At 42.4% G+C, this 60,948-nt stretch overlaps 1 protein-coding gene and 1 long non-coding RNA gene across 3 annotated transcripts; one reads left to right on the top strand and one right to left on the bottom strand.

Moving 5' to 3' along the window:
• Window positions 1–7,713: 7,713 nt before the first annotated feature.
• Window positions 7,714–52,176, top strand: LOC112233491 (endoglin). Of its 2 annotated transcripts, none has more exons than XM_024401164.2 (14): window positions 7,714–7,861; window positions 9,114–9,349; window positions 29,440–29,588; window positions 38,553–38,672; window positions 43,564–43,735; window positions 43,867–44,053; window positions 44,182–44,287; window positions 44,518–44,719; window positions 45,129–45,277; window positions 45,726–45,956; window positions 48,011–48,077; window positions 51,159–51,266; window positions 51,414–51,461; window positions 51,763–52,176. In XM_024401164.2, the coding sequence occupies exons 2-14, from the start codon at window positions 9,286–9,288 to the stop codon at window positions 51,885–51,887; spliced, it is 1,728 nt and encodes a 575-aa protein (XP_024256932.1). In that variant the 5' UTR covers window positions 7,714–7,861; window positions 9,114–9,285; the 3' UTR covers window positions 51,888–52,176. The 2 variants fall into 2 exon arrangements, with proteins under 2 accessions (XP_024256932.1, XP_024256931.1); XM_024401163.2 differs by having other exon boundaries at window positions 29,416–29,588.
• Window positions 9,981–16,568, bottom strand: LOC112231014. The gene is made up of 3 exons (XR_002950403.2): window positions 16,309–16,568; window positions 15,859–15,932; window positions 9,981–11,170 (listed from the first exon to the last, which is right to left on the bottom strand). It is a non-coding gene; the product is annotated as an uncharacterized LOC112231014 (long non-coding RNA).
• Window positions 52,177–60,948: the final 8,772 nt, after the last annotated feature.

Genomic DNA, 60,948 nt, shown 5'->3' with positions numbered 1-60,948 from the left:
GCAAGTGTCCATGATTGAGTCTTGAATGAAGAGATGAACATAAAACTGTCTAGTTTGAGTGGTTTTTGCAGCTCATTCCAGTACTTGTACTGCAGTGGAGGCTTCGAGGGGAGGACGGATCATAATAATGGCTGGAACAGAGTGAATGGAATTGCATCAAACACATGAAAAACACCTATTCCAGCCATTACCGCAAACGCATCCTCCCCAATTAAGGTGCCACCAACCTCCTGTGCTGTACTGTCCAATTCTTATGTTTTCATTTAAAATATCCTAAATTCATTTCAATGTTGCATGCATCACTTTTACAAACACGTTCATCTGCATGCAGGCCAACAGTAGACAAAGTAATAAAAATTTGTAATCCTATTCAATCAAATCAAATTTTATTTGTCACATACACATGGTTAGCAGATGTTAATGCGAGTGTAGCGAAATGCTTGTGCTTCTACTTCCGACCGTGCAGTAATATCTAACAAGTAATCTGACAATTTCACAACTACCTTATACACACAAGTGTAAAGGAATGAATAAGAATATGTGAATAAAAATATATGGATGAGCGATGGCCGAACGGCATAGGCAAGATGCAGTAGATGGTACAGAGTACAGTATATACATATGAGATGAGTAATGTAGGGTATGTAAACATTATATAAAGTGGCATTGTTAAAAGTGGCTAGTGATACATTTATTTAATCAAATTTATAATTATTAAAGTGGCTAGAGATTTGAGTCAGTATGTTGGCAGCAGCCACTCAATGTTAGTGATGGCTATTTAACAGTTTGATGGCCTTGAGATAGAAGCTGTTTTTCAGTCTCTCGGTCCCAGCTTTGATGCACCTGTACTGACCCGCCTTCTGGATGATAGCGGGGTGAACAGGCAGTGGCTCGGGTGGTTGTTGTCCTTGATGATCTTCTTGTCCTTGCTGTGACATCAGGTGGTGTAGGTGTCCTGGAGAGCAGGTAGTTTGCCCCCGGTGATGCATTGTGCACACCTTACTACTATTATTTCTTCAGCCTCCTGAGGTTGAAGAGGCTTAATGACGAGTTTGGAAGGTACCATGGTATTAAATGCTGAGTTGTAGTTGATGAACAGCATTCTTACATGGGTATTCCTCTTTTTATTTTATTTTTATTTCACCTTTATTTAACCAGGTAGGCTAGTTGAGAACAAGTTCTCATTTACAACTGCGACCTGGCCAAGATAAAGCATAGCAGTGTGAGCAGACAACACAGAGTTACACATGGAATAAACAAATTAACAAGTCAATAACACAGAAGAAAACAAAGGGGGAGTCTATATACAATGTACAATGTGTGCAAAAGGCATGAGGAGGTAGACGAATAGTTACAATTTTGCAGATTAACACTGGAGTGATATATGATCAGATGGTCATGTACAGGTAGAGATATTGGTGTGCAAAAGAGCAGAAAAGTAAATAAATAAAAACAGTATGGGGATGAGGTAGGTGAAAATGGGTGGGCTATTTACAAATAGACTATGTACAGCTGCAGCGATCGGTTAGCTGCTCAGATAGCTGATGTTTGAAGTTGGTGAGGGAGATAAAAGTCTCCAACTTCAGCGATTTTTGCAATTCGTTCCAGTCACAGGCAGCAGAGTACTGGAACGAAAGGCGGCCAAATGAGGTGTTGGCTTTAGGGATGATCAGTGAGATACACCTGCTGGAGCGCGTGCTACGGATGGGTGTTGCCATCGTGACCAGTGAACTGAGATAAGGCGGAGCTTTACCTAGCATGGACTTGTAGATGACCTGGAGCCAGTGGGTCTGGCGACGAATATGTAGCGAGGGCCAGCTGACTAGAGCATAGAAGTCGCAGTGGTGGGTGGTATAAGGTGCTTTAGTGACAAAACGGATGGCACTGTGATATACTGCATCCAGTTTGCTGAGTAGAGTGTTGGAAGCCATTTTGTAGATGACATCGCCAAAGTCGAGGATTGGTAGGATAGTCAGTTTTACTAGGGTAAGCTTGGCGGCGTGAGTGAAGGAGGCTTTGTTGCGGAATAGAAAGCCGACTCTTGATTTGATTTTGGATTGGAGGTGTTTGATATGAGTCTGGAAGGAGAGTTTGCAGTCTAGCCAGACACCTAGGTACTTATAGATGTCCACATATTCAAGGTCGGAACCATCCAGGGTGGTGATGCTAGTCGGGCATGCGGGTGCAGGCAGCGATCGGTTGAAAAGCATGCATTTGGTTTTACTAGCGTTTAAGAGGAGTTGGAGGCCACGGAAGGAGTGTTGTATGGCATTGAAGCTTGTTTGGAGGTTAGATAGCACAGTGTCCAATGACGGGCCGAAAGTATATAGAATGGTGTCGTCTGCGTAGAGGTGGATCAGGGAATCGCCCGCAGCAAGAGCAACATCATTGATATACACAGAGAAAAGAGTCGGCCCGAGAATTGAACCCTGTGGCACCCCCATAGAGACTGCCAGAGGACCGGACAGCATGCCCGCCGATTTGACACACTGAACTCTGTCTGCAAAGTAATTGGTGAACCAGGCAAGGCAGTCATCCGAAAAACCGAGGCTACTGAGTCTGCCGATGAGAATATTGTGATTGACAGAGTCGAAAGCCTTGGCAAGGTCGATGAAGACGGCTGCACAGTACTGTCTTTTATCGATGGCGGTTATGATATCGTTTAGTACCTTGAGTGTGGCTGAGGTGCACCCGTGACCGGCTCGGAAGCCAGATTGCACAGCGGAGAAGGTACGGTGGGATTCGAGATGGTCAGTGACCTGTTTGTTGACTTGGCTTTCGAAGACCTTAGATAGGCAGGGCAGGATGGATATAGGTCTGTAACAGTTTGGGTCCAGGGTGTCTCCCCTTTGAAGAGGGGGATGACTGCGGCAGCTTTCAATCCTTGGGGATCTCAGACGATATGAAAGAGAGGTTGAACAGGCTGGTAATAGGGGTTGCGACAATGGTGGCGGATAGTTTCAGAAATAGGGGTCCAGATTGTCAAGCCCAGCTGATTTGTACGGGTCCAGGTTTTGCAGCTCTTTCAGAACATCTGCTATCTGGATTTGGGTAAAGGAGAACTTGGAGAGGCTTGGGCGAGGAGCTGCCGGGGGAGGAGCTGTTGGCCGAGGTTGGAGTAGCCAGGCAGAAGGCATGGCCAGCCGTTGAGAAATGCTTATTGAAGTTTTCGATAATCATGGATTTATCGGTGGTGACCGTGTTACCTAGCCTCAGTGCAGTGGGCAGCTGGGAGGAGGTGCTCTTGTTCTCCATGGACTTTACAGTGTCCCAGAACTTTTTGGAGTTGGAGCTACAGGATGCAAACTTCTGCCTGAAGAAGCTGGCCTTAGCTTTCCTGACTGACTGCGTGTATTGGTTCCGGACTTCCCTGAACAGTTGCATATCCCGGGGACTATTCGATGCTATTGCAGTCCGCCACAGGATGTTTTTGTGCTGGTCGAGGGCAGTCAGGTCTGGGGTGAACCACGGACTGTATCTGTTCTTAGTTCTGCATTTTTTTGAACGGAGCATGCTTATCTAAAATGGTGAGGAAGTTACTTTTAAAGAATGACCAGGCATCCTCAACTGACGGGATGAGGTCGATGTCCTCTTGTCCAGATAGGTTAGGGCAGTGTGCAGTGTGATTGTGATTGCGTTGTCTGTGGACCTATTGGGGTGGTAAGCAAATTGGAGTGGGTCTAGGGTGTCAGGTAGGGCGGAGGTGATATGGTCCTTGACTAGTCTCTCAAAGCACTCCACAATGACGGAAGTGAGTGCTACGGGGCGATAGTCATTTAGCTCAGCTACCTTAGCTTTCTTGGGAACAGGAACAATGGTGGCCCTCTTGAAGCATGTGGGAACAGCAGACTGGGATAAGGGTTGATTGAATATGTCCGTAAACACACCAGCCAGCTGGTCTGGGCATGCTCTGAGGACGCGGCTAGGGATGCCATCTGGGCCGGCAGCCCTGCAAGGGTTAACAAGTTTAAATGTTTTACTCACGTTGGCTGCAGTGAAGGAGAGCCCGCAGGTTTTGGTAGCAGGCCGTGTCGGTGGCACTGTATTGTCCTCAAAGCGAGCAAAGAAGTTAAGTTTGTCTGGGAGCAAGACATCATTGTTCGAGATTGATTGAATATAGACCCTGCCACATACCTCTGGTGTCTGAGTCATTGAATTGCAACTCTACATTGTCTCTATACGGACGCTTAGCTTGTTTGATTGCCTTGCGGAGGGAATAGCTACACTGTTTGTATTCGGTCATGTTTCCGGTCGCCTTGCCCTGATTAAAAGCAGTGGTTCACGCTTTCAGTTTTGGCGAATGCTGCCATCAATCCACGCTTTCTGTTTTGGGAAGGTTTTAATAGTCGCTGTGGGTACATCACAGATGCATTTGCTAATAAACTCACTCACCGAATCAGCGTATTCATCAATGTTATTGTCCGACGCTAAGCGGAACATATCCCAGTCCACGTGCTCGAAGCAATCTTTTGATGGTGGAATCCGATTGGTCGGACCAGCGTTGAACAGACCTGAGCACGGGTGTTTCCCCCAGTCCCTCCAAAAGTAGGGCTTTGTATGCGTCGCAGAAGTTAGAGTATCAATGGTCAGCCCGGGTCACGCATTCGATATGCTGATAAAATTTAGGGAGCCTTGTTTTCAGATTAGCCTTGTTAAAATCCCCCAGCTACAATAAAAAGCCTCAGGATATGTGGTTTCCAGTTTACAGAGAGTCCAATGAAGTTCTTTCAGGGCCGTCGATGTGTCTGCTTGGGGGTGATGATAATCGAAGAGAATTCTCTTGGTAGATAATGCGGTCGGCATTTGATTGTAAGGAATTGTAGGTCAGGTGAACAACAGGACTTGAGTTCCTGTATGTTGGTATGATCATGCCACGTCTCATAAGGCATACTTATTCTTACCAGAGAGATGTTTGTTTCTGTCGGCGCAATGTGTGAAGAAACCAGGTGGCTGTACCGACTCTGATAACGTATCCCGAGTGAGCCATGTTTTCGTGAAACAAAGAACGTTACAATCTCTGATATCTCTCTGGAAGGCAACCCTTGCTTGGATTTCGTCTACCTAGTTGTCAAGAGACTGGACATTGGCGAGTAGTATACTCGGGAGCGGTGGGAGATGTGCCCCTCTACGGAGCCTGACCAGAAGACCGCTCTGTCTGCCCCTTCTGCGACGCCGTTGTTTTGGGTCGCAGGCTGGGATCCGATCCATTGTCCTGGGTGGTGGACCAAACAGAGGAAAGTTGTATTCCTGGTCGTAATGTTGGTAAGTTGACGTTGCTCTTACATCCAATTGTTCCTCCCGGCTGTGTGTAATAAAACAATGTAAAAAAAAAATACTGCATAGTTTCCTAGGAATGCGAAGCGAGGCGGCCATCTCTGTCGACGCCGGAAGTCTTTGCAACAACAATATCAAAATGTCTGCTCTTACTCCATACATGGCACAGACTTGTAAACATTGTTTTCATCAAGTCATTACCAGACCACTTCATAACTATAAATGTTCAATGCCCAAACACATGACAGTGATAGTCTTGTATTTCAGATATGTTTTTAATAAAGATCCTGTCATGAAGGCTGCAGCTATTGTTGCAGTAGGAAATAATGAATGTGATTTAATTCAGCTTTTAATTATTTCATCACATTCCCAGTGGGTCAGAAATTTGCATACACTCAGTTAGTATTCGGTAGCATTGCCTTTAAATTGTTAACTTGGGTCAAACATTTTGGGTAGCCTTCCACAAGCTTCCCACAATAGGTTGGGCGAATTTTGGCCCATTCCTCTTGACAGAGCTGGTGTAACTGAGTCAGGCTTGTAGACCTCTTTGCTCGCACAAGCTTTTTCAGCTTTTTCAGTCCACAAATGTTCTGTAGGATTGAGGTTAGAGCTTTGTGATGGCCACTACAATACCTTAACTTTGTTTTCCTTAAGCCATTTTGCAACAACTTTGGAAGTATGCTTGGGGTCATTGTCCATTTGCAAGACCCATTTGTGACCAAGCTTTAACTTCCGGACTGATGTTTTGAGATGTTACTTCAATATATCCACCTAATTTTTGTTCCTCATGATGCCATCTATTTTGTGAAGTGCACCAGTCCCTCCTGCAGCAATGCACCCCCACAACATGCCACCACAGTGCTTCATGGTTGGGATGGTTTTCTTCGGCTTGCAAGCATGCCCCTTTTTCCTACAAACATAATGATGGTCATATTGGCCAAACAGTTCAATATTTATTTCATCAGACCAGAGGACATTTCTCCAAAAAGTATGATCGTTGTGCCCATGGACAGTTGCAAACCGTAGTCTGGCTTTTTCATGGCAGTTTTGGACCAGTGGCTTCTTCCTTGCTGAGCGGCCTTTCAGGTTATGTCGATATAGGACTCGTTTTACTGTAGATATAGATACTTTTGTACCTGCTTCCTCCAGCATCTTCAAAAGGTCCTTTGCTGTTGTTCTGGCATTGATTTGCACTTTTCGCACCAAAGCACGTTCATCTCTAGGAGAAAGAACACGTCTCTTTCCTGAGTGGTATGCCGGCTGCGTGGTCCCATGGTGTTTATGCTTGCGTACAATTGTATGTACAAATGAACGTGGTACCTTCAGGCATTTGGAAATTGCTCCCAAGGATGAACCAGACCTGTGGAGGTCTACAATTATTTTTCTGAGGTCTTGGCTGATTTCTTTTGATTTTCCCATGATGTCAAGCAAAGGGGCATTGAGTTTGAAGGTAGGCCTTGAAATACCTCCACAGGTACACCTCCAATTGACTCATATGATGTCAATTAGCCTATCAGAAGCCATGACATAATTTTCTGGAATTTTCCAAGCTGTTTAAAAGGCACAGTCAACTTAGTGTATGTAAACTTCTGACCCACTGGAATTGTGATACAGTGAATTATAAGTGAAATAATCAGTCTGTAAACAATTGTTGGAAAAATGACTTGTATCATGCATAAAGAAGATGTACTAACCGACTTGCCAAAACTATAGTTTGTTAACAAGACATTTTAATGACTTCCGTCACAAATATACAACTGACTGGATAACTTATTAATTAGCCTATCAAATAAGACATTTGACAAGAGGACAATTGTTGGAAATCATCATCACATCATACCATTCTATATTAGTAATATGTTTATACATAATTGGTAATGTTCATTCTGAAATTACATCCCTGGTTACATGATGTCAATTTGTTCTCATAAACTAAACAGTCTCGAGGATGAGAAAGTACAGTCACAAGTCACAACTCCCATAGAGCGACAAAAGATGATTGTAGCAATATTGGCCTCAAGAGGGCGGTGTGGTCCCCAGTTGTTTTTGACAATAATATGTTATACTGAGGTGAGATTCTTCCAAAACCTAGGGATCATCATCATCATCATCCCATCTGAGATTATAAGGACACAACCCCTTTACTCTTGATGATACGTAACAGTTTGGGTTATTACAATGTTATTGTAATGTTACATGTTATTACAATGTAATAAACCATGTTGAATGGGTTATGGAAAGACCAAATTTATGCTTCTGTGATTTATACTTTCTTTTCTTTCATTAGGCTGCTACCGGTCGACCAGATGTCATTGTTGTCGATTCACCTGTGATGCAAAATCTCAAAGAAATCCCTAATTCCTCTCACAATATTCTGTGCTGACAAGCAGTGTGGGTATTGACGTCAGTCACCGGCATTGGCACCAGCGCGCGAAACTCTGGTTTTTGGGAGTGGTTCGAAAGTCAATCTGCGCTTCCCCGCCCGCCCAGCTACACTAGAAAGTTTATGAGCGTTTACACGACTGACTGCTCTCTTTGCATTCGTGGATTATACCCGCAATTTAAAAGGGACAATCTCCATTGATATGTGAGTTTCTTTTAATCAATGCTTTGCTGACAGCTTTAGCTGTTGTCCCTGATACAATGTATTCCCTTGATGTGTTGTTTATTTGAAGCCAATGATAGGTGACAATTAGGTAAAATACCTTGTTAACGTGAATTATAACGTTGTGAACTGTGTATTGTCAGATAAACGTCTAGCCTATAGCCGTATAATCGTACATTTCTGAAAACCAGAACTATGATTTTCACTTATTCATCCTATTTATTTCAGCCAAATAAAAACATTAATGGGTTTGCTTTTGTTTCACTTTAATAGCCTGTCTTCCGTTTACCTGAAATATTCAACTACTTTCTAGTGACCATTTTCTATAGTTAAATCGTTTTTAGGCATTTGACTCAATAATTCGTGTTTGTCTGGTTAAGGAAGTAGCCAAAGTTACTTTTGTTTTGCTTTGGTTGCATAAACAGTTTATATAGTCTTTTCCCCTCGCTCTATATGAATCATATAACAAGAGCAGTCTCCCCCGCTTATCAGATCTCCCTATTGTAACATTATTTAAAGAAAGCGACGCCATACTGTTTCCTGGCAGACTGGGCCAGCAGTTACTGACCACTGGATAACCCTAGAGCTCTGGGCCCCATGGTAATATTCTAGGCTATCCAAGGACAGACAATCTCATTGGAAGTATACATGTAATACGTTTGTAGCCTATCATTAGTAGCACATGCAGAAGTTGATGGCAATATCACGTGTCTAGTTTGAACTAATTATCAATTTTTTAAAATCTGAATTTGGTATGTTAGCAACAGTTATAATCAGGCACCGTACTAGAAATGGGTGGTAGTTCATCACTAACATGGATGTTAATCAGTGTACTTCATCTGATCCTGGACGTTTAGGAAGAGGCCCTTTGGAGAGAACATTTTATCCAATAATAATCTCAGATACCACTATTCCAGATAAAAGACAGAAAAAAAGAAAGTGATGCAGTTTATAATCTTGGCAACACCATCTCACAATTTAATTTTCAACAGGAAAGGTTCCTTGAGGGGATTTGTTAAACTTGCCAGCATTGAGTGTAGAGGATGAGTATTACATTGATTAATATGCATTGACATTATATTCATTCTACTCTGATGTAGTTATATAAATGTGCAGCATCAGTAATATCAGAGGTATACACGATTCCTTATTGATTGGATATTTTCATTATTCATCTATGACTTTGCTTGGCAGTTGGCAATCTCCTACTGACGCCCCACCTCTTTTCTCCTAGCTGACCTTTAACCCATCAAGGCTGGATTTGTGTGCTCACCCCTCTGGAGCGGAACCACTGCCACCACAGTCACTGCCGTGCTGCCATTGGACGAGGACGCTGCTCTCGCTGCCCGAGCACCTAGACACCGGCAAGTTCTTCATTGAGGCTCCCACAGATATCTGACTTAGAGATGGACAGCAGCAACATGTCACTTTTACCTCTGCTTCTACTCTGCCTTGCCATCGCCACTTCAGGTAAGACCAACGGTTGGTTGAACCTCCAACTTCCATCTCTTCTTAATGGTTGTGTAAGTGAAGAGCTGTTTGGTTGGCGGCTAGTGTGCTAGACTCGACTTGGAGACTGGTGCTGAATTGAAGCCTAGAGGGTCTTTCCTTCTGTGTAAGCAAAGTTCAAAAACCTGCATTAACCTTGATTTGAACTGTCATGATTTACTTATTCTAACCTCATCTCTTTTTAAAAAAACCAACCAGGGCTTTCTTTTCACAGCTGTTTTCAGTGGTTTTCTCAGGATTACCAGTTGATTGGATGAGTCTGTATATAGAGGTGTAACGTGTATAGTGACTGACAATATTTCCTAAAGACTACTTTCATTAAAACTCGTAAAGTATAAGGATTAAATGTGAAATGTGTGCATCAGTTTATTATTGTGCTGGGAATACGCTATAGGTTGCCTAGATTTGTCTTGGTTTGCGTGTATATTTGATATATTTGTCAAGTAAGTTTTTGGGGCATATGATTAAAAAAATAGGTATGTTAAATAGAGCTCGCCAGCTTGTAGTCCTAAAAAATGAAAATGAATCCTCAGGTTTTTTCAGCCATTCCTAAAAATCAATGTGGAATGAATGGGGTTTTAGGATAAACTCAGAAAATAAGGTTTGAGGTTAACACAGGCTTAGATCATAAACTTTTGTAATATCAGTCAGTTAACATGACCTTTATGAATTATGAAGCATTTATCCCCTTTATGTGCTTATTTTGATTACATAAATGTTTCAAATTCACAAGAAGTGACATTAGCTGATGGAGATGTCATAGAACAAAACTAATAAGATCTCCTAAGCCTGTGTTTACCACAGGTCTTATTTTCCTCTTTTATCCCAAAACCCTACAAAACCCCACATTAATTTTCCCATAGGCTTTGGCCAACAAGCAATGGTGGTACCCTCCATTAGTTCCTACAAAAAGGTACCATTACAATTGCTCTCTGTGGTTGCAGTGGTTAGTTGGCAGTTAGCTTGAGTATTATGTAGGAAATGGAAGAGGATCTGCAGTGTTCAGTTATGCTCTGGCCACTAACATGTGTCAATCTTTGGAGTGATACTTATTTCAGATAGTTATGTCAGACAGAGCAGGTGTAGTTCATGCTATTCCAGTGGAGCCTCATGTTTATGCACTGATATATGCACATTTGATGTATTTGGCTCTAGCAGACAAAGGAATGCAGTCCAAAACAGTTTGTATTATTTTTTAAATATGATTTCTTATTGGTTGTACCATTGTGGAGAAGGAACCTGCAAGTGCATTTTGTTGGACGGTATATACCATGTGTATACTGTACATACGGCTAATACAACTTGAAACTGCAACATAACCGAGAAATGCCAAGACATTTATTGGAATATTCTGTGAGACTTCCAAATAGGAATACTATAGCAACGTTTCTGAACACAGCATTTTTTACACCCATCACTAGTGAGTGGCTGAGGTTGTGGCTGTAACTGTGACTGTCTGTCGACAGTGTAGCCCTCTGTAGTAGATTCTAGTTGGGAATCTGTCGACTGCTTTGGTCTCACTGGATTAAATCTCTGTTGCCCCTTTTGGGGGCCTCCGTTTGGGCTCCAGACAGTAGTTGGACTCCAGACTTCTGTTCTGTAGTTCCATGGGGGCCATCAGCTGTACAGTCACTCTCTGGGGGTGTCCCTACAGGAGGCTAGGTTGACTGTAGGCCCCATTGGCTCCCCACTGCAGTTAGTTCCCCGTGGGAGCCTGACGTGATGGTTGTCAACTCTTGGCCTCCCGCTGCACTTCCTCCCAGCCGGGTCCTTCTCCACAGACTGAAGGAAAAGTACAAAAGTGATTAGGCAGCTGCCATAGAGGGAGGGGAGCCTGAAGGAGAGCTTGGGGGAAGCTGACAGACTAGGGGGAGGGAGATGGAGGGAAGAAAGTTAAGGAGAGTAGCAGAACAGCAGGCAGGGAAGCCACTAGGACCACATCCTGAGGAAGCTATGCTGGAGGCTGGGAGGGTGTTGAGGGGTGGAGATGGTGGTGGTGGTTAGGGGTGGATTATGTAACTATCCAACAACACATCAGTGACACAGTGGGTTGATCGGGAAAGGGGTGCAGAGAGAGAGAAAGGGATGAAAGGAGAGAGACAAATACAAAGAGAGAGAGGAGGGTGAAGTGAGGGATGAGGCAGAGAGATTGAGAGACAGATGATGCTAAGGAGAGGTAGAACAGAAAGAGGGGGAGGGACTAAAGAGAGAGATTGTGTGTGAGAGAGAAATACACTATGGCAAGATGCAGAGAGAGATGAAAGAGAAGGAGAGAGGGATAAAAAGAGGTGACAGACAGCTCCTTAGTAGGGCCTTGCAGAGGGGAAAAAAAAAAAACCTGCTGCCTCTGTTAAAAATGGCGTTGAGAGTCTAAATAGCCCACTTCCCCACACTGCAGCCAGACTGGGTTCCAGGACCAGGGAGACATAGTGACGCGACTACTTGTCGCTGCTGCAGACCGATTTCTATCTCACTGTTGCAATCAACAATTCATTTCTGACTGCCTCTTTTTCTCTCTTTGACTAGCAGTGCTGAGCAGGAGTAGCTACCCAGTGGGCACACGCTGGTTGAATAAACATTGTTTCCACGTCATTTCAATGAAATTACTTTGAACCAATGTGGAATAGACGTTGAATTGATGTCTGTGCCCAGTGGGTAAGCTACAGTATGTTGTTCACCTCTCTCTCTATTTGTCTGTTGTACCTAAAAGGGAGAGCAAGCGCTTGATTGAGTTACAATAATGTTTGCTGCCAGATAACTTTTCCTGTTTGTGTATAGATTATGAATGATGTGTGATGGTTCACTTTATCTCTGGAGTAAAACAGGGCAGCAGCAGTGTTATGTAAAACATTTAGAGAGCCAAATTATTTTTTTTCCAGCTTGTGAGTTATGTTTTTCTTGAAGTTGGTTGTTAACAAGGCACCCCTCATGCGGTAAGGCATATATCAAAGCACTGCAAAACACATCCAGCTCACTCTATTTAGGCTATGGATCACCTAATGTTGATAGGCACACTTTCATCTCAGAAACCATTTATTTTAAGACTTTCCATATCTAGGAAAAACATTGAGAGTAACATACCCAATCGTTTCTCATCTGCAAGGAGATGCTTGAGCCTCAGTAATTATTCTATTACTTGGCTGTGAGGCAAAGAGAGAGAGAGAGCACTAGTTCCGTTGAGCTCTTAACAAGTACACACATCATTATTTACATGGACTACTTTAGTTTTTAACAAAAGATGACCATGTTAAATGAAAACACAGTCATGGATATTTAAGTGTCCACTCGTTTCAGCCAACGTTTCTGGCCAGGCCCTGGACCTTGTCTGCCTGTCTTTCTCATGGTGGTGCACTATCCCTGGGGATTGGTAAGGCCCAGGTTGGGTTGGTCGGCTGGCAGTGGCGTGCGACCTGAATGGCTCATTAGTACATGGCGCTGAGATAAAACTCCTCATCAGAATGGCGACCGCTATGTGCCCATGCCAGCGGCGGCCGTCTGCACACTGTGGACAGATAAGGCATGGCGTTGTGTAGCTATTATCTCTGGCCAGTCTGCCCATACTCAGCCAAGGGTCTGCCCATACTCAGCCAAGGGTCTGCCCATACTCAGCCAAGGGTCTGCCCAATCAGAAGAAGTCTTGAAAGGGGATTTGTACCTGTCCCTTTAAAAATGATTTTTGGGGTTATCTTCCCCAAATCCCAGAGAGAGTAGTACTTGGGTTGGCTGTTTGGTACCTATTCTTTATTTCCCACTATGCAAATTCATAAACTATTTAGTATGCTATGTTGATGTGCTGCTTTCTTCAGGCAGAACAGAGATAGTTGTCAGCTAAGGTTCTAAAGGACAGGAAATTATTATTTAACAGTTGATGCTTTGAAGCAATGACGGATGTCATGGGCTTTAGTTGAAGCTTGTTGCGATATGTCTCACAAATCTTTAAAAACGTGATTGAATGGTGTTCAGAATTGAAACAACGAAGGGTAGCTACAGTCACTTGTTATTTGACCCTAATGGTAGAGCTATGCAAGCCTGGGTGTATAAAGTTGAGCCTTCGTGTTGATTCAGGTGTCATGCTGCTTTCTCTGGATTCATGTCGTGAAGCGCTCAAAATTCTCTTTGATTTATGACAAACTTGGTGTGTGTGTGTGTGTGCACGCATGAGTGTGCTCCTTTGTGTGTTGGCGTGTTTATGTAGGGGCCACATTGAGGGTTATAGAGAGTCCCTCTGAATATGATGGAAGGCTTTTGATATAATCTTTTCCCATTATTAATACATTGAAAAGTAGAAAGTGTGATCAAGGGATAGGCTTTAATTAAAGGCCCTGTAGTGCAGATGTTTGTCATATGACTCCAGCAAATCCCAAAGCCATGCTCAGGCGTTTTAACAGTCTGTACTTATCTTCCTGAGGGAATATAATCAAGCTTGTTGACAGCTTTCCACTCTCACACTATTTCATTACTCTTAGAGGAAGAAAAATCAAACTTGGCACTGCAAAGCAGCACAATCTTTCTGTCTTTGCTCCAGACTCTACCTAACTCCACTTCTTCAACTTCTCAAACGTGTCGAAAAGTAGCAGAACCTTCATAGCTATGCCATCGATGATGCGACGATCCCAAAGTGGGCTCGTTAATATTTTCTGGGAAATCAGTGGAGAAAAACGGGGTAATGTCTGTTGGTTCTATGAGCAACATATGCTGTGCAAAGCGACATCAATCTTGAATGATTGGAAGCACCCAGTGTGCAATGCGTCTCTGCCGCTTCCATCTGCTCGGTGGAACGGAGTTAGCACAGCGACCGCTAAATTAGTCTTTCCCTCCAAAAGCCACGTTTGCTAATTAATGCCTGGAAGATGAATAGACTCTCACTATAGAGCAAATTCACAATGTCTCGCCGTTTAGTGATAAATTAATTTGTTCACACTGCGACCAACCTGAAGACTGAGAGCTAAATAGAGTGTTTATGGAACACCTTGTCAATTTGAAGGAAGAGGCAACCAAAGCAACGAAACATTGCACACGCTTATGCTGCCTGGAATATGACAGATATATGTTTCTGTATGTGTGTGTCTGTGAGAGAGCGAGAGAGTGATATAGAGAGAGCCTGTAGTGTATCAATGGGGAACGGCAATGTATTTAACATTCGTCATATCTAAAGTTCCTAGCATCACCATTCTAGGAAAGAACTGCTAGTATAGTGAATGACAAGAGCACACTAAGTTTTTCAACATCAAAGCATCAGATTGCCTTAGGAACAGCAACAGACAGACAAACCATAAAGATTAATTGAGAGACAGCGCTCAAGCGTCTAAGAAATACATGAGTATGTGTGTGTGTGGGTGAGCCATAGGCCCTCCATGGATTTGTTGTACTACTTCTGACTTGAGGAGATATCTGACAAGAGGTGTAAACAGAGCCAATTATATATGAAGACATGCTGTCTACAGACCAGCTTTCACATACTCAATGCCAGTGGTGTAAAAATACATGAAAGTACTACTTAAGTATTTTGGGGGGTATCTGTACTTTAATTAACTATTTATATTTTTTCACAACTTTTACTTCACTACATTCCTAAAGAAAATGATGTACTTTCTACTCCGTACATTTTCCCTGACACCCAAAAGTACTCGTTACATTTTGAATGCTTAGCAGGAAAATGGTCTAATTCACACACTTATCAAGAAAACATTCCTGGTCATCCCTACTGCCTTTGATCTGGCGGACTCACTAAACACAAGCTTCGTTTGTAAATTATGTCTGAGTGTTGGAGTGTGCCCCTGACTATACGTAAATTTAAAAAATAAGAAAATGGTGCTGTCTGGTTTGCTTAATATAAGGAATTTGAATTGATTTACACTTTTACTTTTGATACATGAGTATATTTTAGGAATTACATTTACTTTTGAATCTTAAGTACATTTAAAACCAAATACTTTTCGAATTTTACTCAAGTAGGACTTTACTGGGTGACTTTCACTTTCATGTGAGACATTTTCTATTAAGCCATCTTTACTTTTACTCAAGTATGACAAATCATGTTCTTTTTCTACCACAGCTCAATTCCATTAACACACCTAAATAACCACACATACACACACACACACACACACACACACGCACACACACGCACACACACACACACACACACACACACACACACACACACACACACACACACACACACACACACACGCACACACACACACACACGCACACACACACACACACACACACACACGCGCACACACACACACACACACACACACACCAGGGCTGTCCCCGAGGTTGGTCGACCAAAAGTCTGCTGTTCTTTCAACCCAATTGACTGGTTGAAATTTTACCATTTTACCAGCTTTTCTGATGCTTTAAGAACACTGTTTGATGAAATAAGACACAAATGACTCGAGAGAGCCAGAGATCCAGAGAGCCAGAAAAAAATGTAAATAAAAAATATATTTAAAAAAACTTACCTGACCATCCTCCTCCTGCTCTTATTGGCTTTCACAGATTCTGGCTTTACTCTGCTGAAGTTGCCGGTCATAGGCTACATGAGGAATCGGAAACCTTTTTCATGTGGAATGCCAGTTTATCTTATCATTTCTACCGATATGCGTGCCAGTTATGGTTTTCATGTGTAAATTTTCATGGAACAGTTTCATTTAATTTATAATAAGGACTTCATATCTCAAAATCATTGTCATGTGGTTAATCCTAATTATATCCAAATCTAAAGGAAAATTATACAAACCTAAAAGATAGTTGGCAATACAAGTTATGTAAAAACCGCCTATAAAGCCAACAAATGAAAACATTGCAGCCTGCAGATAGAAAATATCCTGATAAAAATAAATATCCTATTAATCAAATTGGCTACACATGGCCTGTCTGCAGCGAACTTGAAACATTGTATCAACTATTACCTTGAGTCAGCCTTGAAGCTCCCTCTAGCAAACTTGCAACATTGTTAAAAATATTCTGGGCCCTCAGAGTTTCCGGTGCCAGTGAGCTTGGGACAGACACAGCTGTAGGCTATTTGCACGTGATAAAAACTAATCAGGTAGGCCTATTTCATGACGCTTCCACTGGATCGGAGCATAACATTCTCCCTTTCACGCTGAGTGGTCAAACGGGAGAGAGCTGGAAAGATTTTTCAAATACATTGAGGAACTATTTGTGGTGCGTTAAGTCAATCAGAAATACTATCAGATTCCCAAATGGGCACATTTATATTCCTACATTTGCACGCAGGCCAGTTAGCCAACAGGCCTACTTCTATCCGTAATCAGGTGCGCGTCCTTTGACAATTGACAAAACCCGTAAATGGAATAAAATAAACCAAAACTCACAAGTGTAACATAGGTTGTGCGCTCTGCAAACAACGTGTCCACTCCGACAGTGAGAATGACAAAAGACTGGAATAATAATATATTGAATGCATTAACAGAAATGACCGTAACCAAACAAAGATTGTATATTCGAAATGATAGGAATTAATGGTAACTGTACTACTGGTGATATATGGGAATCAGGAATAGATAGACACTAACAATCAAACGCAAACAATGAATGTGCACAAATTGGAGAGAGAGCGCGCATTCTGGAGAGATACATGCATTGTGAATTTAGCCACACTTCTTGGACTGTGCCATCCCCGCGGCCTCCTCCGTGCATTAGTCTCAGCCTCCGAAATGGATTAGTTCACATTAGTTCACAAGACATGTGTTTCGTCTGCCATAAAAAAAATCATGAATAAATAATAAAAAATATATACAAGTGCCTTCGGAAAGTATTCAGACCCCTTGACTTTTTCCACATTTTATTACGTTGCAGCCTTATTCTAAAATTTATTAAATAGTCCCCCCCTCCCACCATCAAGCTGCATACAATACCCAATAATGACAAAGCAAAAACTGTTTTTTAGAAAAGTAAGCAAATTTATTCAAAATAAAAAACAGAAATATCACTTTTACATAAGTATTCAGACCCTTTTTTTGAAGCGCCTTTGGCAACTATGACAGCCTTGAATCTTTTTGGGTATCACGCTACAATCTTGGCACACCTGTATTTGGGGAGTTTCTCCCATTCTTCTTTGCAGATCCTCTCAAGCTCTGTCCTCTTGGATGGGGAGGTAAATGTAAATTATATTTTCTTTTTTTTTGGCATTAATTTAATCCATTTGAGAATAAGGCGGTAACGTAACAAAATGTGGGAAAAAATCAAGGGGTCTGAATACTTTCCCGAATGCAGTATATATACTGTATATACAAAAGTATGTGGACATGCCTTCAAATAACTGGATTCAGCTATTTCAGCCACACCTGTTGCTGACAGGTGTATAAAATCGAGCACACATCCATGCAATCTCCATAGACAGACAGCAGTAGAATGGCCTTACTGAAGACCTCAGTGACTTTCAACGAGATACCGTCATAGGATGCCACCTTTCCAACAAGTCAGTTTGTCAAATTTCTGTTGGAGCTGCCCTGGTCAACTGTAAATGCTGTTACTGTGAAGTGGAAACACCCAGAAGCAACAACGGCTCAGTCGCGAAGTGGTAGGCCACACAAACTCACAGAACGGGACCGCTGAGCGCGTAAAAATGTCTGTCCTCGGTTGTAACACTCACTACAAAGTTCTCCAGTTCTCTGCTGCCTGTGACTGGAACGAATTGCAAAAATCGTTGAAGTTGGAGACTTTTATCTCCCTTACCAACTTTAAACATCTGCTATCTGAGCAGCTAACCGATCTCTGCAGCTGTACATAGTCTATCGGTAAATAGCCCACCCAATTTACCTACCTCATCCCCATACTGTTTTTATTTATTTACTTTTCTGCTCTTTTGCACACCAGTATCTCTACCTGCACATGACCATCTGATCATTTATCACTCCAGTGTTAATCTGCTAAATTGTAATTATTCGCCTACCTCCTCATGCCTTTTGCACACAATATATATATATATATACTCTTATTTCTTTTTTACTTTTTTTCTACTGTGTTATTGACTTGTTTATTGTTTACTCCATGTGTAACTCTGTGTTGTTGTCTGTTCACACTGCTATGCTTTATCTTGGCCAGGTCGCAGTTGTAAATGAGAACTTGTTCTCAACTAGCCTACCTGGTTAAATAAAGGTGAAATAAACTAAAAATAAATAAAATTTAAAAAAAAGTTCCAAACTGCCTCTGGAAGCAACGTCAGCACAATAACTGTTTGTTGGGAGTTTCATGAAATGGGTTTCCATGGCCGAGCAGCCGCACACAAGCCTTAGATCACCATGTGCAATGCCAAGCATCGGCTTGAGTGGTGTAAAGCTTGCCGCCATTGGACTCTGGAGCAGTGAAAATGCTTTCTTGGGCGTGATGAATCACGGTACACCATTTGGTGGATGCCAGGAGAATGCTACCTGCACGAATTCATATTGCCAACTGTAAAGTTTGGTGGAGGAGGAATGGTTCTGTCTGGGGCTGTTTTTCATGGTTCGGGCTAGACTCCTTAGTTCCAGTGAAGGGAAATCTTAACGCTACAGCATACAATGAAATTCTAGATGATTCTGTGTTTCCAACTTTGTGGCTAAAATTTTGGGAAGGCCCTTTCCTGTTTCAGCATGACAATGCCCCCTTGCACAAAGCGAGGTCCATACAGAAATGGATTGTTGAGATCAGTGTGGAAGAACTTGAGTGGCCTGCACAGAGCCCTGACATCAACTCCATCGAACACCTTTGGAATGAATTGGAACACTGACTGCGAGCCAGGCCTAATCGCCCAACATCAGTGCGCAACCTCACTAATGCTCGTGGCTGAATGTGAGCAAGTCCCCGCAGCAATGTTCCAATATCTAGTGGAAAGCCTTCCCAGAATAGTGGAGGCTGTTATAGCAGCAAAGGGGGGGGGGACTACTCCATATGAATAACCATGATTTTGGAACGAGATGTTTGACGAGCTGGTGTCAAAATACCTTGGCTATGTAGTATATACAGTGCCTTGCGAAAGTATTCGGCCCCCTTGAACTTTGCGACTTTTTGCCACATTTCAGGCTTCAAACGTAAAGATATACAACTGTATTTTTTTGTAAAGAATCAACAACAAGTGGGACACAATCATGAAGTGGAACGACATTTATTGGATATTTCAAACTTTTTTAACAAATCAAAAACTGAAAAATTGGGTGTGCAAAATTCTTCAGCCCCTTTACTTTCAGTGCAGCAAACTCTCTCCAGAAGTTCAGTGAGGATCTCTGAATGATCCAATGTTGACCTAAATGACTAATGATGATAAATACAATCCACCTGTGTGTAATCAAGTCTCCGTATAAATGCACCTGCACTGTGATAGTCTCAGAGGTCCGTTAAAAGCGCAGAGAGCATCATGAAGAACAAGGAACACACCAGGCAGGTCCGAGATACTGTTGTGAAGAAGTTTAAAGCCGGATTTGGATACAAAAAGATTTCCCAAGCTTTAAACATCCCAAGGAGCACTGTGCAAGCGATAATATTGAAATGGAAGGAGTATCAGACCACTGCAAATCTACCAAGACCTGGCCGTCCCTCTAAACTTTCAGCTCATACAAGGAGAAGACTGATCAGAGATGCAGCCAAGAGGCCCATGATCACTCTGGATGAACTGCAGAGATGTACAGCTGAGGTGGGAGACTCTGTCCATAGGACAACAATCAGTCGTATATTGCACAAATCTGGCCTTTATGGAAGAGTGGCAAGAAGAAAGCCATTTCTTAAAGATATCCATAAAAAGTGTTGTTTAAAGTTTGCCACAAGCCACCTGGGAGACACACCAAACATGTGGAAGAAGGTGCTCTGGTCAGATGAAACCAAAATTTAACTTTTTGGCAACAATGCAAAACGTTATGTTTGGCGTAAAAGCAACACAGCGCATCACCCTGAACACACCATCCCCACTGTCAAACATGGTGGTGTCAGCATCATGGTTTGGGCCTGCTTTTCTTCAGCAGGGACAGGGAAGATGGTTAAAATTGATGGGAATATGGATGGAGCCAAATACAGGACCATTCTGGAAGAAAACCTGATGGAGTCTGCAAAAGACCTGAGACTGGGACAGAGATTTGTCTTCCAACAAGACAATGATCCAAAACATAAAGCAAAATCTACAATGGAATGGTTCAAAAATAAACATATCCAGGTGTTAGAATGGCCAAGTCAAAGTCCAGACCTGAATCCAATCGAGAATCTGTGGAAAGAACTGAAAACTGCTGTTCACAAATGCTCTCCATCCAACCTCACTGAGCTCGAGCTGTTTTGCAAGGAGGAATGGGAAAAATGTTCAGTCTCTCGATGTGCAAAACTGATAGAGACATACCCCAAGCGACTTACAGCTGTAATCGCAGCAAAAGGTGGCGCTACAAAGTATTAACTTAAGGGGGCTGAATAATTTTGCACACCCATTTTTTCAGTTTTTGATTTGTTAAAAAAGTTTGAAATATCCAATAAATGTCGTTCCACTTCATGATTGTGTCCCACTTGTTGTTGATTCTTCACAAAAAAATACAGTTTTATATCTTTATGTTTGAAGCCTGAAATGTGGCAAAAGGTCGCAAAGTTCAAGGGGGCCGAATACTTTCGCAAGGCACTGTATACAGTATTTTTATTTGGTACTGCTCGACAACTCCTGACATTTAATCCTAGTAAAAATTCCCTGACTTAGGTCAGTTAGGATCACCACATTATTTTAAGAATCGGAAATGTCAAAATAATATTAGAGAGAATTATTTCTTTCAACTTTTATTTCTTTCATCACGTTCCCAGTGGGTCAGACGTTTACACACACTAACTTAGTATTTGGTAGCATTGCCTTTAAATTGGGTCAAAAGTTTTGGGTAGCCTTCCACAAGCTTCCCACAATAAGTTGGGTGAATTTTGGCCCATTCCTCCTGACAGAGCTGGTGTAACTGAGTCAGGTTTGTAGGCCTGCTTGCTCGCACACACCTTTTCAGTTCTGCCCACACATTTTCTATAGGATTGAGGTCAGGGCTTTGTGATGGCCACTCCAATACCTTGACTTTGTTGTCCTTAAGCCATTTTGCCACAACTTTGGAAGTATGCTTGGGGTCATTGTCCATTTGGAAGACCCATTTGCGACCAAGATTTAACTTCCTGACTGATGACTTGAGATGTTGCTTCAATACATCCACAGAATTTTCCGTTCTCATGATGCCATCTATTTTGTGAAGTGCACCAGTCCCTCCTGCAGCAAAGCAACCCCACAACATGATGCTGCAACCCCCGTGCTTCACAGTTGGGATGGTGTTCTTCGGCTTGCAAGCCTCCCCCTTTTTCCTCCAAACATAACAATGGTCATTATGGCCAAACAGTTATGTATTTGTTTCATCAGACCAGAGGACATCTCCAAAAAGTACGATCTTTGTCCCCATGTGCAGTTGCAAACCGTAGTCAGGTTTTTTCATGGCGGTTTTGGAGCAGTGGCTTCTTCGTTGCTGAGCGGCTTTTCAGGTTATGTCGATATAGGACTCGTTTTACTGTGGATATAGACACTTTTGTACCGGTTTCCTCCAGCATCTTCACAAGGTCCTTTGCTGTTGTTCTGGGATTAATTTGCACTTTTCGCACCAAAATACGTTCATCTCTAGGAGACAGAAAGCGTCTCCTTCCTGAGCTGTATGACGGCTGCGTGGCCCCATGTTGTTTATACTTGAGCACTATTGTTTGTACAGATGAACGTGGTACCTTCAGGTGTTTGGAAATTGCTCCCAAGGATGAACCAGACTTGTGGAGGTCTACAAAAGGTCTTGGCTGATTTCTTTTGATTTTCCCATGATATCAAGCAAAGAGGCCCTGAGTTTGAAGGTAGGCCTTGAAATTCATCCACAGGTACACCTCCAATTGACTCAAATTGTGTCAATTAGCCTAACAGAAGCTTCTAAAGCCATGACACAATTTTCTGGCTGTTTAAACTTAGTGTATGTAAACTTCTAACCCACTGGAATTGTGATACAGTGAATTATAAGTGAAATAATGTGATGTCTGTAAACAATTGTTGGAAAAATGACTTGTGTCAGGCACAAAGTAGATGTCTTAACCGACTTGCCAAAACTATAGTTTGTTAACAAGACATTTGTGTAGTTGTTGAAAAACTAGTTTTAATGACTCCATCCTAAGTGTATGTAAACTTCTGACTTCAACTGTACACAACCTCCCACCACTACCACATACACAACCTTCCCCCACTACCACATACACAACCCCCCCCCACTACTAAATCAAATCAAATCAAATGTATTTATATAGCCCTTCTTACATCAGCTGATATCTCAAAGTGCTGTACAGAAACCCAGCCTAAAACCCCAAACAGCAAGCAATGCAGGTGTAGAAGCACACAACGCCCCCCTACGACCATATACACAACCTCCCCCCACTACCACATACACAACCTCCCCCCACACACATTAGTAATAAAAGTGATAGTGATAATTAGGGACTTTTTTTGTAGACTGTGGGGATTTTGTTGGCGTGGGGAGAGAGGAGGAGAGAGGTGAGACACAGTGTTGTGCAGTGTAGGGGTGAGAGGCCAGGGGACACTGCGGGCCCCTGCAGAACGCTGATAAGAGCTTGTTTACCTTCCTGTGGATGGTCAAGCCTCAGTCTGCGGCCGCGGAAACACCAGGACAATAGGTGTGTGGAGCTGGAAAGGCTGGGGCAGGCCAGACCCCCCGTGTGCTCCGACCACCCCCTACCTCTCCCCTTCACCATCATGGCTCCTCCGACCCGGGACGCAAACAGTTTACTCTGCCTCAGTGAGACAGTTGCCCCAGACACTGCTCTGTGTTTGCCAGGGTTTACCCTAGATTTACAGATAAGGTGAGGTTTAGATGTGATGCAGACACCATTTTTGGAACCAGTTGAAATACATTTTATACAGAACAATTGATTCATGCCAGGGCAATACATTATTTTGTCGTTTTTAACATATATTATGGCATGTAATATGCTTTAGTTGATTGGTAACTTATCATCATGGTACTTTTGATGCAGTAATATACAGCAATTAGTTCATTGGAGAGCCAAGCCACTCATCTTGATGACAGCTCCAGAACTTTGTGCATAAGGATGTAAGTGGGGAAAAAAGTTACCCACGGACCACATTTCTTTTGGAATATTGAACTGTTGACAAAAGAGATTAGGGAATTGCTTCCAAAGATGTGGTAAATATTGAGCCTAGATAAAATGGAAGAAAAAGTGTTTCCTCCTAATTATGTTTTTGGCAGGAAAGGGGTTGTAGTGAGAGTAGTAAAGGACTACTGCTAGACTAAAATAGAAACAGTTGTCATCAATGTGGAAGATTTCTTGTTAGGGTCCTGTTGTAGGAGACGGACTTTTGGCAGACTACTGTATTCATGAATTGCAATCAAATAAAAGAACTCTGTTGATTCCCCAAATCAAATTCTCATGTCTAAATTAAAAAGTGAATAACCTATGTCAAATAAAGGTGAATGTAGGATAGTACAAGTCCAAACGGCTTCATCTGCATTTCCTGTCCCTCTCTGTCAAAGTGAATAGTGGTTTGATCTTTTGACTCTGCGAGGAGACTCAATAAAGGAAGTCAGTGTTTCCAGGATGTGGCTTGTTGCAGGCAGGGTCACAATGCCTCTCTTGAATATATAACCTTTAATGTCAGAGTTGTGTGGGTTTTATTTCCAGCCAAGGTCCTCTTTCTGCTGAGTCGGGAGATCCACCCTACAGAATACTGACGATGAACCTTTCACCCCCCAAACAAGAACTGGTAGTCCGATCCAAGTCAGATGAGGCTGATGATGAAGTCATGCGTTTAGTATTTCTGCTTTCTGGCAGTTTTTTCTAGGAAGGAGCCGTGCTGGCTTTTTCTGCTACAGGATGTTTTTGTTCTTAATACACCTACAGTATGTATGCCTTGAAGAGTTGCACATTTTTTTTACAGGATTGCCAATAAAAAAATTTTTTTTTTTGCTGTTTAGTTGTTAACTACGTCAGTGACATCTGTAGATATTAAACATTTATCACAATGTTAGGTATAAACGTTAATATTAAACAAACTATTTCTGTCCCAAAAAATAAACAGTGGTCTACAGTCCTAAGGAGACATACACTCACAGCCACAGATGGTAGACTTGGAATGTACCAAGTTGAGTCAGAGGGATAACTTTGTGTACTTTACAGCATTGAGAAATCTCCCCCTCCTAACTCGAGCTCCCGCACCACCCACCGTAGTCCGCTCCTGCATCAGACAGGAGACACATGCCTGAATGAGCATTTTCTTTGGCCCAACATCAGGTTTGGGAGTTGACCAGAACAATGAGACAAGAAGGGACAGTCCAGAGATAGACACAGACAGGAAAATAAAGTACAAGGGAGGAGGAGAGGTATGAATGGCAGATTCAGCAACATGGCCAGACACGTTTCAAGCCAAGGACTTCCATACTCAGATAAACACTGTGATACAACACTGTGAAGCATGAGGCTCATCATCATTTCCTATACATCCTCTATCATCTAGAATCATTATGATGGATTCCTTCAAAATCCCCCTGACTCCCCCTCACATCTATATGGGAATCACCACCATCGTGGAAAAGAAAATTGGAGGCGCTGCTGATAAAAATAGATAAAGACAGAGGAGGAATGGAACGGCGCTTCTCTATAGCTCATTTAACAGCAAACCGCTTAATGAGGCAGTTGGCATTTCCGGGTCAGGCAGAGGGGTCAGTGTGACTATGGTTTATATCCTTAGTGATCGGTAAATAGGATTAGGGGAGTATCGGTGTGTGCGTCTCTGTGTGTGTGTGTCTGTGTGTGTGCTTTGCAGACACCAGGGGGTGATTTACGCAAAGTAGTCTGCCCCTGCCGACGCAGTCACAGGCTGTTGACTCTGTCACAGTGGAATGAGACGGTGCTTCTTTATGGGAGGTAATCTGTCTGTTGAGTGGACATTAAAGCACAGGGGCAGAATAACAGGAAGCCGGTACTTGACCAGAGCAGAAGAAGAGGGATGATGAGAAAATACAGGGAGGATCTCTCACTGCACAGTGGGGAAAGAAATAAAGAGTTAATTAACGAAAAGATGAGAGGCTTGAAAGAAAGAGCTGTTTGTGTGGTGGGCATTGGCTTGACTTTACTCATACCCCTTCTCTCTCTCCCTTCCCTCCCTCCATCCCTTCCCCTCGTGGTGACGACAATGTCCTCTGCCAGGGCTCTCTGTCATCATCAGGCCAGCCGTCTAAACAGGGCATTTCCTGTTGCCCTCACAAAAGTTGTTGTTTCCTGTTCACCCCCACACCCCCCTTCCCCTCTCTGTCTCTTTATCCTTCCATGGCGCTCATCAACCATCAACCCCTCCCCCAAATGCTTTGCACCTTGTAGCTACAGTAGATACGGAAAATCCTGAGTCTTCAGACGTGGGCCCGTATTCAAGAGTCTTGGTATGAGTGCTGATATAGGATTCGTTCTGCCAGTTAGATCATAATTAGATTCTAGTTAGATTCTGCCAGTTCATCATAATGAATAAGGTTATATGGACAGGGTGACCTGATCTTTGATCAGCACTGCTACTCTGTTATGATTTGTGCATAGAAATGGACCCTGGAACTGAGAAGCTATGATTGTCTCTTAGGTGTTCATAACAGTTTTGATCTTTTGTAATAACTTCTCAGATGAAACTATTATACCGGTCTAAATAAGAGAATGTAACGAGCTGAAAATTCAGTTTTCCCAAAGAGGGTTGTCCTCTGCGCAGTAGTATGAAGTACTTAAGTAAAAAATACTTTAAAGTTAACTTTTTATATTTCTAACTTTTACATTTACTCCACTACATTCCTAAAGAAAATAATGTACTTTTTACTCTATACTGTACATTTTCCCTGACACCCAAAAGTACATTTCGAATGCTTAGCAGGACATGAAAATGTTTCAATTAATACACTTATCAAGAGAACATCCCTGGTCATCCCTACTGACTCTGATCTGGCGGACTCACTAAACACAAATTCTTAGTTTGTAAATTATATCTGAGTGTTGGAGTGTGCCCCTGGCTATCCGTAAATAGATAAACAAGAACATGATGCCGTCTGGTTTGCTTAATATAAGGAATGTGAACAAATACTTTTAGACTTTTACTCAAGTAGTATTTTACTGGGTGACTTTCACTTTTACTTGATTCATTTTCTATTAAGGTATCTTAGTATGACAATTAGGTACTTTTTCCACCACTGCCTCTGTGCTCAATAATATCATCCCTTTCCATAAATGGGTGTCAGTGGTGATATTGTATTCCGTTTAGATGCATGTCTACTGATTGGGATTCAAACTCTCAGACCAGGGTTGTCTCTGTATCAGTCCTATGACACTATCTGAGTCACATCCTATAGGGTCAGGAGACAGACAGTCTGAGGTGGGGGGCATCAGGGCCCCAATCAGATTTCCCATCTCTCACTAGGCTGGGCGGGACTTGGTCCTAGTGCTGACTGTTGATTGGGTAGGACACAGCCCCTGACCCTGCTCTTCCTGAAGAAGGAGGCGGTTCACTGGTGGGCAATATTTATTGAGCACCAACAGGATACTCCCCCAGGGGACAAAGTAAAAGGAATAAAAAGAGCAAATACATTATTTCAATGGTTCCCTTCATCTTCTGCCCTGACACACACAGCCTCACATGCAATAAATCAGCTGCCCTTGTGTCTGTGTGACAGAGAGCAGAGGTTGGGGAGGAAACTCCCTGCGGTGCAGTGTGGTGCAGTCAGGGAGTGAGGGATAGTAGGGAGGAGACGAGTGGACTTGATTTAATGTTGCCCATGTAGCCGTGAGGTCCCAGATAAACTTGACCTATCAGCCGTGCCGATCAGACCGGTAGCCCCTCCCACCCATTTAGCATCCATACTTCTTACTTTATCTCCTGATTAGAAAACACGGCAGCACTGCTTCCAAATGCCCCGCCATGCAACCCTCCTCCACTCCCATAGACAGTCACTGAAGCAGGAGTGATGGAGTGCATGTGGAGGAACCAGAGATGAATAGAGCAGGAAAGCAACACCCTCCATAGGCTAGTCTAGGCTGTAGCCAAGAGGGTGATTTAATATGCGTTTCAGATCATGCATTATATTGCTGGTCTACCGAGCTCTTTGTATGTTGCCTATAATGTGTATGAATATATCTTACTAATGATATAATGTGTTTTAATGTATTTATTGTTGATGCATAAAACATTTCAAAGAAATTCATAATGCATTATTCATATGGTCATAATAGAGGGTGTTAGCGCTACCAGCTCTCCTTGGTTTTCTCTCTTTATTGTACCTATGTTCTTGTACCTAATGCATTTCACATCGGCAGTTATTTTTATGCAGGGTTGCAAAACTATAAGTAATTTAACATATTGTCCATGAGTTTCTAGTAGATAGACCATATTGTTCAAGAGAAAATAGCTTAATTTAATCAACAATTTCAATTACCTTTGCAACTCGTCCAACTATTGACTTTTTTCACAACTGCCACCAGTTTGACACAAAAACATTGACCACAAATACATACTGTCATAGTAAAGTAAGGCAAAAGTGAACATATCGTTTCCCACGAATGATGCAACGCCCCCTTGGGCCAATCAGTGTACTTTTGTAAATGCCAGATCTCTATGGCTAGAAGCATCATTCAACCAAGTTTCGTCAAAATCGGCCAGTGGTGGGCCTCCCGGGTGGCGCAAGGCACTGTTTTGCAGCGTTAGCTGTGCCACCAGAGACTCTGGGTTCGCGCCCAGGCTCTGTCGCAGCCGTCCGCGACACACAATTGGCCTAGCGTCGTCCGGGTTAGAGAGGGCTTGGCCGGTAGGGATATCCTTGTCTCATCACGCACCAGCGACTCCTGTGGCAGGCCGGGCACAGTGCACGCTAACCAAGGTTGCCAGGTGCACAGTGTTTCCTCTGACACATTGGTGGGGCTGGCTTCCGGGTTGGATGCGCGCTGTGTTAAGAAGCAGTTGCCAAGGTTGCCAGGTGCACAGTGTTTCCTCTGACACATTGGTGCGGCTGGCTTCTGGGTTGGATGCTGTGTTAAGAAGCAGTGAGGTTGGGTTGTGTTTCGGAGGACGCATGGCTTTCGACCTTCGTCTCTCCCGAGCCCGTACGGGAGTTGTAGCGATAAGATAGTAGCTACTAACAATTGGATACCAAGAAATTGGGGAGAAAAGGTGGTAAAATAAATAAAATAAAATAAATAAAAAAATCGGGCCTGTGGTGTTTGAGATATTGCGTGGGTTTGCTGGATATCCCTGAGCATACAGTATGCCACGTTTCATCACTCTGAGTCAAACAGATCAAGAGATAGTGCGGTAAATATGAATGTTCTTGCATATGCATATGTTGAGTATTGACAGTGTTTGCAACATGTGTACCATATTTTTTACAATACGAATGTCCTTGACTGATTTAGAGGCATTTATCTTCCAGCCACATGAATGTTTATTGGTAAATAGCGGCCATGTTTTTTTAGGTACTAGATTGGAAAATATTATTTGAGAGAACTTTGTCCATAGACGCCACATATCAAGTTTCGTGCCGACCGGTCATTCGCTGCCAGAAGAGTAGCGTTTTAAGTGTTTTTCACACAATTTTAAATGGTGGAAAATCCATCATGGCGTGTCCCTAGGCAAATTGGTTCCTTGTGAGGAGAGCGACCTATGTACCGAATTTCATGACTAGGTCAAACAGGGTGAGGGCCGTGACCTTTCAAAATTTGCATTTTCAATCTCTTTTTATAGCACCACCATCTGGCAAATCAGTGTAATTTTGTTACTTGAACGCTTCCAGCTATATACCCTCCTTTTTGAAACCCTATTCGTAAGAATAGGCCTGTTTTACACGTTTAAACATGGCATTTAAGGCTCTAGCCACTTGCCAGGTCATCATTGGCCACAATTGTAAATAAGAATTTGTTCTTAACAGATGTGCCTGGTTAAATAAAGGTTAAATAAAATGTATTGTCCTAGAATGTGTGACCTCTCTACTTTGCTTATCCAGGTTTGCCCCTTGTCTCTCCCCCAGCATCCCAGCAGACATGTGAGCCAGTGAAGGTTCCTGACAACCAGAATGCCTGGATCAGGGTGAGGGAGATGCCAACAGGCTGCTGGACCAGCTACACCACTAAGGACAATAAAGAGGTGCACATCCTCAGCCTGCACTTCCTTCCTGGGGTAAGGCAATCTACATACTGTATGTATGTACTGAACTACTGTGGAAACCCTCCACTAGAATTAGATGCATCCAGTACACTCATTCTGAATAGTCCAGTACATTGAAAACACAGGTTGATTGATACCAGATGAGCATTAACACACTAGGCTAGTTTACACAAGAAATTGATGTCAGATAAATTAGCTAGTTTTCCCATGTGGCTGAGAATCAACATGACCGACACCACCTCTGCTCAGCCTGATAAGTACAAACACATGCCAGACATAACATGGAGCCAGGGTCTCCCCTGAGGTGACTGGGGTGCCTTACACTACACAAAGCAGGGTGAAAACACACAACCTCATCCAACAGCCTGCATGGGGAATGGGGCCAAGTGTGTAGAATACAGGTTGATTTCAAAGTTGTACCCCAAATTGCATAACAATATGTAATTCCAATTATAGCCAACTGTCCCAAGACCAGTGCTTCGGAGGAATGTAATCCTACACTGCTATTTCACCCCAGACTTAATTTTCATTCTTTGACAGTGTCTGGTCAGCACGTATTCATAATTTCTTATCTATGATCTCTCTCTATCACACACAAACACTTTCTCTCATCTCATTGACTGTTTGTCCCTCTTGAGATGCCGTAGCCAGTACACTTCCTCAAAATAGTTTGAATTACTCTAAGATTACTCAAGAAATCTGTATTTAATTTTGACGTTTTTGCTGAGTTCTTAGTTGAGCAATTTTGCATCTAACTAAGATGTTTGGTAGAATATTTCTCAAGTGAAAGTCTGTCGTTAAATGACAACTTAATTGAAGAATCCCTACTGTTGACCAATTACCGATGAATGGGCGTAGACATCGGCTACCGAACTTCGACAAGCCTCAAGAAAAAAAATTCTGTGCTCGAACAGCTGGAAAAATCCTGCTGAATGCTGTCGAACACCAAAACAAATCAAAAAATGTTGTCATAATATACACTGAAGATACAAAACATTAGAAACACCTGCTCTTTTCATGTCATAGACTGACTACGTGAATCCAGCTATGATCCCTTATTGATGTCACCTGTTAAATCCACTTCAATCAGTATAAATAAAGGGGAGGAGACAAGTTAAAGAAAGATTTTTAAGCCATAAGACAATTTAGACAGGATTGTGTTTGTGTGCCATTCAGTTCATGTATGGGTATGATAAAATATTGAAGTGCCTTTGAACGGGGTATGGTAGTAGGTGCCAGGCACACCGGTTTCAGTGTGTTAAGAACTGCATCGCTGCTGGGTTGTTCACGCTCAACAGTTTCCCAAAGGACATCCAGCCAAGTTGACACAACTGTGGAAAGCATTGGAGTCACCCGGGCCAGCATCCTTATGGAACACATTTGACACTTTGTAGCGTCCATGTCCTGACGAATTGAGACTGTTCTGAGGGCAAACTCAATATTAGGAAGTTATTCCTAATGTTTTGTACACTCAGTCTATGTGCGAACTGTTTCGACTGGGGCTGCCCAGTTGGAAGCTTTAGACTACGCTGTGTGTGTGTGTGTGTGTGGTGGCAGCTAACCTCCCTGACAGCTACTCTAGCAAAGGTGAGATAAATGCGTACACAACAAACCCCTTTCCAAACATATTCTTTGCTGGGTCTTTGGCCCATTTATTAGCAGCAAAGATAAAACATTTCATACCGGCAGATGTCAGTGCAGTAGTTTCCATAGTTCATAGTGAATGTGCAAAGAATACAGGCCTATAGACATCAAACCAAATCAGAATGAGCATCTGTACTTTTCACAAAACCAATAAACTGTATGTGTCTGTCCTTCCATTATACAGACTAATTGGTCAGAAGTGGGGTAGAAGAGGCCATCCAGACATGCAAGGTATCTGTTAAACATGGCAAGAATACAGGCCTATTAAATCAAACAAACAAAAACAGGATGAGCATCTGTAAGCTTCAACAATCAGCATACCATCTTGATAGCAGAATACAGTAGCAAAATGCTCCCAAAAAGCTGAGCTTTGTAGAGATACACATTTGAAGAAACGCAAAAAAACGTATATGGTCAAACAGTGTAGATGACAGCTTGCTTAACTTCTCACTCAGGCAATTCTTGCGTTTGCTCAGTTGCTCCACAAAACTTCTTCCAGACGTCAGTCAACTTGTATACTTCAAGTTGGTACTGAAATAATTTGTGATTGGACAAGATAACACCTCCTGAATTGAGGTTTAGTTTGGGGTTTTGCAGAGCATTACAGTGCTCACCTACCTGCATGCACTCCACACAGACAAAAAATAATTCCCTCCATCCTAAACAAGAGTTCACATGACCCCTCCCCCCCCGCTCTCATCATCACCCATCATCACCCCTGAACACCCCTCACCCCCTGCCAGGATACAACCCTGACCATTCCTCAATGTCCACTAGGCACTGTAAACAACTATGATGGAATATTAGGCCCCCTAAAGAGGAGAGGTGGTGACAAAGGTGTTTGTGGAAAGGGAGGGGTCATATAGGAAGTGTGGCTGCCTGGCGGCCTGTGTATGGGTTCAGCCTTGGAGGGGGATGGAGGGATAGAGGACGGAGGGAAGAGGGGGTGGAAGGCAGGAGGGCTGGACATGTCCCATTCAGGCACGAGTGTGAGGGCCTTGGCTCACAGCCGAGACTGGACCGTCGGAGCCGGCTCGGGTTAGGGGAGAGAGACAAAGAGTAACGGGAAGCTATTATGCACCAGCAAAAGCCTTTAAAAAAGTTGCTCTCAAGAAGCTCTCTCTCTCTCTCTCTCTCAAAAAAGGAAAACAATTGTATCTGGAAAGCACAGGAACAAAAATAGCAAGGGCGAGTGACCAGGGACGGCAATGTGCATTGTTCAAACTAATAAAGTGAAGCGAGAGAGTGATGGAGAAAGTTAGAATAAGGGAGGACAGTTCTTTAGTAAAGGCCATTGATTTTTGGTTTAAAGTGAAATTAATGTTTCCCAACTGATTTGCAAGACTAAATCCTGTTGACTCATATTAGTCACAGACACATCCTTGACTCTATTGACTCAAACTGAGTGAATCAGTTGCCCATATCAGACTGGTAAACTGTCAAATAACAGGAAAATTAGTCACACATTTACTGTATATTGTGTGCTTTTCAAGAACTCACCCATTATTTAACAATATGATTAGCAAACAGGATAAGAACTCACCTAAGACCCTACTATGTTTAATCAACCCTACTATGTTTAATCAACCCTACTATGTTTAATCAACCCTACTATGTTCAATCAACCCTACTATGTTCAATCAACCCTACTATGTTTAATCAACCCTACTATGTTTAATCAACCCTACTATGTTCAATCAACCCTACTATGTTTAATCAACCCTACTATGTTTAATCAAACCTACTATTTTTAATCAATCCTACTATGTTTAATCAACCCTACTATGTTTAATCAACCCTACTATGTTTAATCAACCCTACTATGTTCAATCAACCCTACTATGTTTAATCAACCCTACTATTTTTAATCAATCCTACTATGTTTAATCAACCCTACTATGTTTAATCAACCCTACTATGTTTAATCGAACAGGAAGTGTATAGTCTAGTTGTCAGAGAAGTACTTAGTCTTCTAAGCTATGGACACTTCACTTGTTGAGGCAACTAGAGGTCAATTTATATCATGAATCCCAAGAAGAAAGAAGACATGTATCTCTCAGCTGACTGATTATTGAGTTATTCTTCAGGGAGTTTTGATGATAAACATTTTCGGACACTGCTAAAAAAGACTATGCAAGCAGTGTGATTTAATGATAGACAGTTGGGAGGGAAACTAATCATTTTTTTCAGACGTATTACCAGACTCATTGTCCCTACTAGTATCTCACACACACACACACACACACACACACACACACACACACACACACACACACACACACACACACACACACACACACACACACACACACACACACACACGTCACCCGTGATACAAAGTCAGTGTTCGACGTCCATACATGTTCGACGTCGGGAGACGATGTTGAAACCGGCCACTAGCGGCGACAGTGAGCGCTGTTACCTTAAAGCAGTGGTGTAAAGTACTTAAGTAAAAATACTTTGAAGTACTACTTAAGTTGTTTTTTTGGGGTATCTCTACTTTACTGTTTAGATTTTTGACAACTTTTACTTGTACTTCACCACATTCTTAAAGTAAATAATGTACTTTTTACTACATACATTTTCCCTGACACCCAAAAGTAATCGTTACATTTTGACAGGAAAATGGTCGAATTCACACACTTATCAAGAGAACGTCCCTGGTCATCCCTACTGCTTCTGATCTGGCGGACTCACTCACTAACACAAATGCTTCGTTTGTAAGTGGTGTCTGAGTGTTGGAGTGTGCCCCTGGCTATCTGTAATTAAATAAAAAACAAGAAAACCATATTGTCTGGTTTGCGTTATATAAGGAATTTGAAATGGTTTATACTTGTACTTTTACTTTTGATACCTAAGTACATTTTAGCAATTCCATTTGCTTTTGATACTTAAGCACATTTAAAACCCAATACTTTTAGACTTTTACTCAAGTAGTATTTTACTGGGTGACTTTTTCTTGCGTCATTTTCTATTAATGTACCTTTACTTTTACTCAAGTATGATAATTGAGTACTTTTTTCTACCTGCCATCTTTGTGGGCAAAGATGGCAGGTAGTCATAAGCATCTGCCTCAGGTGCCAAAGGTTGCATGTTCAAATCCAGCAATGAAAAGATGATTTTTGTTTTAAGCCTATCCCAAAACTTAACCCTTATCTTAACCATCAGCTATAATGTCTAACCTTAAGATTTTGGAGTTAATGCCTAAACTTAAAGGAAAATTCCACCCCAAAACTATTTTTGGTATTTGGGGTGGCAGGTAGCCTAGTGGTTAGAGCATTGGACTAGTAACCGAAAGGTTGCAAGAGCAAATCCCCGAGCTGACAAGGTAAAAATCTTTTGTTCTGCCCCTGAACAAGGAAGTTAACCCAGTGTTCCTAGGCTGTCATTGTAAATAAGAATTTGTTCTTAACTGACTTGCCTAGTTAACTAAAGGTAAAATAAAAATACATTTGTCCATTATTGACATTATTGACAGTCCCAAAATGTGATGTTTTTTGTATTTTGAAAGTTACATATCTTGAAAACTTGATTGCTAACAAGCAACACATTCTAGGAATATGTCAACAATCAAGTTTTCAAGATATGTAACTTTCAAAATTCAACAATGGAGTAATGAAACAAATAACCAAAAATAATTGTTTTTGGGTGGAGTTTTCCTTTAACCCTTACCTTAAAACCTTTGAATTAATGCCTCAACTTAAAACCTAAAATTCTTTGAAAGCATCTACCTCTGGTGCCAAAGGTTGCATGTTCAAATTCAGCAATAGAAGGTTGATTTTGAGATTTTTGTTTTGAGCCAAACCCAAACCTTAACCCTAACCTGCCTGGCATTTCAAATGGCCTGTTGACAGCAGGTATTGTGGTGTGTTGTCTGTGTGTCTATGTGTGTTGAACATGGCCCTTGCAGAGGCCTTGTGTATTATCCCCGTGGTAGGCCTCAGACAATACACTGGTGGTCTCCTCCGACCAGCTCCAAACATCAGGGGTCCGATTATTTCATGTCGGCCCCTCGCCTCAGCCCAGCGTGTCCCTCTCGGAATGCATGCTGTCAGCAGCAGGCAGCAGACAATCAATTTAATAAGAGCGAGCAGATACGAACAAAAGGCACTGTGTTCCTCAGCACACTCATCCACACAAAGAAAAAAGGCCAGCAGCAAAGAAAATCCAGCTCCAAAACAAGCAAGAGATTAGAGATGATTTTTTTGAGAACCGCCACGTCAGGATAACATATAAATAGTTAATTCCCCAAAAGCACCTCTTCAGAACTGTGTTTTAGAGGTATTTAAGTACTTTCCTCCACTTCAGTATTCACAACCGCAAACCTTTTACCTTCCTTTCCTCCCTACTGATATACAAAGAAAGTAAATGCCAATTCATTTATGGTAATGCATTGGCAAGTTCAAAACAGAATATAAATATCCTGTCTTCCTCATCTCTATCTTTGTAAACTTCACTAGCTTATAACGCATTCTTGACTGGTCAATATTGCAAGAACATATTTGACTCACCGGAAGTTGAAGCCCAACACTGTTCACCTGTTGTCTACTGGTCTGCTGGTCACAGATACCTTTAAAAACATGTAGAGGTGTGGATCAGAAAACCAGTTAGTATCTGGTGTGACCACCATTTGCATCATTCAGTGCGACACATCTCCTTCGCATAGAGTTGATCAGGCTGTTGATTGTGGCCCGGTGGAATGTTGTCCCACTCCTCTTCAATGGCTATGCAAAGTTACTGCTCAATGGTTAGTATGTCTGGTGAGAATGCAGAACATGGAAGAACTGGGACATTTTCAGTTTCCAGGAATTGTGTACAGATCCTTGAGACATGGGGCTGTGCATTGTCAATTTGAAACATGAGGTGATAGCGGCGGATGAATGGCACGACAATGGGCCTCAGGATCTCGTCACGGTATCTCTGTTTATTCAAATTGCCATTGATAAAATGCAAGAGCACACTTCTCCAGCGTGCCAGTGGCCATTGAAGGTAAGCATTTGCCCACTGAAGTCGGTTACGCCGCTGAACTGCATTCAGGTCAAGACCCTGGTGAGGATGACAAGCACGCAGATGAGCTTCGCTGAGACGATTTCTGACAGTTCTGACAGAAATTCTTTAGTTGTGCAAAACCACAGTTTCATCAGCTGTCTGGGTGGCTGGTCTCAGACGATCCCGCAGGTGAAAAAGCCGGATGTGGAGGTCCTGGGCTGGCGTGGTTACATGGGGTCTGCGGTTGTGAGTCCAGTTGGACGTACTGCCAGATTCTCTAAAACGATGTTGGAGGTGGCATATGGCCGTTTATTGTCCCCAGCACAAGGTGCACCTGTGTAATGACCATGCTGTTTAATCAGCTTCTTGATATGCCACACGTGTCAGGTGAATGGATTATCTTGGCAAAGAAGAAATGCTCACTAACAGGGATGTAAAAAAAAATGTGCACACAACATTTAAGAGAAATAAGCTTTTTGTGTGTATGGACAATTATGAAAAACACTTCAAATGTTACATTTATATTTTTGTTCAGTGTAGAATATGCCTCTCTGACCCTCTGTAAAGCTGGCTTCCAGCCTGCTGAATCCTGTAGCTGCCTAGTGGAGCTTTTCTTTGTGAGCTAAGCATGTGTCGGGGCCACTGCCACTCAGAAAGAGGCTATTTAATCTCCTCCAGGACCTCTGAAGCAGATAGTGTGCACTACAGGAGGGCATCCATGTACATCCTGTCCTCTCTCTGTCAGGGTTGGGAGTCCACTGTATGGGGCCGGCCAGGTGGACATGTTGACTCTGCTGTCACTGGAGAGGGGAGAAGAGATTAGTGGAGTGGATATGGCTAAGCTTCTCACCTCTACTTCTCCTGGTACCCCAAGCCTCTCACCTCCACTTCTCCTGGTAACCCAAGCCTCTCAACTCCACTCTTCCTGGTACCCCAAGCCTCTCACCTCCACTTCTCCTGGTACCCCAAGCCTCTCACCTCCACTTCTCCTGGCACCCCAAGCCTCACAGCAGGAACTGATGCTGTACTGGGATCACTGGTGTTGGAATGGTGTTGGATTGGATTCACTGGTGTTTGGCTGGTGTTGGATTGGATTCACTGATGTTGGATTGGTTCCATGAGCTGGTTCTGCTAGTGTTGTGCTGGTTTGACTGTAGTATTGGACAGGTGTTGCTATAGCCTGTCCCTCTACTACAGACTCCTTGGAGCTTCAGTCAGAACTGTCTGTCTGCCAACACCTGCCACTTGGGTGAATATGTTACATTTCCATATTGCGCCATAATTACGCAGTGATTTATCGTAGATAACTTTCCCAATGCTAGAGAGACTACATAATGTTATGTGTCTTAGATCAGCTGTCTCTATCAAATCACACAAGTGACCTACCATATAGGGAATTCTTTGAATCTTGCCATCTCTGGAATTGAAGAAGTGAAGAAAGTGGTACATAATTTGGCATGCGGCCCATCCCTGTATTTTTCACACGTATTGTGCTGATGTGATGCCTCTGGAAGGGAACAGAAATGTGCTTTTCTCAATGACTTTCTCTGTGGGAGAGACAGAACACAATAGAAACCCTTGTGTTGAGCTGTCAGGCGACAATTCAATCCCAAGCCTGGTCCCTTCAAAATAAATGAAGGTGTTAGATTACATTTGTGTCTTTCGAACGCCATGTGTTACCCCACCACAGGATCATTACATTGCAGTGTGGAGTCAATGTATTTTGATGATGCCATGCACTGACTCAGTGAAATGTAATAACACTATTGGAGAAGTAGATTTTTCAGCATGGAGGTGTGGAGTCCATATACGTGTGAGGGGAATAGATTGGGAACCAGGTTTTGTGTGTGTGCAGTATGTGCTAGTCAGTCAGACACACATGGAAGCAGTAAGCCTCATCCTATAATCTGTCATAAGGTACATTTAGAGTCAATGCCAGCTCACAATTTATCAAGAGACTCTCATAAACAATGACATTGCATAATGACCCTTATATAAGGTCTATAAGGTGACCGAACACAGCAAAGTTCCTTTGGGAATTAAAGCCACCACCACTTCCCCTGCAAACCACATGTTTATGCTATAGCTACTGTACATACCATGCATGGCTCAGTTTTGAATGTACAGCCATTGTTGATGTGGTGGTTAAGTTGATGTGTACTGTACACTCAGATGGATGGTGGGGTGGGTGATTGGGGGTGTGTAAGAATTGTTTTTCTTGCAGTAAAAAATGTGGGGTAAATTGTGATAAACGTGATATCATGCTTTTTTTTGCATTTACAGTCATCACAAACTTGAATGTATTTTTCTTGAAGTTTAACTTGATTCTTCTGTCCCCTCTAGGCTGCCACCATGTTTGAACTAAACATGACCACTGCCAAGCCAATGCACCTCATCATCACCACAGACTCAGAGCAGGTCATATACTTTCTGACCAATGCTAACGTGGATGTCAGCTTATACGTAAGTATACCATCTCTCCTCATTTAAGTGTTTCCTTTTGCCACTTGTTTCCTTTGGGGTTGTGTATCAGTTAGTGTAAGGGCATTACAGTATGTCAGTGTATGAAAAGTACACAAAAGTTATATGCAAATTATTACTCCAGGAATTACAGTATATCCTAGCCGGGAGAAAATAGACACCTTAATGCCCAATCGCCTACAGAAACAGAGAGGGACTCTCAATAGGTATTGCCTGATAGATAGCTGGCTGCATTGCCTGATACTTCGCTAATGGGGGCTTGGCAAGGGCTAGGAGTCTAGCCTGGCAGCTCTCCTGTTCCTGCCAGCTGAGCTGCTCCACTCTACTCTTCCACTCTACTCTGCTCTACTCTGCTCTAGTGTTTGGAGCCGGGGTGGGGGGGGGGGGGGGGTGGGGGGCTCCCTACTTCCATAGTTAACCAGGGGAGAAATGCTTTTCTGCAGGCCCAGATGGGCTCTCCAAACCAGCCACAGCTGTGCAAGCCCCTGGGACAGTTTGGAGGAGCAATTATCCTTGTTTGTTGAGTTTCCCAGTACCGAAGAACCTGTGTGTATTTTATATCTGGTACACATTATAAAAATGCTTAAAGTGTGTTGGAGTAGGGAGCAACCTAATAGTCTCTGTCAGACACTGGGGATGTGTAGTGTTATAGTGGAGACATTAGCTGGAGTATTGTGTTCAACCTATCTACTAGATTTACACACGTCAAGTGAGTTTTTAGAAAGAAAGGACTCCTTCAGAGAGAGATGGTGTGTCTCAAAGGGTTTCGTCTTGTCAACCGAATTTTGAAAATGAAGCAGAAGGGACTGATAGGATGTTGTCTTTTGGAGTTTGACAGTAAATTATAGTGTTATTGATTTTGGATCCCTGCCTGGGACTCAAACCGCAACTTGTCTGTGGGCACCCATTCTCTTGAAACAGAACTCTTGCTTTTTATCACAATGAACACAAGTACCAAGCTGAGTGGAGAGTTCAGACCAAGTCCACAGCCCTAGCCTCCTCCTCTTGATCTCTGCTTCTCACACAAAGGGTCAAATAAATAACATGATCTTTTATGTATTTCGACCCCCTTCTACCCTCTATTTAAACTTTGTCGTATTAAGGTGCTGTTAAAACTCAGTAATATTCCACGATAAATAGGATGATTCAATGTTTACAATACTGTCAGCAGTCTGTGACAGTAGGATAGCCTATCGTGTCCTGCAGAGAGGGGGACCATTTTACATGAAGAGGGGATGTGTGTGGGGGATGGGAGGATGGGATAGTGTGTAGTGGATCACTTGGGAATGTTACCATTTGAATGGAAAAAGGAAGTGCGTCACGAGGCTGACAGATCTGTTGGGTACAGGCCCAGTGTTCTATCCAGCTGTGACCGAGACAGGGAAGAGTCACCACACACACTCAGATGGGACAGAGTACATTTGCGTACATTCACAAAAGGCCACCGACCTGTGGGTTCATCGTCAAGGTTCAAGGTCTCGCATCCTCAGTCGTCCCTCCTCCTTTCCTCCCTGGTGTAGATCTTGTCGTTTGTTCTCCCATCTAATATGTGGTGGTAATTTAGCTTCACACCAAGACATGATACGCAGTGTGTGTTTCTCAAAATGCATACTACCGTGCTCCAAGCACGCAAATTGGAGCAAGGGAGGCTTTGCATACGAGTCCAAATCAAAGTCTGCGAAACGGAGCACGGAGGGAACTAATGGAACGCATACTCCGTTTCTACATATTTTGAAGCATGCATCGATGCAAGCTTCAACGGAAAGTATGCAAAGAAAAATACACTCCGATTTGGGAATGAAATGTTGCCTATTCACATCTCATATGTTGTCTGACAACAATGTTTTATCTTGATTAAAATTACATTTTGAAATGTTTACCTGCCTACGTACCGTAGATCGCAAGCCCATAATAAGTCAATAGGGTTAACTGGCTAGCTACTACTGTTCGATAGCCAGATAGCCATGAACAATTGTTAGCTAGCTACCAACAAAGAATTGATATCTATCTTGCATAATATTCATTTCAGGTCATTTTTGCCTGTTAAACTATCTGGTTAGCTACATTATTATGATTCACGTAGCTGATAGTTATGAAGTAAAATGTTTGGTTTGTGTATATCTTGTTTTGTCTATTGTTGCAATTGTCCTGGCTGGAAGAATGTTCAGTGAATGCGAAGGTGCAGCGTGAGGTAATATAGTAGGGGAAGTGTGAGTGCTTCTCAATTGTAATGTTTTATGCGTTCTCCACACTCTTGTCCTCGCAAGAACGTACTCGAGAGAACTTAATCTGAGAATTCACTCGGAGCATGAGAGTGTGGAGCACGGTAGTATGCATATTGAGAAACACCCAGTGCTCTCTCTTCTATGTTATGTAAGAGTTGATGACCCCTCTGGCATTGTCCCCCGCACGCCCTCGTGCAGACAGTTCACGATGCATCCTTGAAGCCAAGGGGACAGAGACAGACAGATAGGCGAATGGCCTTGACCTCGAACCTAATCTATTTTGGATGGGTGCCTGTTCTAAACAGCCCACCAGATAGCTCTCTCTGACAGTGACTTAAATCCCCCTGACTCCTCTGTGATAGCAACGACACAGACACACAATGCTGAGTGTCACGGCTACACACAATACAGTGTCTGCACAGCGTCTGAGCGATATGGTACCTAGCTGTCACTCCAGTGTTCTCCACGGGGTTAATGATGCAGTACGAGAGGAGAGGAGAAGAGGGGAGTAGAGAAGAAGAGGAGAGAAGTGAGGTGAATCAGAAGGGAGGACAGAGAAGGAGAAGAGAGGAGATGCGAGGAGTATAGGACAGGAGGATGCGTGGAGCTTGTCATCCCTGGCTCATTCAACCCCTCTGGATCAGGCCAAAGGAAGGAAGTCTAATCTGAGAAGTTTCTGAAAGTGCCAGTAGACAATGCCACTTCTTGCTCAGACTACTTCCTGTTGTGCGTTATGTCCCCTGGCCGTGCAGCGTCGAACTCTGACCCCCAGGAGACAAATTCATGTCAAAGTAGTTCCTTCTATCATTCGCTGATCCTTCTCACTCTCTTTCTCTCTTCCTTACTTACTTCCTTCTCCGCCCCTCCTCCTCTCCCTCCATTGTGATGTTTTTTATGTTCTCGTCTCTGTAGTTTCCCGTCTTTCTATTTCGATCCACATTAAACAAAATATACACGCATGAGAAGGACCAATCAATCACACAGGTTTACTTGGCTCTCAGCAGAGCGTTCTGACTGGCTTTATGGGGTCTGGCTGCAGCTGGCAGGCCTTAACACACACATACACACACACTGACCGCTAACATGGGAGGTCCACAGAGAGAACAATAAGTGGTCTTCTTTCCAGCCCTTAATTTTCACCCTAAGACCTCGACCACCATGAAATATATGGAATTATTCCTCAAACGCCAACACAATGGCTGCTGCTCTCTCCCCCTTCCCTAGCCTCTTCTTGGAAAAACACTGAGCACATACTGTACCTCCTGTGAGTTTGTGCAATGCAGCGTAGCTAATTGTTTGTTGTTGTTTTCTATGCTATCCATTATCCTGAAATGAATTGTAACAACACATCGGACCTATATAAGTCCCGCCAGTCCAGAACAATTTGTCCATCTGTGTGCTATATTAGCTGGAACGCAACGGGGATAACGATGAGAACATTAATGGGGGAGAAAATGAAGCCGTTGTTGAGACAAGATCCAAAGGGAAATGGATATCTGCTCCATCCATATGCTCTGTATAATATATAAAGGGACTCTATTCTCAAGCTCTTGGGCTAATAATCTAATTGTTTTTTAATATGCTTATAGAAGTATAGTTGTCTTTATACAAATATTTGATTAGCAGATGAGTACAGATTGGGCGCGACTCTTAGTTTACACCAGAATGGCACATAACCGACCGATACACTAGAACACCTACTGGAGTACATCATGTACAGTCCATTATTTCCCTGGCCTGTTTGGGAAACAGGGGAATGTGTGCTAGGGGAATGTGTGCTGTAGTGTGCATGCACTAGGCTGGATGTATATATTTATACCCGTATGGAGCCAGATTCCAGCCGACTCCATTGACGCACAGAGTTAAAAAGGTCCCCATTTCCCGCTCCCCACTCAGGAAGCGAAGGAAAGACCTCGGCTCCAATGGGGTTGTTCAACCGGGCTTGTAGACACTTTAGCATAATAAACATTCCTTTTCAAATGGCTCTGCACTGCTCAGAGAATAAAGAAAGCGAGAGAGAGAGAAAGAGAGATGGAGAGAGAAAAGGAGAGATGGAGAAAGAGGGAGATCAAGATATAGACAGACAGAAAGAGGGAGAGCGAGAGAGAGAGAGGATAAGGGAGGCATGCTTTGATGTGGCTGTTGTCAGACACATTGGGCAAACATGAGGTAGCAGTCTCTAAATAAGGCGCTGACTCACCTAATGCCATGGTAATAATGAGCAGACAAACAGAGCTGTCTAACCCTCATAGAGGTAGAGTGGCTTAATGACTTAGGGTTGTACTGTATATAAACAAGAATCCCCCCACGTACATAAAGGAAATTAAAAAGAATGGAGTGGATCATGTTAACAGAGAGATTCAATCAAACTTGCCTTATATATGTAGTGTGTTTGTTTATGAACTACTGCCTAGGCACACACCTCTTCTTAATAATTGAATTGTGAGGGGAGTCTACCTGAGAAGATAACTTAATAAGTAGTATGTACATTTTTATTCTGTGGTCTAGTTTGACCAGCGGACTGTGCTGCATTATTGCAATATGGGTTCAATTGAAGTGAACCCATAGTATCATAACTTACATACAGTAGACAGATAGTCAAAGAGACCTGAAATGCAATGTCTAATGTATTTTCCTTTACTCTCCAGGTGGCCAACAACTCCAATATAATGTTTTATGGTTCAAAAGGCAACTTCCATAGAAAAGCGCTGCCCACAGACAACGAAGATCTAGTGAGGTGGGCCACCGAGGAGTTTGGTGGGGTGACGTCTTTCACCACCGTCCAGAACCCAACGAGCATCGTTTCCACAGGGAGAGAGGGTAAGACACTGTCAGATACAAACAACGTACCTCAAACTTACACCACTCCCACAAACTGTCTGTTTTTGATGTGACTGAAGAATTACAGATGATGTAACAAATCTGAATAATAAACATTAATGATTTTACAGGAACAAGACTCCTTCCAACTGGCTCCAACAACTGTACACTTGAAAATGAATGGCACTCCCTCAAGCACTATCTGACATTCAAATCAAACATACCTTCATCGATCAAGTCCTGCTCGAACCAGCCTCTCAACAGTCACACTGAGAAAGAACTATATATCGTTAACATCCCTGAGGATGTCAGCATTCGGTAAGACACCGAAGAGTCTCTTGGCTGAAAACATTAACAACACTTTCCATGAAAGTGGCCTTATACTGGTTATTGTGTTGGTTGTTGGTGCTCTTGAACAGTAAATCAACACAATTTTGTTGTTCCAGCTATGTCTCTGTGCACGTCATCAGTGAGAGGCAGATCAGTCTGTTCCTAAGAGGTCCCCAGGGTACCACGTGGAGCATCCATGACCCACAGCACACCAGCTTCTTTGTAAGCACTGGATAACATCCACAGTTGACTAAATTGTAATATCAATGCCTGAAACTGAATCTCCAATGAATCAGACATTTTGTCTGCATTTGTCTGGTCATCATTTCAGGCGCAGATCAGTATGCATTATACTCTATGACTGACAAAGGTGTCCTATATAAATTGGAAAATAAACATACAGTACTATGTATTATATAAAATTCTGTTCATTTTATATCTATCTCGCTCAGTCTAACAACGTGATCATGCTTGCTGCCACCAACATGATGCATACGATCCCTCCCACGGTCGCCATCACCACAGACAGTGCCGATGCTGTACAGAAGAAGGCCTTGGACCATTTCAAAGCAAGCACCATCACAAGCTACTCTGAGATCCGAACCGAGGGCACCATGGTCACACTGGTCCTGGGGAATAAGGACCACACACCAGGTAAAATACAGTTATAGTCACAGTGAGCATAGTCAATATTGGCCTCTAGCAAGGGTAGCATTACTAGGGAGTTCCTGTAAATTTGACAATTGTTCCGATTAGTTAATGTATGAAGTTAATGCAAATTCCGACGCAGAGTGACCAGTTCTACAATCATAAATGCTCATACTGTTGGTTGGTATAATGGTGCAAAACTGCAATAAAATATGCTTTATCAAGCTTTCTCAGTAATTGGTAGCTAACACTATGCCAGCAGGCTCCTGTACTAGACTAGCTAACTAGCTTAGCCAACATTATTATTATTATTATTTATGATTTTATTAAAACAAATATATGGTACACCTATCCTGTAGTATCATGTACAAATGGATTCTTACTGACAGGTGAACGTTGTGTCTTGCTGTCTCAGTCACAGAGACTGCACCCACCGAGACCACCCCATCGCCCGCTAGCCCCCCTCAGATGCCTCTGATCATGCAGCTGTACACCTCTCCAGACTACCGCTCTCCCCTGGACCTCAACGCCAAGGTGCAGAGCGACAAAAGGATCTACGCAGAGGTGAGACCATTTTTTATTTATTTCAGTCCAACACCTTCCTGCTCTTTCTAATCCTCTCCCAGTTCCTCCGCCGTGCCCAAATTCTCATCCTCTAAGCCCTGCACACCTTCACATCTGCATGACTCCTAACACACAAAGCAAAAGTCTCTTCAATAGAATCTCAATCTACAGGTATTAATTAATGTTTGGGGATGTAGCTCCATCCAGGACAGGACTGGATGTATCTACAGTACATAGTATCATCATATTGCTATACAGTATAACACCATATATGATATAGTGACCATACAATGTAGTTTGCAGTATGTACTTGGGAGCAAATGCATCCACCAACGTCTCCCACCAGGCCTGCTCTAGGCTACAATATAACATCCATACTGTAGTGTATGCAAACATTTCTAGCACTCCAATTATTCTTGTCCCCACTCATCCCTCTCCTCTCCTCCAGATCTCAGGGAGGATGCTGGGGGAGATTGTGCTGACCATCGAGGTGATCAACTGCTCGGTGCGCTCCAAGGGCTCATGCCCGGTGGTCAGAGACATGCCCTTCAGGTCAGAGATGTGCTCCTCCACCATGTGCCCCAACAGTACCAGGGTTAGCTTCTCCCTGGAGCTGCTCCATGACCTGGCGTCCACTAGCTGGGACCTGGAGTGCTCCATCAAACTCTGCTTCAGTGAGGTATGTACAGTTGAAGTCTAAAGTTTACATACACCTTAGCCAAATACGTTTAAACTCAGTTTTTCACAATTCCTGACATTAAATCCTAGTAAAACTTCCCTGTCTTAGGTCAGTTAGGATCACCACTTAATTTTAAGAATGGGAAATGTCAGAATAATAGTAGAGAGAATGATTTATTTCCGCTTTTATTTCTTTCATCACATTCCCAGTGGGTCAGAAGTCTACATACATTCAATTAGTATTTGGTAGCATTGCCTTTAAATTGTTTAACTTGGGTCAAACGTTTTGGGTAGCCTTCCACAAGCTTCCCACAATATGTTGGAGGGAATATTTGCTCATTTGTCCTGACAGAGCTGGTGTAACTGAGTCAGGTTTGTAGGCCTCTTCGCTTTTTCAGTTCTGCCCACACATTTTCTATGGTATTGAGGTCAGGGCTTTTTGATGGCCACTCCAATACATTGACTTTGTTTTCCTTAATTTGCCATAACTTTGGAAGTATACTTGGGGTCATTGTCCATTTGGAAGACCCATTTGCGACCAAGCTTTACCTTCCTGACTGATGTCTTGAGATGTTGCTTCAATATATCCACAACATTTTCCTCCCTCATGATGCATCTATTTTGTGAAGTGCACCAGTCCCTCCTGCAGCAAATCACCCCCACAACATGATGATGCCACCCCCATGCTTCACGGTTGGATGGTATTCTTCGGCTTGCAAGCTTCCCCCCTTTTCCCCCAAACATAACGATGGTCATATTGGCCAAACAGTTCTATTTTTGTTTCACCAGACCAAAGTACATTTCTCCAAAAAGTACGATCTTTGTCCCCATGTGCAGTTGCAAACCGGCTTCTTCTGTCTTTTTTATGGCGGTTTTGGAGCAGTGGCTTTTTCCTTGCTGAGCGGCCTTTCAGGTTATGTCGATATAGGACTCGTTTTACTGTGAATATAGATACTTTTGAACCTGTTTCCTCCATCATCTTCACAAGGTCCTTTGCTCTCGTTCTGGGATTTATTTGCACTTTTCGCACCAAAGTACGTTCATCTCTAGGAGAAAGAACACGTCTCTTTCCTGAGTCTTTCCTGTTTATGCTTGCGTACTATTGTTTGTACAGATGAATGTGGTACCTTCAGTCATTTGGAAATTGCTCCCAAGGATGAACCAGACTTGTGGAGGTCTACAATTTTTTTTCTGAAGTCTTGGCTGATTTCTTTTGATGTTCCCATGATGTCAAGCAAAGAGGCACTGAGTTTGAAGGTAGGCCTTGAAATACATTCACATGTACACCTCCAATTGACTCAAATGATGTCAATTAGCCTATCAGAAGCTTCTAAAGCCATGACATCATTTTCTAGAATATTCAAAGCTGTTTTAAAGGCACAGTCAACTTAGTGTATGGAAACTTCTGACTCACTGGAATTGTGATACAATGAATTTAAGTGAAATTTTCAGTCTGTCAACAATTGCTGGAAAAATCACTTGTGTCATGTACAAAGTAGATGTCCTAAACGACTTGCCAAAACCATAGTTTGTTAACAAGAAATATGTGAAGTGGTTGAAATATGAGTTGTAATGACTCCAACCTAAGTGTATGTAAACTTCCAATTTCAACTTTAGGTGTGTGTTGGGGGGAGGTGTGTGTGTGCATGTAGGTGTGTGTTTTGGGGGGGTATTGCTTTTTTTATTTACTTCTATGAGAAAGTCTGTTCCATTTTTTTTGTTTAGTATCCTTTCTTTCATTATTGAGCATTTTTCATAGATCCTTGAATACATTTTTCTCTGACAAATTGATTTCAACCTCATAACAGCACCAACGGTTCCAGAAAGTGTACATTTAGAGCTAGACTGAAAATGAAACATCATACACAGAGAATATGCTTCAAGGGATAATGTGTGCAAACTGTAGCTTAGTCAACAACCCAAATATTTAGTGAACTTTCCCTTTCACCTTAAAGCATTTTTGATGTTTTGAGTTGACTTTAGTAGGTTTTAGTATATTTGCCAACAAAGCTATACGAATGATGTGTGTCTCACTCTCTTCGTATTCTCTTGTAGAAATGTGGAGATGGAGGAAGAGTGAAGAGGAATTTGGAGGTCACCCAGACATACATACCACCACCAAGTGAGTTCAGTTAACTCCAAATCCTTCCAGCTCTGTTGTTGTAGTGTAGTTTGTCCTTCTGGCAACTCAACCCTTACCTTTTCTCTTATCAGCTTTGGCATCAGTCAACATTTACAGTACACATGATAACCCCAATGTTGGCCCTTAAATGACAGAATTCATAAATTAACATTTTTAAACTCTTCTCTATCGTTGATATGACCCCCGACTACCCCTATGCTAAAATGTGCCATCTTCTTTCCTGTGGAAAACCAAAAGAAATCCAAATGAAATCAGCACTAACACTGCTGTCAAATGCAATAATAGAAGAGCCACTGCATTGTCCTCTTCAGCAATTCCCTTCTCAGAACATTCATCATCCATCTCATTCCAGCCACAGCAGCTGCTGCCAGTCTGTCTGTCTGTCTCAGTTGTCTCGCCTTCCAACGAGCTCCACTTTAACGTTGGGCCCGTTGTCATGGCGATGATGAGTTCAGGATATACAAAAAGAGAGGGGTCGTAGAGGGGATGCGAGGTAGGGTGGGGCCTCTTCCTTAGGAAGGCCTGCAGCCTGACTTTGTGGCCACAATCAGCTAGTAATGACCCTCAGGGGGATCCATTGTGTCCGAGGTCTGGCCGAGCGGCTGTCCGTCACAAAAAAATTACTGGAGCTATTGTCAGAAACCCCCGAAAACAAAGAGGGGAAGGTGTCACTCTTCAAAGCGGAGGACAATCTCTGGGCAGATGAGTCAGGAACTAACCTTGCATTCCTCAACCCTCTGCAAGCCCATTATTTTGGGGTGAAAAAGAAAAGAGAACCCCAGGTTCATGTTTTGGCTTGGAACATAGCTCCCCAGCTTTGGCTTGGGACATAGCTCCCCAGCTTTGGCTTGGGACATAGCTCCCCAGCTTTGGCTTGGGACATAGCTCCCCAGCTTTGGCTTGGGACATAGCTCCCCAGCTATGGCTTGGAACATAGCTCCCCAGCTATGGCTTGGGACAAAGCTCCCCAGCTATGGCCAACAAGTCATTGTTTCCTGCAATTTCCTCATGCAGGAGAAGAAGAGGATACAGGTTGGAGCATCAGCGGCTTGATGGTGATGGGTTTGGAGGCGACACAGCCAGACCACCACTGCTCATTTTTGTTTTTGCATCCTGTTTTACTGGCCAGCCCATTCTGGTTCTTATGTAATGGAAAGGTAATGTGAGCGTGTGGAGGGACTCAGGGACTTGTGATGGAGAATGGTTGAACGAGAATCAGTGGCAAGGGAACAACGTTTCCTCCCATTAAACTGCAGGCAACTCCTCATTGACCTAAGCGCTCCTTTTTATCCACGCCTGCCAAGTGACTACACAGTGCACACACCAAACAACTGGAGCCAGCCAAATTTCTGGGCTCTCAGTTCTGCTTCAGAATTCTGGCCTGAGTGTTGGAATTTAGCTTTTTTGACAGTTGAAGCAGGCTGACTGCTGATGTTGTTGCTGGGGGTCCCGCCTGCTTTCATTGGCCAGGATGTGAATCCCCCTCAGTTGTCCTTGCTGTTTGGTAGCTGTCCCCCAGATGGCTCTTTGGTGTAGTAGTGTCGTAGTACAGGCCTGCTGCTGCCCGTCTTCTCCACCTCCTCCCCACCTACAACAAGGCTTCTGCTTCCTGTCTCTGTTTGTTCAGCTTTGCTGTCTAACCCAAACACACAAATAACAAGTCGGCCCATTTTGGAAAACAAATAAAAGAAAGACTGTAAAGTAGGTTTCTGTTTAGACATGAACTGGGACAGGGCCTTTGAGTCTGTATTGTTAGTACAATAGTAGATCATTAATTATCCTCCTATAAAGATAACTTACAATCACTTACAATATAATTCATTAGACTTTATTGAAGGATGTATTCTCCACATTAGTTTAATTTCATTGGCACACAAGGGTTTCAATATATTGTGACAGTAGAGCAGTGATGATTAAGTGATTTTAATAAGGTGAGGCGATGAATGATCTTATTATTTATTATTTAAAGAACATAGACTATAACATAGACACCATAAATAACAATATTAACCAGATACACATGGCTTGGATTGTGGCAAGAGATGCAGCCAAACAAACAGAATGCTGTCCCTCACCCTTCCTGCATCCTGTCTTTCCTTCAGGAAAAGAGAGAGCGGTCGGTAGCCTAGCGTAGCGCTGAGCCTAGCATGTAGCGCAGTGGCACAGGATGCAGGAGGCTTAAGGTGGCAGGTGAGAGAAACTGCACAGGGTAAGAAACAGGATGGCTTCTGCCCAGGGGACTGATGATTAGCTTCCTCCCAAATTCTCAGGATCCATGTTGGAAATGTTCACTAGTAAGGAAGCAGAAGCAGGGAAACGTGTGTGTGCATGCATTTGTGCACATATGCTCAATTGCTAGGATGCACATGTGTGTGTGTGTGTGTGTGTGTGTGTGTGTGTGTGTGTGTGTGTGTGTGTGTGTGTGTGTGTGTGTGTGTGTGTGTGTGTGTGTGTGTGTGTGTGTGTGTGTGTGTGTGTGTGTGTGTGTGTCAGAGGCCTGTGTCAACTCAGCACATGGCCAAGGCCTGTTTTCTGGCCTTTTTCAGAATAGTTGATTTGAGAGTTCTGCCGAGAGAGAGCAATTCTGCCTCAGCCATTGGCTCCAGTTGTTTTGTTTGCATCTACGTCTGTAATTTCTGCAACGGCTTGTGCGGGACCATGCCACACACAGGCTGCCATGGTGGCACTGCCAGGGCCAAGCCCTGGGACTTCACATCGCATGATGAGAAAGCCAGAACTAGCAAGTACATAACAGCGATAAGCATTTGCTTCCACAAACAGATTTGGCCTAAATTGTGCAATGTGCTTAAGACAACAAAACAAAAAAATGTATGAGCTTGTAATGTTAACTGGTTGTGTGCTGAAAATGAGGAAATCATAGGAGGAATAATAATGGTTTAAATTACAAGCATTTCTCTACACCCGCAATAACATCTGTTAAACATATGTATATGGCCAATACAATTTGATTTGATCTGTGTGATTCCGCTGATCTCCAACGATACTACAAAATACCCCATTGTAAGACATGCATTCATGTGTTTCTTCTGTGTGTTCTAGCTGTGTGTATTGACTTTGGTCTGTCAGCCGTGCTGGGCATTGCTTTCGGAGGCTTCCTGATCGGAGTTCTGCTTATTGGAGCTCTGTGGTTCATCAAGATCCGCACAGGTGAGTCAGAGTCCCACTATCTCTTTTGTGTTGTTACAATGACATACTTCAAAAGTGTTTTAGAGGTCTTTTTCTCTTGATTTGAGATCTCTTAATTTTACCATGACTTCATTTTAAAACGGTATTATTCTGTTTTATGGGATCTAGGATACCCCACCGGACTGGATGTCGGGTCGACTGCAGTAAACCTCTCAGGTAAGATGCTAGTCACTGTTTATGGTTGATGCCAGTTACAGTTAAACATAAAGAGCTATATTTTCCATGAATAGGGAATGGTAATGTAGGCACCGCATATAGATCAGGAAAACCCGTCTCCTCCTCCTTTTCTGATCTTTCTCATGGTCTTTCTCCCTCAATCATTCATGCAATCAATCAACCAACAAGTAAATTAGTCTTTATTAGAGGCAGAGGCAACTAGTTTGCACCCCAGAGGCAACAGTTTTGCAAGCTGAAATTTGGTTTGCCATGAATCAAAAAACATTTTTTCTCTCCCCAGGATGTCCTTGCTCTCTGACCAGCAAACGGCAACCCGTTTCTACGAACCCCTCCCCCTCTGAGAACAGTAGTGCTAATGCCAGCATTGGCAGCACTCAGAGCACGCCAACCAGCAGCATGGCATGAGATCATCAGCACCACCGTCTCCCCTTTCCGACACCCCGATGGGCCTTGTGCTATTTGGTCGCTCTTTCACCATGCTTAAGAAAGCATTACCCCCCGCTCTCTTTAGTCACACCACAAACACGCACCCGCTCTCACCCGTAACCCCACCTGAAAGTGGTGAGGTCGGGGGCGGGAAGGGGTGGGAGGAGCAGGAATGGGAGGGTGGGGGGCGGCTCTAGTCTAGTCCAGGCACCTAACATTCACCTCTCTAGCCTCCCAGCAAAAGTTCCAGACGGAAAGTCAGCGAGGGTGAAAAAAAAGACCCCGGCTCCCAGCAACAGGAAAAACAAAGCATATCCCCTAAGAACTAACAGGAAATTCATTGCATTCTTCTCAATAAATTGTCCCTCTCTGATGGCGGCACAATAAGAGTCAGTCAGTGAAAAAAAGAGACAAAAGATTGACTTTTAAAAACATTATTAGAGAAACTGTTTTTGTCTCTCGACATCCACAGTTGTTATGATTGGAAATGTCAGGGCCCCTTATTGTAGGCAATTTAGAGATAGATTCTGGACTGACACCTGTTCTATCACATTGACTGTAGTTTTAATTAAAATTGTATTACTGTATATGGGTGGCTGGAAGACACCTTGTCAGATTTGAAGACTTTAGACAGATCAACAAACAAAGCTAAAATATCCAATGTTCTCCTCCAATACCAAGGGGTATCTGTCTTTATATGAGTCCGGAAAGATTGGGAAAAGGCTACCTCTTAATTTATGTAGATGTCGGATTGTTAAGCACAAGCATGAGGATGGGTTATTCTGGTGAGCTAGTCAGATACCTTATTTTTTTGTTTCTCTCTTTCATTCCGTTTCACTTGAGTTACAATGCATTCGGGAAGTTTTCAGACCCCTTCCCTTTTTTCCACATTTCATTACATTACAGCCTTATTCTAAAATTGATAAAAATATTTTAAAAACTCATCAATCTACAAACAATACCACATAATGACAAAGTGAAAACAGGTTTTTGCTCATTTAAAACAAAATGGTTTACTTATTTACATAAGTATTCAGACCCTTTGCTATGCGATTCTAAATTCAGCTCAGGTGCATCCTTTTTCCATTTATCACCCTTTTCTACAACTTGATTGGAGTCCACCTGTGGTAAATTAAATTGATTGGACATGATTTGGAAAGGCACACACCTGTCTATATAAGGTCCCACAGTTGACTGTGCATGTCAGAGAAAAGCCAACAGGTCAAAGGAATTCTTCTTGGCGCTCCGAGACAGGGTTGTGTCAAGGCACAGGTCTGGGGAAGAGTACCAAAACATTTCTGCAGCATTGAAGGTCCCCACGAACACAGTGGCCTCCATCATTCTTCAATGGAAGAAGTTTGGAACCACCAAGACTCTTCCTAAAGCTGGTCTCCCAGCCAAACTGAGCAATTGGGGGAGAAGGGCCTTGGTCAGGGAGGTGACCGAGAACCCGATGGTCACTCGGACAGAGCATCTGAGTTCCTCTGTGGAGATGGGAGAACCTTCCAGAGGGACAACCATCTCTGCAGCACTCCACCAATCAGGCCTTTATGGTAGAGTGGCCAGACTGAAGCCACTCCTCAGTAAAATGCACATGACAGCCTGCTTGGAGTTTGTCAAAAGGCACCTAAAGGACGCTGACCATGAGAAACAAGATAATCTGGTCTGATGAAACCAAGATTAAACTCTTTGGCCTGAATGCCAAGCGTCACGTCTGGAGGAAATCTGGCACCATCCCTACATTGAACAATGGTGGTGGCAGCATCATGCAGTGGGGATGTTTTTCAGCGGCAGGGACTGGAAGACTAGTCAGGATCAAGAGAAAGATGAACGGAGCAAAGTACAGAGAGATCCTTGATGAAAACCTGCTCCAGAGCGCTCAGGACCTCAGACTGGGGCAAAGGTTCACCTTCCAACAGGACAATGACCGTAAGCACACAATCAAGACAACCAAGAGTGGCTTTGAGACAAGTCTCAGAATGTCCTTGAGTGGTCCAGCCAGAGCCCGGACTTGAACCCGACCAAACATCTCTGGAGAGACCTGAAAATATCTGTGCAGCTACGCTCCCCATCCAACCTGACAGAGCTTGAGAGGATCTGCAGAGAAGAATGGGAGATCATACCCAAATACAGGTGTGCCAAGCTTGTAGCATCATACCCAAGAAGACTCAAAGATGTAATTGCTGCCAAAGGTACTTCAACAAAGTACTGAGTAAAGGGTCTGAATACTTATGGAAATGGTAATATTTCAGTTTTTAATTTGTAATATATTTGCAAAAAAAAACAGTTTTTGCTTTGTCATTATGGGGTTTTGTGTGTAGATTGATGAGGGGGAAAAAATGATTTAATACATTTTAGAACAAGGTGGTAACGTAACAAAATGTAGAAAAAGGGAAGGTGTCGGAATACTTTCCAAATGCACTGTACATCATATTGTTTTGCTCCAAGCCATCTGTTACATACAAGCAGAATTTATAACTAAATGTCCATGCATGTCAATGTTACTTAGGAGCCTTTGCGTATGAATGGTTTTTATAGTCCATTTAAAAAATATATAATATTTATCTGAAATTGTATTATGTCTAGCTAGATAGAGACACATTTTACTTTCCTCAATGCAAACTAAAGTCAACCCCAAAGCAAGTTTTTACCAAAAACATTGTGAGATTTGTAAAGACCAACAAAAAAAATATGAAAAATGAAGATTTAACATCTATATGATTGAACTCAGGAAAAACTATATTTGGCATTATCGTAATTTCGGGACAAATGATTGATGTTCAGTGCCAAGAAAAATGGAAATCAGATGTGATAGATGGTTGAACCGTAAATGTAAATCCATTCTGTGTGTAATTGTACAAATGTAAATGTATTATTATTGTATTGCCTCTTTTTACCTCTTTGAAAATGCTCTCACAATACAAAGAAAAGCTTTGTGATTATGACCTGCTGGGTATAAAGACATTCCCTTCAAACATTCCATTCAGCCACGTCTCTGAAAGAAACAGCAATACTGTACCAAAAGTATACAGTTTGTATAATAATTTTTATGTTTTTACTGTTATGATTGTACTAGTTATTGTTCATTACACAAACTTATATTTGTTGAGTAATTCATTATTAATTAGTCATTCATTTGTTTTGATACTGTCACCAAAAGCAGCCATCTTAAAACCAAGTGAGCTTCCTCAACCAAACACACTGTTTTGAATGGACCAATGTTTCCCCCCCCCTAAATAATTATGTAGCTAACTAATAATGCATTGTGTGTGTGTTTCTATGTGCATGTGTGAGTGAGTGAGTGAGTGAGTGAGTGAGTGAGTGAGTGCATGCATGCAAGTGTGCATGCTCTAACTTATTCCATTCAAATATATACATATATAGATATATATTAAATCAAATAGCTTACTACACACCCCAAAACTTTTCAAATGTTCATATCAAGAGGCTATTGCGCAGAAAAATGTGGACAGTCGGGTGCATTGCAAATTCAGAACCTCTGGACAGCAACATAATAAACTGAAGCACTGATCATTGGGAGCGAGATCAGAAATAGGTAGCCTCGCCTACAAAACTAAAACACCCCATATGTTCAAATGAAAAGTCCTGATTTAACATGACATTAATAACACAGCCACATCCTGAGTACCCGGTGCCGACACGTTCAGAAATCAAAAGATGGTTTGTGCAATAGACCGCTGCGCCACTCGGGAGGCCCCATTGAAGCTATTATGAGCCAAAACCTTTAACCCACAATAGTCAGCATATAAGGGGAGCACTGGCTTCCCACTGTATTGAACCTCCACAGGCAAGCAACTGTGAATGAAGGGAGTGTTGTAGTATCAGACAGTCTGTGACAGCTAGACTCTCTGAGAGTACTGACAGAAAGCAGGGTAAATCAGATGGGCTGTCAGTTAATCCGGTTGTTAACCCAGCAGATTCTGGCCCAGACTCTGACAAGGGCTTCCTCTGCTCATAGATACACATGAGCCAAGCAATCCTCAGCACACGGCACTTGTCCCTTTCTCATAATGCTAGACACTCGCAAGGCGAGGCGAGCAGACTGTGTGTATGTGTGTGTTGAAGACAGAATATGTGCATGTATTACGAGAGACAGAGTGTGTGTGTGTGTGTGTGTGTGTGAGAGAAAGTGAGTGTTTGTCTTTCTGGAGGTGTCTTTGTTTAAATCCAGAAAGGAGAGGGACTTAGGAAGTGGTTATGAGCTTTTTGTTATTGAGTGATACACTCAAAGCAGCTCTTGAGTTGGGAGGCTCCCAAAAACGTACAAGGTCTAAGTGTGGAAGAAAAATATCATCCAATATTTCTTGCATCATATGCAATTGAAATCACATAAAAAAGGGGATTACTTTTTTTGTTTTATCACATTTCTTTGTAACTAATATAACATGTAAAAACTGAATACATTGAAACTCATCTGGACAGACAGGAATAATAACATTACCAAGTATCTTAACCCTTGAAATATATTCACAGGAATACATTTTTCTGTTATCTATTTTTTTTCCTATAAGCAGCAACATGAAGTCATTTCCCTCATTTTGATCTGTACTGGGCTGCTGTGTTAGAAATAATGCCTTAGATTAAAGGCTTGTTTGTGCCTGGGTATAATGTGTCTATACAGGATGTCACCCTTCAGGATTGTTAACAACGTTGTTAGTCTGTCATCTTAATAAAATTACTGCTCCAATTCTATGCATGGATGAAAAATGCAGGGAATTCCATAACCCTGGCTAAAGTGCCTTTTATGGTGCACTGAACAAATACAAATGATACCGTATGTTGTCTTTTGAAAAGTATATATGTTTTTTTTGTGTATCAACCGTCTTAATAAAATTAGTTTAAGAAACTGATTGTGATTCTTATTGTGATATCTTCACATCCATTATGATTCCTTTGCTGGCTTACATGTAAGAGCAAGGTCAAGGCCAGAGGAGAGTTAACATTGCAGAACATACTGTAGCTGCTGTGAGACTCAAGCATAGAAAGAGAAGCAACTCAAGCATCTGCTATGCCTTGGGTGTCCCACAATTTTATGCTGCGTTCATAACCAAGTGGGAAGGTGGTATTTACCTCATTCGACTAGGAGAAATCCACTTGAATGCCCCTCCAACTCGTAATTACTAGTGGGAAACTCATCTATCATCCCTGAACCCTCCCACATTCTGAAATCTCCTGGTAAGGAAATTACCTCGATAACAGCATTTTCAGCAGAAACAAAACATCATTTATATAAAGCAATTCATTCATATGGTTTTTGAACACAATCATTTGTTTACAAACACAATAGCTGTACTTTTACTTTATGGTTGAAAGAGCTTATTGGCCATTAGCCAATCAACGTTTCTCAACGAGAAATGTGAATGCAACTGGGATTTACGACTTCACAACTGGTAATTACCACATTCTCACTTGGTTATGAACACAGAATAAGACATACCGTATCAGAGAGCACTTATAATATGGCAAGCTGGGCCGAGCACTTTCACAGCCAAGGCAGGGAGCGTCACACGTGAAGCCAGCAGAAATGTGCTTTTAGTCTTCAATTTAACACTTCTGATCATGATGAGACGAAAGGAACAATTATGCATTTTTAAATTAGAACAGTTGGAAATAGTGTATTGTTAAGTAGCACACATTGATTAATTTGTTGATTAGGAGTGGTCTTCAAGGATTAGTTCTATGTCTATAAATGGCAAAGTTTACTTTTCTGCCTTTGTGGTTGAAGGTCAGGATTACATAGGATATAACACACACACGCACACTTTTTACTGTATGACAAAGTTTACATTCATATAGTGGACTAAACTCCACTCCAAGTTGAACAAACTTCACCAACAGAGTGGAGCAGAGACCAGGCTTTGTGGAATCTAGATCAGACTACATCCATTTGTCTAAGGTCAATACAAAACGTAATCATGTACCTTGTACCTATGTTTGTCCTCTGTAGTTGCATGCCTTTAATTGTTTGCTGAAATCCTTACTTTTACAATAAACGTTAATCAAATACAACCAACTTTTTTCTAGTTTTTGGTGATGTAATCGGCGCTAGATTTCACAAAGGCTGGTCTCTGCTCCACTCTGTTGGTGAAGTTCATCATAAACTTTCGAGTTTAGTCCGCTAACATTCATACTGCTTGTTTGAGGATGTCAATGGATGTATAAAGCAGAAGAGACATTAACACTTAGATGTCTCTGACTCAAGCTAACAAATAATCTGTTGAAAGTTGTCTGTGAATGTTGACATAGTTACTGACCGAAACATCTGCATTAAAGTATTTTGGCTTGATTGGATTTAATTTATTTGCAGCAGAAAACGTATGTTGGATAGTAGCAAGTTTTTCCACATTTGCTTGCATTTTACCTATCTATTGATTAGATACTGAATGTGAAACTTGACTCTAGTTGGCAGCTATTTTGCTACATTAGTTAGCTAGGAAGCTAGATAACCTAGCTAAGTGATGTTAGCTAGCTGCTAGCTAATTAGCTAGCTACAATATTCTAGCTTACAATGTTAAGGCTGCAATGTGTAACTTTTTGGGCAACAAGACCAAATTCATATAAATGCGATAGATGTGTTCTATGTGCACTATTTCTAAGCTTCCAGTCCTTAAGTATCATTTTTGCATTTTTTTACTTTCGGTTTTGTACACCAGCTTCAATGATCTGAAAATACTATAGTTTTGGTTATGGAAAATATGTTTCACAGCAGTTTAGATGGTACAAGGATTCTCTACACTTTACTTACTTGTTTTGTCAAGTAAAATTAGGCCAACTATTCAAATTTTAGCAACCAGGAAATGGTGGAGTGATTTTTGCATAGTGCTTTAAGATAGCAAGTTTTCACATTTGCTTGTTTTACACTGGTTTTTTGGCTATCTATCTATTGATTAGATACTAAATGCAAAATGTGCCTCTAGTTTCCAGCTATCTTGCTACATTAGCCAGGAAGCTAGCTAATAGCTGCGATATTCTAGTTTAAAATGTTTAGATAGCAAACTAGCTGCAGTACTTAGCTACCAAAAGCACGCCTCCTACTTGTTAGCGAAGCTAGCTCAACTTTCTTCTGCCCTGGGGGAAACTATTCAACATTGCTGCTTTGAGGGCATCTATGAATGTTTCTCTTGCAAATATGACATGTCTAACATTAAGTTAGCAGTGTGGCAGTGTGAAACACGTGTGCTACCTGAATCTGAAGCAGCGTGGAACACAGTCGAACATGAGGCCTCTACACTGTTCATCAGGTATTTTACAACGTGGTTATGTGGAATTGTATTATCCACAAACTGTGACTTAATCATTCACTGTTGCATTAATACAAGCTAAGTTACCGATGGCAGTGATTGGCCACATGTTAGCACTTTCTAGATTCTAATTTGAGCTACTACTCCAAATGCATGTGGTGTTAGAAAACTATTAATTTCTTTCAGATTGTCTCATCCTTTCTATTATAGCTGTCCAAACAGATCATTTGATGCTGTTTGACATCAAATCCTCCACCACTATTTAACCTTTATTTAACTAGGCAAGTCAGTTAAGAACAAATTTGCCATCTGAACCAAACATTGTAGAGTATTCTGATGACAGTGATAGGGAAGAAACGTTGATCAACAGTGTTGTTGTCACGGATGAAGTTGACTGAGTTTTGAAATCAGTGGAATGCCCAGTGGAAGTAGAGTATGAGAAGGAGATGGAGAAAATTCTGGCTTTTGATTGCATCCGTAACAGAGAGGGAGAAAGATCTGATGATTCTTATGAAATTGCACATGGTCAATGTGAATGGGAGTAACTTAATACAATGGGCCAAGCAAGCGGTACAAACAAAACAGAAATGACACAGGATGTCTGACTTAGTTAAAGAGGTTCCAGTCTGCCGTGAAGCATTCATTCATGTCTAGCTACATTTTCAGATATTATATGTTTCTAATTTTGTCCAAAAGTATTTTTCATTGCAAGTTAAATCGTACTGTTAGCTAGCTAGCTAACATTAGCTGGCTGGCTCACTAGCAAACATTAGGTGTATGATCTGTTTAGTAATATTATTAGTATCTCCGAAAGCCATTTGCATTTCTAGTTATAGCCTGTTAGCTAGCTAACATTGAACTTAGTTGGTTAGCTTTAGCTATCTGCAGATTCATACTACAGCATTTCATGAATGGTGGCTAGCTATGAAAATAAGTTTGTATTTCTAGTACTAGTACTGTAAGGATTGGGTTTATGGTTCATTGTTTATCTAGCTACAAAAGACTCCACTTGGCCAGATCATTACATGACCCATAAAGAGATGGGAGAGGCTTAAACTGTAGCCAGGTGGGTGAGAGAGACATTGTGTCCCCATGGAACAACACATTTCTATGATTGTTGGCACTGTGACAAAGGTATGTTGAAGACATAATTAAGTGTCAAAGAGTGTTGTGTCCAAGTATTGTTTTGCTTCCAAAACAGGCCTGGGGAAGGAACTTGATGCCTTGTCAAGGGAGAAGGAGTGCAAGGACTTGACGCACTGGAAGTAGTCCATAGTGAATCATCAGTAGTGGACGGCAGATTCAACTCCAAGTGGAAATCTGGATGTGAAGGAGGCCAAGTGGAGAAAGCTCGTAACAGGACATCTGCAACACCTTTGCCTCTAGGTCACCAGGCTGCTCATTATGGCGCACACCTGTCACAATCATTACGCACACTTGCGCATCATCAGACTCACCTGGACTCCATCACCTCCCTTTTTAAATTTTTTATTTCACCTTTATTTAACCAGGTAGGCCAGTTGAGAATGAGTTCTCATTTACAACTGCGACCTTGCCAAGATAAAGCAAAGCAGTGCGACAAAAAACAACACAGAGTAACACATAGGATAAACAAAAGTACTGTCAATAATACAATAGAAAAATCTATATAGCTTTATCTATATAGCTTTACCAAGCAAAGACCTATAGATGACCTGGAGCCAGTGGGTCTGGCGACGAATATGTAGCAAGGGCCAGCCAACAAGAGCATACAGGTCGCAGTGGTGTGTGGTATATGG

Source organism: Oncorhynchus tshawytscha, linkage group LG33, assembly GCF_018296145.1.
Source record: "Oncorhynchus tshawytscha isolate Ot180627B linkage group LG33, Otsh_v2.0, whole genome shotgun sequence".
NCBI lineage: Eukaryota > Metazoa > Chordata > Actinopteri > Salmoniformes > Salmonidae > Oncorhynchus > Oncorhynchus tshawytscha.
This window is presented reverse-complemented; position numbering and strand designations above follow the sequence as displayed.

Excerpts from the sequence above, each read along its gene's own strand:
- LOC112233491 (XM_024401163.2), top strand. The coding sequence starts at position 9,286 with ATGGACAGCAGCAACATGTCACTTTTACCTCTGCTTCTACTCTGCCTT. Across the intron at positions 29,589-38,552 it reads GCCTGCACTTCCTTCCTGGG|GCTGCCACCATGTTTGAACT; the intron begins GTAAGGCAATCT and ends TGTCCCCTCTAG. Across the intron at positions 51,267-51,413 it reads GTTCATCAAGATCCGCACAG|GATACCCCACCGGACTGGAT; the intron begins GTGAGTCAGAGT and ends TATGGGATCTAG.